The 67,732-nt window shown below is 42.8% G+C and overlaps 1 protein-coding gene and 1 long non-coding RNA gene across 5 annotated transcripts; one reads left to right on the top strand and one right to left on the bottom strand.

Moving 5' to 3' along the window:
• Positions 1–6,993: 6,993 nt before the first annotated feature.
• SLC22A2 (solute carrier family 22 member 2) lies at positions 6,994–50,686 on the bottom strand. 2 transcript variants are annotated; one of them, XM_033234285.1, is made up of 11 exons: positions 49,996–50,550; positions 48,239–48,342; positions 42,082–42,236; positions 40,743–40,911; positions 38,714–38,828; positions 36,941–37,047; positions 35,060–35,274; positions 33,782–33,890; positions 32,947–33,059; positions 17,340–17,439; positions 6,994–7,728 (listed from the first exon to the last, which is right to left on the bottom strand). In XM_033234285.1, exons 1-11 carry the CDS (start codon positions 50,407–50,409, stop codon positions 7,662–7,664), a joined length of 1,668 nt encoding a protein of 555 aa, XP_033090176.1. In that variant the 5' UTR covers positions 50,410–50,550; the 3' UTR covers positions 6,994–7,661. The 2 variants fall into 2 exon arrangements, with proteins under 2 accessions (XP_033090176.1, XP_033090177.1); XM_033234286.1 differs by lacking the exon at positions 17,340–17,439 and having other exon boundaries at positions 49,996–50,686.
• On the top strand, positions 23,475–35,615 carry LOC117096920. Of its 3 annotated transcripts, none has more exons than XR_004442718.1 (4): positions 23,475–23,704; positions 29,359–29,520; positions 29,915–30,023; positions 34,700–35,615. It is a non-coding gene; the product is annotated as an uncharacterized LOC117096920 (long non-coding RNA). The 3 variants fall into 3 exon arrangements; XR_004442716.1 differs by lacking the exon at positions 34,700–35,615 and adding an exon at positions 30,232–30,741 and having other exon boundaries at positions 23,477–23,704; XR_004442717.1 differs by lacking the exon at positions 34,700–35,615 and adding an exon at positions 30,232–30,741 and having other exon boundaries at positions 23,482–23,704; positions 29,425–29,520.
• Positions 50,687–67,732: the final 17,046 nt, after the last annotated feature.

The raw sequence follows: 67,732 nt of genomic DNA, 5'->3' as shown, positions 1-67,732 counted from the left end.
TTCCACTGGTCTATATATCTGTTTTGGTACCAGTACCATGCTGTTTGGTTACTGTAGCCTTGTAGCATAGTTTGAAGTCAGGTAGCGTGATGCCTCTAGTTTTATTCTTTCTGCTTAGGATTGTTTTGGCAATGTGAGTGCTTTTTTGGTTCTATATGAACTTTAAAATATTTTTTTTCCAATTCTGTGAAGAAAGTCTTCGGTAGCTTGATGGGGATGGCATTGAATCTATAAATTACCTTGGGCAGTATGGCCATTTTCACGATATTGATTTTTCTTATCCATGAGCATGGAATGTTCTTCCATTTGTTTCTGTCCTCTTTTATTTTGTTGAGCAGTGGTTTGTAGTTCTCCTTGAAGAGGTCCTTCACATTGCTTGTGAGTTGGATTCCTAGGTATTTTATTCTCTTTGTAGCAATTGTGAATGGGAGTTCACTCATGATTTGGCTCTTTGTTTGTCTGTTAATGGTGTAGAGGAATGCTTGTGATTTTTGCTCATTGATTTTGTATCCTGAAACTTTGCTGAAGTTGCTTATCAGCTTAAGGAGATTTTGCGCTGAGACAATGGGGTTTCCTAAATGTACAATCATGTCATCTGCAAACATGGACAATTTGACTTCCTCTTTTTCTAACTGAATACCCTTTCTTTCTTTCTCTTGCCTGATTGCCCCAGACAGAACTTTCAACACTATGTTGAATGGGAGTGATGAGAGAGGGCATCCCTGTCTTGTGCCAGTTTTCAAAGGGAATGCTTCCAGTTTTTGCCCATTCAGTATATTGGCTGTGGGTTTGTGATAAGTAGCTCTTATTATTTTGAGATACATTCCATCAATACCTAGTTTATTGAGAGTTTTAGCATGAAAGGTTGTTGAATTTTGTTAAAGGCCTTTTCTGCATCTATTGAGATAATCATGTGGTTTTTGTCTTTGGTTCTGTTTATGTGATGAATCATGTTTATTGATTTGTGTATGTTGAACCAGTCTTGCATCCCAGGGATGAAGCTGACTTGATTGAGTTGGTAAGTTTTTTGATGTGCTGCTGGATTTGGTTTGCCAGTATTTTTTTGAGGATTTTTACATTGATGTTCATCAGGGACATTGGTCTAAAATTATCTTTTTTTGTTGTATCTCTGCCAGGCTTTGGTATCAGGATGATGCTGGCCTCATAAAATGAGTTAGGGAGGATTCCCTCTTTTTCTATTGATCAGAATAGTTTCAGAAGGAATGGTACCAGCTCCTCTTTGTACCTCTGGTAGAATTCGGCTGTGAATCCGTCTGGTCCTGGACTTTTTTTTGGTTGATAGGCTATTAATTATTGCCTCAATTTCAGACCCTGTTATTGGTCTATTCAGAGATTCCACTTCTTCCTGGTTTAGTCTTGGGAAGGTGTATGTGTTCAGAAATTCATTCATTTCTTCTAGATTTTCTAGTTTATTTGCAAAGAGGAGTTTATAGTATTCTCTGATGGTAGTTTCTATTTCTGTGGGATCAGTAGTGATAACCCCTTTATCATTTTTTATTGCATCTATTTGATTCTTCTCTCTTTTCTTCTTCATTAGTCTTGCTAGGAGTCTATCAATTTTGTTGATCTTTTCAAAAAACCGGCTCCTGGATCCATTGATTTTTTTAAAGGGTTTTTTTTGTGTCTTTATCTCCTTCAGTTCTGCTCTGATTTTAGTTATTTCTTGCCTTCTGCTAGCTTTTGAATTTGTTTGCTCTTGCTTCTCTAGTTCTTTTAATTGTGATGTTAGGGTGTCAATTTTAGATCTTTCCAGCTTTCTCTCGTGGGCATTTAGTGCTATAAATTTCCCTCTACACACTGCTTTAAATGTGTTCCAGAGATTCTGGTACATTGTGTCTTTGTTCTCATTGGTTTCAAAACACATCTTTATTTCTGCCTTCATTTCATTGTTTACCCAGTAGTCATTCAGGAGCAGGTTGTCCAGTTTCCATGTAGTTGTGTGGTTTTGAGTGAGTTTCTTAATCCTGAGTTCTAGTTTGATTGCACTGTGGTCTAAGAGACAGTTTGTCGTGATTTCTGTTCTTTTACATTTGCTGAGGAGTGCTTTACTACCAACTATGTGGTCAATTTTGGAATAAGTGCAATGTGGTGCTGAAAATAATGTATATTCTGTTGATTTGGGTTGGAGAGTTCTGTAGATGTCTATTAGGTCCACTTGGTGCAGAGCTGAATTCAAGTCCTGGATATCCTTGTTAACCTTCTGTCTCATTTATCTAATATTGACAGTGGGGTGTTAAAGTCTCCCATTATTATTGTGTGGGAGTCTAAGTCTCTTTATAGGTCTCTTAGGACTTGCTTTATGAATCTGGTTGCCCGTGTATTGAGTGTATATATATTTAGGATAGTCAGCTTTTTTTTTTTTTGGAATTGATCCCTTTACCATTATGTAATGGCCTTCTTTGTTTCTTTTGATCTTTGTTGGTTTAAGGTCTGTTTTATCAGAGACTAGGATTGCAACTCCTGCTTTTTTTTTTTGCTGTTTTCCATTTGCTTGGTAGATCTTCCTCCATCCCTTTATTTTGAGCCTATGTGAGTCTTTGCGTGTGAAATGGGTCTCCTGAATACACCACACAGATGGGTCTTGACTCTTTATCCAATTTGCCAGTCTGTGTCTTTTAATTGGGGCATTTAGCCCGTTTACATTTAAGGTTAATATTGTTATGTGTGAATTTGATCCTGTCGTTACGATGTTAGCTGATTATTTTGCCTGTTAATTCATGCAGTTTCTTCCTAGCATCAATGGTCTTTACAATTTGGCATGTTTTTGCAGTGGCTGGTACCAGTTTTTTCTTTCTATGTTTAGTGCTTCCTTCAGGATCTCTTGTAGGGGAGGCCTGGTGGTGACAAAATCTCTCAGCATTTGCTTGTCTATAAAGGATATTATTTCTCCTTCACTTATGAAGCTTAGTTTGGCTGGATATGAAATTCTGGGTTCAAAATTCTTTTCTTTAAGAATGTTGAATATTGGCCCCCATCCCTTCTGGCTTGTAGAGTTTCTGCCAAGAGATTCACTATTAGTCTGGTGGGCTTCCCTTTGTGGGTAACCTGACCTTTCTCACTGGCTGCCCTTAACATTTTTTCCTTCATGTCAACCTTGATGAATCTGACAATTATGTTGCTTGGGGTTGCTCTTCTCAAGGAGTATCTTTGTGGTGTTCTCTGTATTTCCTGAATTTGAATGTTGGCCTGTTTTGCTAGGTTGGGGAAGTTCTCCTGAATAATATCCTGAAGAGGATTTTCCAACTTGGTTTCATTCTCCCTGTCACTTTCAGGTTTGGTACACCAATCAATCATAGAACTGGTCTTTTCATATAGCCCCATATTTCTTGGAGGCTTTGTTCATTTCTTTTTACTCTTTTTTCTCTAAACTTCTCTTCTTGCTTTATTTTATTAATTTGATCTTCAGTCACTGATACCCTTTCTTCCACTTGATCAAATCAGCTACTGAAGCTTGTGTATGTGTCATGTAGTTCTTGTGCCATGGTTTTCAGCTCCATTAGGTCATTTAAGTTCTTCTCTACACTGTTTTTTTCTAGTTAGCCACTTGTCTAATCTTTTTTCAAGGTTTTTAACTTCCTTGCAATGGGTTCAAACATCCTCCTTTAGCTCAGAGAAGTTTGTTATTACCGACCTTCTGAAGCCTACTTTTGTCAACTCGTTAAAGTCTTTCTCCATCCAGCTTTGTTCCATTGCTGATGAGGAGCTGTGATCCTTTGGAGGGAAGAAGTGCTCTGGCTTTTAAAATTTTTGGCTTTTCTGCTCTGGTTTTTCCCCATCTTTGTGGTTTTATCTACCTTTGGTCTTTGATGTTGGTGACCTACAGATGGGGTTTGGTGTGGATGTCCTTTTTGTTGATGTTGGTGCTATTCCTTTGTTAGTTTTCCTTCTAACAGTCAGGTCCCTCAGCTGCAGGTCTGTTGGAGTTTGTTGGAGGTCCTCTCCAGACCCTGTTTGCCTGGATATCACCAGCAGAGGCTGCAGAACAGCAAATATTGCTGCCTGATCCTTCCTCTGGAAGCTTTGTCCCAGAGGGGCACCTGCCTGTATGAGGTGTCAGTCAGCCTCTACTGGGAGGTGTCTCAGTAGAGACACCTTGAGGAGTCTTGAGGTGGCAGTCTGTCCGTTCTCAGAGCTCAAAAACTGTGCTGGGAGAACCACTGCTCTCTTCAGAGCTGTCAGACAGGGACATTTATGTCCACAGAAGTTTCTGCTGCCTTTTGTTCAGCTATGCCCTGCCCCCATAGGTGGAGTCTATAGAGGCAGCAAGCCTTGCATCATTGCAGTGGGCTCTGCTCCATTTGAGATTTCTGGCAGCTTTGTTTAGCTACTCAAGTCTTAGCAATGGTGGACACCCCTCCCCCTGCTGGGCTGCTGCCTGGTAGGTTGATCTCAGACTGCTACACTAGCAGTGAGCAAGGCTCTGTGGGTATGGGACCCACCAAGCCAGGTGTGGGATATAATCTCCTGTTGTGTCGTTTGCTAAGACTGTTGGAAAAGTGCAGTATTTTAGTGGGAATGTACCATTTTTCCAGGTACAGTCTGTCATGGCTTCCCTTGGATAAGAAAGGGAAATCCCCCAACTTCTTGTGCTTCCCGGATGAGGCAACATCCCGCCCTGCTTCAGCTCACCCTCTGTGGGCTGCACCAACTGTCCAACAAGACCCAGTGAGGTGAACCAGGTACCACAGTTGGAAATACAGAAATCACCCGTCTTCTGCATTGATCATGCTGGGAGCTGCAGACTGGGGCTGTTCCTATTTGGCCATCTTGGAACGGACCTCCACAATCTTTGTCTTAACCTAACATTCCCTTTCTATCAATTCCAGATCTTTAGACAAACTCAACCAATTGTCAACCAGAAAATATTTAACTTTACCTATAGTCTGGAAGCTGCTGCCATGCCCTCCTCACTTTGAGTTGTCCTGCCTTTCTGGACCAATTCAATGTATTTCTTAAATGCATTTGATTGATGCCTCATGCTTCTCTAAAATGTATAAAACCAAGCTGTGCCCCAACCACCTTGGGCACATGTTCTCAGGACCTCCTGAGGGCTGTGTCACAAGCCATAGTCACTCACATTTGGCTCAAATAAATCTCTTTAAATATTTTATAGAGTTCAATACTTTTATTTGACACTAGTACCAATTTATCATATTATTCTGTTCTCATGATACTAATAAAGACATACCCCAGACTGAGTAATGTATAAAGGAAAAGGTTTGACTCACAGTTTCATGTGGCTGGGGAGGCCTCACAATTGTGGTGGAAGGCAAAGGAGGAGCAAAGGCACATCTTACACGACAGCAGGCAAGAGGAGTCCTGGCATGTGAAGGAGAATTCCCTGTTATGAAACCGTCAGATGTCATGAGACTTATTCACTATCACAAGAACAGCACAGGAAAAACCTGCCCCCATGATTCAATTACATTGCATTCAGTACCTCCAATGACACATGGGAATTATTACAATTCAAGGTGAGATTTGGGTGGGGACACAGAGCCAAACTATATCATGGGGGTTCAAGATCTTCAGATTCATTTGAGTTCACTCAGTGTCTCCATTCCAATTCTGAGATTCCCTCCTTCCTACCCATTTTGTAACTTTTGTTTAAGAGACCTGATGAGGGTATGAATTCAGCCTATGGTGCAATTCTACAGCCTATAATATCAACATTTCTCTTCTTTCTTACTCCTTCCTTCCCATCTCTGGCAGTATGACCCACTGGTAAAGCCTTATAGGAAGCCAGGTGGTGAAGGCTCTGAGAAATGTCATTTTCAGGTTTCAACATTTGATGCCACAGAAGAGACTGTGGGAGGACAGGCATGCCTGCTTTCTCAGGAAGCTACTGGAAGTTATGCTTCTTTAAAATGTGACAAAAGGCCGGGCGCGGTGGCTCAAGCCTGTAATCCCAGCACTTTGGGAGGCCGAGACGGGCAGATCACAAGGTCAGGAGATCGAGACCATCCTGGCTAACACGGTGAAACCCCGTCTCTACTAAAAAATACAAAAAAAAAACTAGCCGGGCGAGGTGGTGGGCGCCTGTAGTCCCAGCTACTCGGGAGGCTGAGGCAGGAGAATGGCGTAAACCTGGGAGGCGGAGCTTGCAGTGAGCTGAGATCCGGCCACTGCACTCCAGCCTGGGCGACAGAGCGAGACTCCGTCTCAAAAAAAAAAAAAAAAAAGTGACAAAAATCAAGAAGGAGATGGCATCCAGGAAATAGGAGACAAAAGGAACACCCAGGAAGGTGGGGAGAGAGAGCCCAGGGCAACAGTCTTGCTGCAGACCTAGAGATCCACCAGGCCACAGTGGAGCAGGAGGGCTGGGGGCTCCAGGTGGGAGGTCTCTCAGAACAAAAGAAAAGAGAAATCAATGTGTGATGTATTTGAATACATTGAGGGGAGAACTATTATTCTGTCAGACTGCTTAGAGGAAAATTAATGAGGAATATGTAGAAAACAAAGCAATAAAAAAAAATCCAGTGTTCAGGAAAAGTAACACACTATAAAAGAAAGGAAGCATAATCATAGTACACTAAGTGACTCAGTGTTAATAGCCACAATGACATGAAAGTTCACTATTTGATTTAATAAAATTGTGATAAAGTTTAAAGGGAACAGAAAAGCTGTGTGTTGGGATGAAGGGAGAGATGAAGACAGCTACATTTTTATCTTTTATGTTGAAAAGTAAATAGATAATATTTAAACCAAAAAATCAAGAAATGTCAAAATAAAGAAGTTATTTAGATGTATGGAGATGAATCTCGGGGGAAAATTCACCTAAAATAGTCGAAAATTTTCTCTAAGAAATTAGTAGCGGTGAAATAGTGTGAGGAAATTTTGTTTCTCATTATAAGCCTCATAATATTTAGCTTTTAAAAATGTATTTATATTACTTTTATAAAATATTAAACATATTTTAATATCCACAAATTTTGAGACATTTTTACCAGACTAAAAAATGATCATCAATGGTTTTATAATGCTAACATTTTTATTGAACTCTTCTCAAGATCTTTTGTAGAAAATACACATTTATGCTTACCCAGTCTAAATATGGAAGGACCTCATGATTACTTAAGTTGTATTCCTGATTCTTTTATTTGAGATTCACTTTAAGTCTAACCTAGATAATAATCAATGTATTTTCAAAAATATCTTCACCCATGTTATTGAAAGGCCTATCTAAAGTTCTTGACATACATTCTGGACAATTTTATATTGTTTTGGTGGTTTATTTCTTTAAGAAAATAGATGCTCCTCTCCCAACTTTTCTGTTTTTCAGACTTTTTTCTACTTTGTTTCCCTGGCCCATGGTTCCCCTGTGTATTCTGGTTAGATGGTATTGTAGAGAAAATAATCAAATTTAAAAAACACAAAGATGGGAAGAAACCCTCCAGAAAACCAATGTCCAATGTCCTAGGAATGCTGAGAATAAAGTGAGCTGGAAGAACTTGGCAGGATCTGGTCCCATAGGTATTTTTCCAGTGTACAATAGACTCCACTGGCTGTAGACCTAGGTTGATAGGGCTCAGGGGTAAGTTCGGTTGAGTTGTATGGGTTTTGTGATGAGTGCAGGAATTTCTGCTTTTGGTCTTGCTGCCATCAAAGCTAGGTCATGACAGGAGCAATGGTCTCTCTTCTTAGTTCAACGGAATGTCTAGTTTCTGAACTTGGAGGTAAATCATCTTTTCTTTATTTTTTCTTGGTCTGCAATAAGAAATAAAAATGGAGAGGGGAGAAAAAAATTATGAGGAGGCTGAAAACCAAAATAAAGTGGGTAATAAATAAGAGGAACAATAAATGATTACAAACTTTGTTCAGGATTAGTCTTGCAATGTATTCTGAATGGTGGGTCTCACAAAGAAAATGGACAGAACTTGTTGATAACTCATGTTGACAGAGTTATTCCTAAAATTCTCTTATTGAATTGGAACTGGCCTAAATAAGTTCCTTTTTTATTTAGGGTGTTCACCTTTCTTTGTAATAGAGAATGTGGGTAAAGACTAAACTTAATCTTATATCAGTTAATGATAAAGATTGCAAAATCTAGACATTGTTATCATTAGTTAAGCAAATAGAATTTGAAAAATTATTTTTTCAAAGTGTATTTACTTTTCAACAGCTTGATAAATGAAGAATGCAATTAAAACATTTGTTCAAGTTGCAAGTTTATCAATCATCTTGTCTTCGTGAATGCCAGGACATTGCTGATATTCATCATATAAATGCTGCTTTCTTCATTTTATTGTTGCCAGCCATGCCCCTTGGACCTGTTTCTGTTTATAGCAATATTGAATCAGGTGTGGGCTGCTCCCAGCCACCCAGCATCTCACAGAATTTCCCCAAACTGGAGTTGGTTAGTTTTGTCTCAATTTCTGGACCAATCCAATCTGAGACGAGGGATGGCAGAAGCTTACCCAAATAACCCTATGGTTTTGGAATTCTCTAAAGCTCCAGATGGGGAGGTACAATCGAGTCAGTTGAGCTCCTCTGGTCTCTGTGCCAACAACCATAACGACAACTGCAGCAGCAGAAATAACAGTAGCAATAGAAGCAGCAGCAGGAACAACAAAAGCAACAACAGCAGCAACAGTAGCAGCAATACTAGTAACAGCAGCAACAACAGTAATAACGGTAGCAACTGCAGTAGCAACAGTAGAAACATCAGCAACAACAGCAGCAGTAACAACAACAAAAGCAACAGTAGCAACAATAATAATAACAACAGCAACAGTAACAGTAGCAGCAACAGATATGGCAACAGTAATACCATCAGCAGCAACAGCAATAGCAACAATAGCAGCCTCAGTAGTAACAGCAATAGCAACAGTAGCAACATGAGCAACAGCAGCAGCAACAATAGTATCAGCAATAGCAATAGCAACAGTAACAACAGGAGCAGTAGCAGCAATAACAACAGCAGTAGCAACAATAACAAAAGCAACAGCAATAGTAACAACAGCAGCAACAATTTTAGCAATAGTAGCAACGATAGCAACAGAATCAACAGCATCACAATTAAGAGCAACAACAGCAGCAACAATAGCCACAGAAATAGCAAGAGCAGCAGTAGCAACAACAGGAGTAGCAGTAATAACAGCAGCAACAGCAACAACAGAAGTAGTAGTAGTAATAGCAGTAACAGCAGCAGCAGCAGCAGCAATCATTACCATAGTAGCAACAACAGTAGCAGCAACACCAGCAGCAGTAGTAGCAGCAATAGCAACAGTAATAGTAGCAGCAACAGCAATAGCAACAGTAGCAGCATCAGCAACAACAGCAGCAACAATAGCAGCAGTAACAATGGCAACAGCAGCAGCAACAATAATAGCAGCAACAGCAACAGTCTCAGCAGCAGCAACAACAGCAACAATAATGAAAGCAACAATAGCAACAGTATCAGCAACAGCAACAGCAATAGCAACAGAAACATCACCAACAGCAATAGCATCACAGTTAACAACAGCAACAATAGCCATAGCAACAGCAACAGCAGCAGTAAAAACAGAAATAGCAGTAATAACAGCAGCAGCAGTAGCGGCAATAATTACAACAATAGCAATAGCAGCAACGACAGCAGCAAGAGCAGCAACAACAATAAAAGCAACAATAACAACAGCAATAGCAGCAGTAATCATAACAGCAACAGCAGTAACAATAGCAGCAATGACAACATCAGCAACAATAGCAGCAACAGCAGCATCAGCAATGGTAGCAGCAGTGACAGCAATAGCAACAGCATCATAATCAACGATGGCAATAACAACAGAAGCAGCAGCAACAACAAAAGCAACAGTAGCAACAATAGTAGCAGCAACCACAACAGTAACAACAGCAGCAACATCAGCAGTAGCAACAACAGCAGCTGCAGTGGCAATAGTGGCAACAACAGCAGCAGCAGCCATAGTAGTAGCAATGACAACAGCATTAACAACAACAACAGCAACAATTTCAGCAACAGCAGCAGCAGCAACAGCAACAGCATCATAACCAACAACAGCAATAATAATAGAAACAGCAACAATAGCAGTAGCAGCAACAACAGCAATGTCAGCAATGGTAGCAGCAACAACAATAACAAAAGCAACAACAGAAGCAATAGCAGTAGCAACAACAAGAGGAGCAACAAAAGTAGCTGCAACAACAAAAGCAACAGCAGCAACAACAGCAGCAGCAAGAATTATAATAGCACCAACAACAGCAACATCAGCAAAAACAGCAACAGCAATAGCAGAAGCAGCAACAACATCAGTAGCAGCAGCAGCAGCAGCAGCAAGAGCAGCAACAACAGTAGCTGTAACAATAACAAAGGTGAACAGCAACAGCAGCAACAAAAACAACAACCACAGCAAAAGCATCAACAACAGCAAGAAAGCAGCAACAACAGTAGCTTCAACAATAACAAAAGCAACAACAGCAGCAACAGCAGTGACAAAAACAACAGCAGCAATAGTCACAGCAGCAACAGTAACAGTAGCAGCAATAACAACAGCTACAACACTAACAGAGGCAACAACAGTAACAGCAGCAGTAGCAGTACTAGCAACAACAGCAGCAGCAATAACAATGGAAGCATCAGTAACAACAATAGCATCACAATCAACAACAGCAACAGCAGCAGCAACAATAGCCACAGCAACAGCAACAGAAGCAATAACAGTAGCAGCAACAACAGCAGTAGGAACACCAGCAGTAACAACAGCAGCAGCAACAGCAGCAATAACAGCAGCAACAACAGTAGCAGCAGTAGCAACAGCAGCAATAATCATAACAGCAGCAGCAACAACAGTAGAAACAAGTACAATAGCAATAACAACAGTAATAGCAACAGCAAAAACAATAGCAGCAGTACCAATAACAACAGCAGCAACAACAGCAACAATAAAAATGGCAATAGCAGCAGCAGCAACAACATCAGTCACCAGTGAGTGACTACTAACTAAATACCAGGCACTGTGATGGGTGCTTCATTGCATTGTCCCATTCATAAGCCCAACCCTCTGATGGTGAGACAAGTTCATGGGCCACAAAATCTAGCTGCCAGGATTGAAACTTTGGCTTTGTCACTTATTGGCTGTGTGGTTTTGAGCAAGTCCTTTACTTTCTCTGGCCTGTTTTTATATTCCAGTTGTCAGTGGGGTTAATAATAATAACACCTATTGCATAGGGTTGCTGCAAGGATTCAATGAGGGAATACAGGCATACCTCAGAGATATTGGGGATTCAGTTCCAGACCACCACAATAAAGTAAATTTTACCATAAAGTGAGTCATACATTTTTGTTGGTATTCCAGTTCATATAAAAGTTATGGTTACACTATACTGTAGTCTATTAAATGTGCAATATTATGTCTAAGAAAACAATGTAATTTAAAAATACTTTTTTTTAAATGCTAACAATCATCTGAGCCTTCAATTAGTTGTAATCTTGCTGGTGGAGGCTCTTGCCTCTATGTTGATGACTGCTGACTGATCAAGATAGTGGTTGCTGAAGGTTGAAGTGGTTGTTGAAACTTCTTAAAACAAGAATATGAAGTTTTCAATGTTGACTGACTCTTCCCTTCATGAAAGATTTCTCTATAGCATGTAATGCTGTTTCATGGTACTTTACCCACAGTAGAGCTTCTTTGAAAATTGGAATCAATCCTCTCAAATCCTGATGCTGCTTTGTCAACTAAGTTTACGTAATATTCTAAATCCTTTGTTGTCATTTCAACAATGTTCACAGGATCTCCACCAGGAGTAGATTCCATCTCAAGAAACTACTTTCTAAGCTCATCTCTAAAAAGCAACTCCTCATCTGTTCAAGTTTTATCATGAGGTTGAAGCAATTCAAGTCACATCTTCGGGCTCTACTTCTAGCTCTAGTTCTCTTGCTATTTCTATTGTATCTGCAGATACTTTTTATGCTGCAGTCTTGACCTCTTCGAAGGTTGTAATCAACTTCTTCAAAACTCCCATTAACGTTCATATTTTGACCTCCAATGATTCACAAATGTTCTTAGTGGCATCTACAATGGTGAAACCTTTCCAGAAGGTTTTCAATGTACTTTGCCTAGAACAATTAGAGGAATTACCATCTATGGTAGCTATAGCCTTATAAAGTATATTTCTTAAATAATAATACTTGAATATCAGAACTACTCCTTGATCCATGGGCTGTAGAATGGATGTTGTGTTAGCAGGCATTAAAACAACATTCATCTTTAGGTACATCTCCATCAGAGCTCTTGGGTGACCAGGTGTATGTATTGTCAATGAGCAGTAATCTTTTGAAAGCAATCTTCTTTTCTAAGCAGTAGGTCTAAACAGCAGGCTTAAAATATTCAATAAACCATGCTGTAAACAGATATACTGTTATCTGTACACAGGCTTTGTTATTCCATGACCACACGCAGAGTAGATGTAGCATAATTCTTAGGGACTCTAGGGTTTTAATGGTAATTGAACATTGGCTTCACCTTCTAGTCACCAGCTGCAAGAGAGTCAATCTGTCCTTTGAGTTTTGAAACCAGACACTGATTTTTTCCCCGTCACCTTGAAAGTACTAAATGGCATCTTCTTCCAATAGAAGGCTGTTGTGTCTATATTGAAAATCTGTTGTTTAGTGTAATCACTTTCATCAACGATCTTTGTTAGATCTGGAGAACTTGCTGCAGCTTCTACACCAGCACTTGCTGCTTCACCTTGCACTTTTATGTTATGGAGACGGCTTCTTTCCTTAAGCCTTAAGAACCAACTTTACTAACTTCAAATTTTTCTTCTGCTACTTCTTCACCTGTCTCAGCCTTCATATAATCGAAGAGAGTTAAGGCCTTGTTCTGGATTAGGCTTTGGCTTAAAGGAATGTTGTGACAGGTTTGATCTTCTGTCCAGGCCACTCAAGCTTTCTCCATATCATCAATAAGGCTGTTTCATTTTCTCATTTGTGTGTTCACTGGAGTAGCATTTTTAAACTTCCTTCAAGAACTTTTCCTGTGCATTCTCAACTTGGCTAACTGGTGCAAGAGGCCTTGCTTTCAGCTTGTGCTGGCTTTCAATATGACTTCCTCACTGAGCTTAATCATTTCTGCCTTTTGCTTTAAAGTTGAGACTTGCAACTCTTCCTTTCATTGAACACCCAGAGGGCATTGTAGAGCTATTAATTGGTCTAATTTCAATATGGTTGTGTCTTAGGCAAGAAGAAGGCCCAAGGAAAGGAAGAGAGATGGGGGAGTTATCAGTGTGTGGAATAGTCAGATCACACACATTTTATTAATTAAGCTTGCTGTTTTACGCAGACAAGGTTTGTGGTGCACTAAAACAATTACAATAGTAGTATCAAAGATTACTGATCTTAGGTCACCATCACAGATATGATAATAATGGAAAAATTTGAAATATTGTGAGAATTACCAAAACATGCCACAATGACATACAGTGAGCACCTGCTGTTGGAAAAATGCTGCAAATAAACTTGCTTAATGTAGGGTTGCTGTATACCTTCAATCTGTTAAAAAATGCAATATCTGCAAAATGCAATAAAATGAAGTGCAATAAAAGAAGGTGCACAGGAAGGGCAGGGAAAGCACGGGTAGAGCTCTTAGTAAATGTTAGCTATTATTATCCTCATTTTGCAGAAGGAAAACCAGCTTAAGAAGTGAGATAAGGGGCCAGGCGTGGTGCTTCACACTTGTAATCCCAGCAATTTGGGAGGCAAAGGTGGGTGGATAACCTGAGCTCCAGAGTTTGAGACCATCCTGGAGAACATGGCGCAATCTGTCTCTACTAAAAAAAATACAAAAAAATTAGCTGGGTGTGGTGGCACATGCCTGTAGTCCCAGCTACTTGGGAGGCTGAGGTGGGAGAATGACCTGGGCCCAGGAGGTTGAAGCTGCAGTGAGCTGAGATTGAGCCACTGTACTCCAGCCAGGGTAACTGGTGGGAGACTGTCTCAAAAATAGAGAGATAAAAAAAGTGAGACGTGAGATAAAGAATAGGGTAAAAGTCCATGCAGGCTATATTTACAACTAGGACAGGTTTAGTGCCCTTAGGAACCAAATGACTTGGTTGGTGAGGGAGGGGCTCTTGCCCTGCCCTGTTTCTGCTGGCTCTCAGCGCATATGACACTGTTCTTGGGGTCAGTTTTCAGTGATGGCTGTGGTCTGCCCTCCTGCTCCCAGACATCTTTGCCTCCTGCAGGCCACACCTATCCCTCCCTCTGTAGGTGCACTGTTCTCTGGCTCTGTCTCAGCCCTCACCACTCCCACTCTTTTGCCATTCCCCAAGTCTTACACATATCTCTCAGTGCGTGGTGAACTGGGTTATATAATACAGAAACAAGAACAGTGTGAATCTTCATAGCAGTATCTGTAGATCATATAAATGGAAAGAATATAAAATAACAACAGGAATGATCTTTTGAAATATCTCTTTAGCCTGCTTTGAACCAGCCTAATGAAAATGAACAACTCTGACAAGCATAGGTATGTGTGTGTCGCTGAGCTACATTTCTCCATCTTACAACAACTTGGAATGTATTTTAAAATTTGATTTCCAATAAATAGTCTAGGCATATCTTTTCCTGTTTTATAGAACAACTACAAAAGCTTCTGTGAATAATAGCAGGGGCTTGCAGACATTAATTCATTAGTGTCAGGCACTTTATTGACACGTGGTGAGTGTCAGTTGGAAAGCACTGGGTAAGAGCACTTAGTAAATGTTAGCTATTGTTATCCTCATTTTACAGAAAGGAAAACAGGCTTAAGAAGTAAGATAAGGTATTGGGTATAAGTCCCCAGGTTATATTTGTAACTAGGACAAGTTTAGTGCCCTTAGGAACCATAACAATTTAATTAGGAACCAGTTGACACTTAATTAGTGTCAGGCACTTTACACATATTTTCTTCTTTAATCCAGTGAGTAGGTACTGTTGTCCCCATTTACAGATGAGGAAACTGAGGCTTTAAGGCCTTAAGGCAATAAAGCCACACACATGAGAAATGTGACAGCAAGGCTTCAGGTTCCACAGGCCATGCTCTTCACTACACATATTACTGCCTGCCTGGCACGGGCGCTGGCTGGAGAAAGAAACTTCAATTAGGGATGCTGTAGAAAGACCTTCGGCATTTATTCCACAAATAACTGGTAAGCTCCTGCTCTGTGTATGCCAGGCACCGTGCTGAGTTCCAGCGATGCCACCGTAAACAGGATTTAGACCGTCTTTGACGGGAGGTGCCCATGTGTGTGGGAAGCTGCATGGGGAGAGGGGTACAGGGTTGGAGATGGTTGGTTTAGATGAAAGGTCTCCAACTCAAATGTCTACATGCACCAGGCAGATCATACAATGTACCAAAGACAATAGGAAACAGTGGGGACTGTGGCCTCCTGCAGAGGGCAAACCCTTCAGAAAGCCAAGCCATCATTCAGCTCCTACAAATTGACAACAAGAGGAAATATCTTCTCCGTGTTACCAAATCTTCTGCTTTTTAAAAAACAGATCCTGGAAATCCAGTTGATGTGGAATTTCCCACTTAAAAAAAAAAAAATACTGTGTAGGCCAAAGAAAGCACTGGAGAACTTGGTGGCCTGCAGGCTGCAAGTATGTGACCTCTGTCCGGATTCAAAGGCCTTTTCCAAATCTAAGACTCAAGTTCTAGGAAAAGCTTCAGACCACTGTGATTTACCAGCATTTTGCCCAAGTACTGAAAATGTTAAACATGAAGGTTTGGTAAAATGAATAAAAATCAGTTGTTTGTGGTATCAGCAGGCCAAAAATGGAGTCAGAAGAAAATAAATAAAAATATCTAAACATACTGTGTAAACAAATTTGTGGGGAGAGTGTCAGACAGGTGTGTCTTTATCTAGAATTTTTTTAATGTACTGTTCGAATGGGCTCATATGGTCCAAAATTCAAAATTACAAAAAGGAAGCATTGAAGTCTCCCTTCTGCCTGTATCCCACAGTCACTCTATTCCACAGACAACCAGTGTTATGGTTCTTGTACATTTTTGAGATACAAGTATTCATGTATATGTCTTTCCCTATTTTTACACAAATGATAGGATATATATTTTTCTATGTTTTGTTTTTTCCCCCATCAGCAATATGTCTTGGAGAACTTTCCTTGTCAGTGTACGTGAAGTGGCCTCATTCTTTTTAATGGCTGTATAATTTTACAGAATGGCATATCATTTATTTAACTGGTGTTCTAATTCATGATCATTTAGGTTATTTCCAAACTCTTGTTATAAAAAAAGCCTTAATGACTAGTCCTGTACACATGTCACTTTGTACATGTAAACTTCTAGAGGTGTAGAGTTACTAGGTTAAAGGATATACATGTTTGTAATTTTAATTTAATTAATTTTTTTTTTTTTTTAGATGGAGTCTTGCTTTGTCATCCAGGCTGGAGTGCAGTGGTGCTATCTCAGCTCACTACAACTTCTGCCTCCCGGGTTCAAGTGATTCTCCTGCCTCAGCCTCCCCAGTGGCTGGGATTACAGGTGTGTACCACCACACGCAGCTACATTTTTTGTATTTTTTTTAGTAGAGATGGAGTTTCACCGGTTAGCCAGGAGGATCTCGATCTCCTGATCTTGTGATTGGCAACCTCGGCCTCCCAAAGTGCTGAGATTAGAGGCGTGAGCCACCGTGCCCAGCCCATGTGTGTAATTTTTATCCTACTATTGCACTGTCCATTACAGAGGTATCTAACTCCTAACAGCAACACGGGAGGCTGTTTCTCCCCATTCTTCCCCAACATAATGTGTTACCAAGTAATTTCATTTTTGACAATCCAAGTAGTGATTAGTGCAGTGTTAATTTGAACTTTTCTTACTACGAAGGAGGTTGAGCATATTTTCACATATTCAAGAGCTGTTTTTATTTCCTTTTCATTGAATTATTTGCTCACATATGTTGCCTATTTTTTTTTCTATTGGGTGGTTGCTCTTACAGATTTGTTGGGAAAATTAGCCCAATGTAGAGTAGTAAATATTTTCTTCACGTTTATAATTTTATTTTTAGCCTATGGTAGTTGTTTAATAGCAGAATCTTTTATTTTAATGAAAGCAAACATATTGACCTTCTTTCTATGGATTCTGGATTTTTTGGGTCATATTTAGAAAGACTTTCTCCACATGAAAGTTTAAAGAAATTCTCATATAATGTCTTTGTAATTTTACTGATTTTTTAAATGCTTTCAAGTCTTTGATTTAGTTTGAATTTATCTCAGTGTATGGTGTGAAGTATGAAGTCAATCTAATTCTTTCCAAATAGCTACAGGGTTGTCCTAAAACCTTCATAGAACAGTTCATTTAGAACTTTCAACTGCCTACCTCTGCATATTTTCGGCTTCCTCGATGGTCTCAGGCAAAGCCTTCCCTTTAGTTTCTGGTAGCAACAGCACCAGACCTCCAGCAACCAAGCCAACCACGGCTGAAAGCCAAACAGATGAAAATCACATTAAGAACTGAAAAACTCAAGGTCTATAATTAGCGTTCCCCTTATTTTTGTTTAAAACTTTTTTTGGTGTTTTTCTATACTTATTTACAGATTCCTTTGCCATCTCTGACTGCTGTATTTTCCATTATAAATATTATACCAGTTCCAAACTCCATTGAATTACTATTCCTAATAGGGAAACGAAATACTTAACATTTTGAGTCAAGGTTATTCTAGGGTAGAGGACATTGCCACCATATTAAGATACTTTAGAGTTAGAAAATAACTCTGCAAAAAATGAACTGTTTGAAAAGGAGGACCATAACGCTGCCAGTATAAATCACTTAGTAAGGAAAATAAGTCAGACACTTGGGCCATTTCTAGCAAATAAAAGTAATGAATTATGTATTTATTACGATGTAAGAGCACTAAAAAGTATAGCCAGGATTTTAGTTTAAATTCAGGTGTTCATTAAATTCCCATTATTCCTTTTTTTTGGTCTCTAGCTATAATCTTTAATAATAAACACTTACATGTTTTTGTTTCTTTAGATTCCGATAAAAGTTTTGATCTTTTAAAGTTGTATTTCTATGTGTTTCACAATAATAGAATACAGAAAATAGGATGTGGATTCTTTACTAGTTTTGAGGTCTCAGAACACTGCATGCCGGTCTCTATTTTTACACCCTCAGAAAATGGCTGAAATAGAAGCTGCAGGGCACAGAACCCAAGCTCTGAGGGCCTGGGCTCCAGCTCTGGCCCCTCGCATACTGGTCTCAAGGCCTTGGGAAGTTCTGTAATCTTTCTGGTGCTCCAGACATTCCTATATAAATTGGGATAACATACTGTCAAATCGAATTTAGCCTATAACTCCCTCCTTACATATTTTAAGTTTGGCCTGAAGGTTTATCTGTACATTGTGAACTATAACCTAGATGGAATGGCAAACAAACTGTAGCCTATTCTTGTACCAGTTAAAACCACCTTTGCAAAATTATGACTGAGACAGTGAAAGAGATCTAACTTAATCGACTTCCTCTTGCTTCTACCCTCCAAGCTGTCCTTGTCATTCTTGGGTATAGGCTGACCTGACTTTGGGAGAAACTTAGTTTATAGATTAAAACAAAGATGACAACAGCCAAAGCAGAACTCGTTGTTGCCTAGGGACTAGGTTGCCTTTGTAGGACTAACATTAGCCACAAGATAAGAAATTATGGTTTAGGAGTCATGCAGCTGGAGCCTATAAGATTCTGATCCTTTCTAAACTGCTGCTAAAATCAGTGCTTGAGGTAGTTTGCAGACCCTGCACTTGATGGATCAGCTGGCACCACCCAAATTGATAAACTGGCTTATCTGATCTTGTGGCCCCCACCAAGAACTGACTCCGTTCAAGAAGACAGCTTTGACTCCCTGTGATTTCATCGCTGACCAATCAGCACCCCTGCCTCACTGGCTTCCCCCACCCACCAAGTTATCCTTAAAAACTTAGATGCCCGAATGCTCAGGAGACTGATTTGAGTAATAATAAAACTTGAGTCTCCCACACAGCCGACTCTGTGTGAATTATTCTTTCTCTACTGCAATTCCCCTCTCTTGAGAAATTGGCACTGTCTAGGCACCAGGCAAGGTGAACCCCTTGGATGGTTACAAAATCACCAAGTTTTAGCCCGTCAAATATGGCCAACTGTTCAAACCACGTTCGAATAAGGCAAACACCAAGCTGTAACCCATCCAGTTATTTCTGTACCTCACTTCCGATTTCTGTACGTGGCTTTCCTTTTTCTGTCTATAAATCTTCTTTCACCATGTGGCTGTGTTGGAATCTCTGAGCCTACTCTGGCTTGGGAGGCTGACTAATTCACTAATCATTCTTTGCTTAATTAAACTCTTATACATTTAATTCAGCAGAAGTTTTTCTTTAAAAATACCACCTCACAAATGTAAACCAAAAACAAAATTCGAAGATCCCCAACTGATTGAATTGAACTGAAAAACTTCAAGATTTTTCACTCCCACCCCATCCCATTCAAGCCCTGATGGAAAGGGGTGGGGGTCAGACATGTCTCATTATACCCTCTCCCTTTTGGAGTTCAAGCACAAGTCACCAGTGCTAACATTAAAACACATCTTAAGACTGACATAACAGACTCTTTGTAGCAATAAGATAGCAAATTCCAACCTGACCACAGAATAATATCACATGACAGACAAAAAAAATTAAAATATTTTACCCCAAAATATATTTCTTTGACCTATTTTGAAATGGCCTGGCAAAGCCATCTTTTGTGGAGAGAATTCGCATCTGTAAAGAATCTCTGTTAACATAACTAGATCTTGCCCTTCCCAGACCTTCCCAATCCTGAAGAGATTAACTGAGAGTCTAGCACCTTTTAAAGGTCTGAATAGGAAACATTTGCCATTGATTGTCTCTAAAGGCACCACTTATGAGACTTCATCTACATAATAAGAGCCTTGGTTTCCATAACCACTTATCTTAACTCAGGCACTCTTTTCTATGGATTCTGGATCTTTAGATAATAATTTAACTCTTTCAAGCAATTGCCAATCAGAAAATCTTTGAATCCACCTATGACCTGGAAGCCCCTGCTTTGAGTTGTCTTGCTTTTCTGGACCAAACCAATGGATACCTCACATGTATTGATGGATGTCTTTTGTCTGCTTAATACGTATAAAACCAAGCTTTAATCCAACTACCTTGGACACATGTTCTCAGGACCTCTTGAGACTGTGCCTCAGGCAAGTCATTCATATTTGGTCAGAATATGGTCACTCATATTTGGCTCAGAATAAACTCTTTAAACATTTTACAGAATTTAGCCTTTTTCCTTGACATGTCAGAGGCATTTGAAACACAGCAACTTTATCTTGAATAGGGACTGGGTAAAATAAGGCTGAGACTTACAGGGCTGCATTCCCAGACAGTTAGGCATTCTAAGTTACAGGATGAGATAGGAGATCGGCACAAGATACAGCTCATAAAGACCTTCCTGATCAAACAGGCTGCAGGAAACCCACAAAATACACCCACCATCTACAACCCACCAAAACCAAGATGGCAATGGGAGTGACCTCTGGTCGTCTTCACTGCTACACTCCCACCGGTGCCATGACAGTTTACAAATGCCATGGCAACATCAGGAAGTTACCCAATATGGTCAAAAAAGGGGAAACTCATTAATAATCCACCTTTTGTTTAGCATACAATCAAGAAATAACTATAAAAATGGGCAACTAGGAGCCCTCAGGGCTGCTCTGCCTGTGGAGTAGCCATTCTTTATTCCTTGACTTCCTTAATAAAGTTGCTTTCACATTACTCTATGAACTTGCCCTGAATTCTTTCCTGTGTGAGATCCAAGAACCTTCTCTTGGGGTCTGGATCAGGACCCCTTTCCAATAACATCTTTCTGGTGAACCCTGAAGGGGGGATACTGAGGAGACCTCCCCCCGCCAGCCTGAAGGAAACAAATTGCAGCACTGATTAATCAACTTTGGGTAAGTGCTGGCATACCTGGGTAAAGATGTGATTGAATTAGAGGCCCAATTTAGGGGAGTTCGAGTGTCTTCTAAGACAGAGAGGGTTAAAAGTCCCTCTTAATAAAAGGCAAAGACACTTGACTGAACTTGGGTTTGAGGCCTAGCTTAGGAAGGTTAGAGTCCCTCCTAAGACTGAGGGGAGTAGAAGTCCCTCTCAGTAAAGTCCCTCTCAGCTAAGAATGAGTTTGGCACTATGAAATGTTAACTGCTATTTTCTTTGAATTAATTTCCCTTGCACTCTGCTGATGTCTGTGGGTGACAAGATTAGGCATATAAAGGATCTTGGAACAGGGGTATTGTCAGGCCTCTGAGCCCAAGCTAAGCCATCATATCCCCTGTGACCTGCACATGTACATCCAGATGGCCTAAAGTAACTGAAGAATCACAAAAGAAGTGAAAATGGCCTGTTCCTGCCTTAACTGAACTGATGACATCACCTTGTGAAATTCCTTCTCCTGGTTCATCCTGGCTCAAAAGCTCCCCCACTGAGCACCTTGTGTCCCCCGCCCCTGCCCGCCAGAGAACAACCCCCTTTGACTGTCATTTTCCTTTACCTGCCCAAATCCTACAAAACGGCCCCACCCCATCTCCCTTCACTGACTCTTTTCATACTCAGCCCATCTGCACCCAGGTGAAATAAACAGCCTTGTTACTCACATAAAGCCTGTTTGGTGGTCTCTTCACACGAACGCGAGTGAAATCTGGTGCCGTGACTCAGATTGGGGGACCTCCCTTGGGAGACCAATCCCCTGTCCTGCTCTTTGCTCCATGAGAAAGATTCACCTATGACATCTGGCCCTCAGACTAACCAGCCCAAGGAACATCTCACCAATTTTAAATCCGGCAAGCGGCCTCTCTTTACTCTCTTCTCTGACCTCTCTCACTATCCCTCAACGTCTTTCTCCTTTCCATCTTGGTGCCATCTTTCAATCTCTCCCTTATCTTAATTTCAGTTCCTTTCCTTTTCCGGCAGAGACAAAGGAGACGTGTTTTATCCGTGGACCCAAAACTCTGGCACCGGTCACGGACTTGGGAAGACAGTCTTTCCTTCGTGTTTAATCACGTGGGGACGCCTGCCGGATTATTCACCCACATTTCAGAGGTGTCTGATCACCGCAGGGACACCTGCCTTGGTCATTCACCCACATTCCCTTGGTGGCAAGTCAATTGCAGGGATGCCTGCTTTGGCTGCTCACCCAACCCCTTCTCTCCGTGTCCCCACCTCTTCTCCACTTTCCTGGGGGGTAAGCACCTCCCATCCCTTCTCTCCATGTCTCTACCCCTTTTCCACTTTCCCAGGGGGAAAGCATCCCCCACCCCTTCTCTCTGTGTCTCTACTCTCTCTTTTCTCTGGGCTTGCCTCCTTCACTATGGGCAAGCTTCCACCCTCCATTCCTCTCTCTTCTCCCTTAGCCTGCGTTCTCAAAAATTTAAAACCTCTTCAACTCTCACCTGATCTAAAATCTAAGCATCTTGTTTTCTTCTGCAACACTGCTTGACCCCAATACAAACTTGACAGTGGTTCCAAGTAGCCAGAAAACGGCACTTTCGATTTTTCCATCCTACAAAATCTGGGATAATTCTTGTCATAAAAGGGGCAAACGGTCTGAGGTGCCTGATGTCCAGGCATTCTTTTACAAATCGGTCTCTCCCTAGTCTCTGTTCCCAATGCAACTCATCTCAAATCTTGCTTCTTTCCCTCCCGCCTGTCCCCTCAGTCCCAACCCCAAGCATTGCTGAGTCTTTCCAATCTTCCTTTTCTACAGACCCATCTGACCTCTCCCCTCCTCCCCAGGCTGCTCCTTGCCAGGCTGAGCTAGGTCCCAATTCTTCCTCAGCCTCCGCTCCCCAACCGTATAATCCTTTTATCACCTCCCCTCCTCACACCAGGTCCAGCTTACAGTTTCATTCCCCGACTGGCCCTCCCCAACCTGCCCAGCAATTTCCTCTTAAAAGGGTGGCTGGAGCTACAGGCATAATCAAGGTTAACACTCCTTTTCCTTTATCTGATCTCTCCCAAATCAGTTAGCATTTAGGCTCTTTTTCATCAAATATAAAAACCCAGCCTAGTCCGTGGCTCATTTGGCAGCAACCCTTAGACTCTTTACAGCCCTAGACCCTGAAGGGTCAGAAGGCTGTCTTATTCTAAATATGCATTTTGTCACCCAGTCAGCTCCTGACATTAGAATAAAGCTCCAAAAATTAAATCCCAGCCCTCAAATCCCACAACAGGACTTAATTAACCTCACCTTCAAGGTGTACAATAGTAGAGTAGAGGCAGCCAAGTAGCAATGTATTACTGAGTTGCAATTCCTTGCCTCCCCAATGAGAGAAACCCCAGCCACATCTCCAGCACACAAGAACTCCAACACCTGAACTGCAGCTGCCAGGGGTTCCTCGAGAACCTCCTCCCCCAGGAGCTTGCTACAAGTGCTGGAAATCTGGCCACTGGGCCAAGGAATGCCCGCAGCCAGGATTTTCTCCTAAGCCATGTCCCATCTGTGCAGGACCCCACTAGATATTGGACTGTCCAACTCGCCAGCAGCCACTCCTACAGCCCCTAAAGCTCTAGCCCAAGGCTCTCTGACTGACTCCTTCCCAGATCTGCTTGGCTTAGCAGCTGAAGACTGACGCTGCCTGGTCGCCTTGGAAGTCCCCTGGACCATCATGGACGCTGAGCTTTGGGTAACTCTTACAGTGGAGGGTAAGTCTGTCCCCTTCTTAATCAATACAGAGGCTACCCACTCCACATTACCTTCTTTTCAAGGGCCTGTTTCCCTTGTCTCCATAAGTGTTGTGGGTATTGACGGCCAAGCTTCAAAACTCCTTAAAACTCCCCCACTCTGGTGCCAACTTGGACAACATTCTTTTAAGCACTGTTTTATAGTTATCCCCACCTGCCCAGTTCCCTTATTAGGCAAAGACATTTTAACCAAATTATCTGCTTCCCTGACTATTCCTGGACTACAGCCACATCTCATTGCCACCCTTCTTCCCAACCCAAAGCCTCCTTTGCGTCTTCCTCTCGTATCCCCCAACCTTAACCCACAAATATGGGACATCTCTACTCCCTCCCTGGCAACCAATCACATGCCCATTACCATCCCATTAAAACCTAATCACCCTTATCCTGCTCAACACCAATATCCCATCCCACAGCACACTTTAAAAGGACTAAAGGCTGTTATCACTCACCTGCTACAGCATGGGCTTCTAAAACCTATAAACTCTGTTTACAATTCCCCCGTTTTACCTGTCCTAAAACTGGACAACTCTTACAGGTTAGTTCAGGATCTGCGCCTTATCAACCAAATTGTTTTGTCTATCCACCCTGTGGTGCCAAACCCGTATACTCACCTATCCTCAATACTTCTCTCCACAACTCATTATTCTGTTCTAGGTAAACCTAGCTGACCCCATAAATCCTAAATCCTTTCCCCACTCCCCTTTTAATTCCTTAAAAAATAGCCCTAAAAGCTGCTCCCACGGTGGCCCTCCCTAACTCATCACTCCCTTTTCATTACATACAGCTGAAGTGCAGGGCTGTGCAGTCAGAATTCTTACACAAGGACCGGGACCATGCTCTGTAGCCTTTTTATCCAAACAACTTGACCTTACTGTTTTAGCCCAGCCCTCATGTCTGCGTTCGGCGGCTGCCACTGTGTTAATACTTTTAGAGGACCTCAAAATCACAAACTATGCTCAACTAACTCTCTACAGTTCTCATAACTTCCAACATTTATTTTCTTCCTCCCACCTGGCTCCTCCAGCTATACTCACTTAGTTGAGTCTCCCACAATTACCATTGTTCCTGGCCCGGACTTCAATCTGACCTCCCACATTATTTCAGATACCACACCTGACCTCCATGACTGTATCTCTCTAATCCACCTGACATTCACCCCATGTCCCCATATTTCCTTCTTTCGTGTTCCTCACCCTGATCACATTTGGTTTACTGATGGCAGTTCCACCAGGCCTAATCACCACTCACCAGCAAAGGCAGGCTATGCTATAGTATCTTCCACATCTATCACTGAGGCTACCACTCTGCCCCCCTCCACTACCTCTCAGCAAGCTGAACTCATTGCCTTAACTCGGGCCCTCATTTTTGCAAAGGGACTATGCATCAATATTTATACTGACTCTAAAAATGCCTTTTCTATGCTGCACCACTATGCTGTTACATGGGCAGACAGAAATTTCCTTACTATGCAAGGGTCCTCCATCATGAAGCCTCTTAAAAAAAATGCTTCTCAAAGCCGCTTTACTTCCAAAGGAAGGTGAAGTCATTCATTGCAAAGGCCATCAAAAGGTATCAGATCCCATTGCTCAGGACAATGCTTATGCGGATAAGGTAGCTTAAAAAAGCAGCTAGTGTTCCAACTTCTATCCCTCACAGCAGTTTTTCTCCTTCTTATCTGGCCACTCCCACCTACTCCCCCACTGAAACTTCCACCTATCAATCTCTTCCCACACTAGGCAAATGGTTCTTGGATCAAGGATCTCCTTCCAGTCTCACAGGCCCATTCTATTCTGTCATCATTTCATAGCCTCTTCCATGTAGGTTACAAACTGCTAGCCCATCTCTTAGAACCTCTCACTTCCTTTCTATCATGGAAATCTATCCTCAAAGAAATCACTTCTCAGTGTTCCATCTGCTGAGAAGGGCCCTACTCCTCAGGAATTTCTCAGGCCCTCTCCCTTCCCTACACATCAAGCTCGGGGATTTGCCCCTGCCCAGGACTGGCAAGTTAACTTTACTCACATGCCCTTAGTCAGGAAACTAAAATACCTCTTGGCCTGGGTAGACACTGCAGTCATTTCTTCCCTTCTGTCAGACATAATTCCTCATTTTGGCCATCTCACCTCTACACAGTCCGATAACAGACTGGCCTTTATTAGTCAAATCACCCAAGCAGTTTCTCAGGCTCTTGGTATTCAGTGGAACCTTCATACCCCTTACCGTCCTCAATCTTCAGGAAAGGTAGAACTGGCTAATGGTCTTTTAAAAACACACCTCACCAAGCTCAGCCTCCAACTTAATAAAAGGACTCTGTCAAGAATAGAGCCCAAAAACTCACCAACCAAACAAGTAATTACACAGAACCCCCTTGGACACTGTCTAATTGTACTCCCTGGGTCCTCCCAATTCTTAGTCCTTTCATACCTATTTTTTTCCTTCTTTTATTCAGACCTTGTGTCTTCCGTTTAGTTTCTCAATTCATACAAAACCACATCCAGGCCATCACCAATCATTCTATATGACAAATGCTCCTTCTGACAACCTTACCACAAAATCTTCCTTCAGCTTAATCTCTCCCACTGTAGGTTCCCAGGCTGCCCCTAATCCTGCTTGAAGCAGCCCCGAGAAACATCGCTCATTATCTCTCCATGCCACCCCCCAAAATTTTCGCCACCCTGACACTTTATCACTATTTCATTTTTTTGTTATTTTTCTTATTAATATAAGAAGACAGGAATGTCAGGCCTCTGAGCCCAAGCTAAGCCATCATATCCCCTGTGACCTGCACATGTACATCCAGATGGCCTGAAGTAACTGAAGAATCACAAAAGAAGTGAAAATGGTCTGTTTCTGCCTTAACTGATGACATTACCTTGTGAAATTCCTTATCCTGGCTCAAAAGCTCCCCCACTGAGCACCGTGTGACCCTCGCCCCTGCCCGCCAGAGAACAACCCCCTTTGACTGTAACTTTCCTTTACCTACCCAAATCCTATAAAATGGCCCCACCCCATCTCCCTTCACTGACTCTCTTTTTGGACTCAGCCCACCTGCACCCAGGTGAAATAAACAGCCTTGTTGCTTTCACAAAGCCTGTTTGGTGGTTTCTTCACACAGATGCAAGTGAGTTATTTCTTCCTAAGAGAGACACTCGAGAGCTGATAGGACTGCTGGAAAAGATCCCTTAGCTACTGACAAGTGGTCACGTGAACAGTGTTTACCCACAGGGTGGGTCTTTCTCTGGCCTCCCTGAGCACCTCTCCTTCCCTACCCTGCCGCGGGAGGAGCTGCCCCTGCCACCCCACCAGGCAATGCTTTTCTCCCTTTCTCTCCTTTCTCTTCTGTTTTTTCTATTACTCAGGGCAGCTGTCTGCTCTTTCATCTTGCCCAGAGACCACATGTTGAAAAATGTCCTTGGGAGCTTGAACTTGTAATCACAGGCAGTTCATTCTCTTGGTTTCCACCATCCAACAGATAGGAATTTGGGGGTTCATGTCATACTTATCCCTAAGAATTATCTTGAGCAGTTAAAAGCCTTTGCAAGCTCAGAATTGGTTGCTCTAAAATCCTTCTGGGAAGAACAATGGAAACCAACCAATGCTGTAGCTCAATAGCTAAGGCTTCACCATTTTACAATGGTGGCCCAGGGTTCAATACTGACTTAGGGAATGAATCCTTTCTGGTTTAAAATCCGTATACCCTTCATCACTGGTTAATTCTCTTCCTCTCCACAAACCATCTTGAAATTTCCTTTCTCTGAGCACAAAAATATTGGCTGTTTGGCATGGCTAAAGTTGGGTAATAAGAGATTTAAAAGGATTTGAGTGCTATGGTTAAAAGTCAGTTTATTCAAGCTCTAGCAGCCTGGAACTCTTTGGGAAAAACAGAGGAGACATCACAGACCCCCTTTTGGAAAAACCTTTGTTTTCCTCATAAAACCCCAGGAATTAAGTGGATAGATCCCTCTCAAAATCTAAGGCTCTGTTCTGTTTTTCATTGCATTATCTGATGTTTTTGACTTGGAGGGTATCAGAAATTACTACACATTATGAGAAAGCTTTGATGTGTGACTAGGTAGGAAATATAGTTTTGAGGATAGCTAATGGCAGTTATGAGGAGATCCTCAGCTCTTTGCAAGTTTAGATCAGAAAAGCATGCTCTTGGCCACCTAGAAGTTATGAAAATGTCCCCATTCCTCACTGAGAGATAAGATTCCCATGACAAATGGGCAGATTTCCTCTTTTTGGGATACAGGATATAGTATAAAAATGAGACCGTTAATTTTGGGAAACCTGCTTTTGCCTTTCAGCTGTGGCTGCTTAATAGGCCCTAGAAGCTGCATACTTTGAAGAGAAACTTAAAGTAGCAAATGAAAAATCTTACAAGTACTGACTCTTCTTCTGTCTGTGACTTTATATGTGTTGTGTGTATGATAGGAAAGAGCTTTAATAGGCTTAAAAATAATAAGAGCTTAAGTCAAATATTTTTGGCAGAAAAGTAAAAAGTGTGCTTTTTAGTTCATGTGACTTAAGTAATCTTTGGAAAATAAAAACAGTTGCACATGCTAGGTGTGTAAAAAAAGTGAAATGTATTTTTGGTAAAGGATTATAAGAAGTCATGGAAATATGGCTTTTTCTGCCTAAAGTGTTAAAGGATTGTTTAAAGTTAAATAAGATAAAGCTGAAGGTTTGAACAAGTAGTGGAAGATTTGTGAAAAATTAGTCATGTAAAAGAAATTCTGTGTGTGAATATATTGGCTAAAGTTAAAGGGGTATCATTCAATTTTTCCATAAATTGAATATTAGAATAAAAGCACAGTAGGTTTTTCTTAGAGCACAGATCATCTGTTCTTTAATAAAAAATTTGTAAAGAGTTATGAAAGGTTTGTAAGGAACCTAGCATTGTCAAATATAAAATGGTGTTTGGCTATCTTTGGGTTCTATTTGTATAAATATATTAATGGTATGTGTTCCAAAATTATGTGAAACTCCTATAATTCTGATAAGACTTAGTGTACATTATCAGTAATAATTGTAATTGCTATGTTAAATTAATGTGTGCCACAGAAGTAACATATTTCTTTGTCAATTGTGTTTTTGACTGTGGCTGCCCTAAGATTTTGCCATCCACAGACAATTGTTGTCTTCTGTTGATCCTCTTCAAAAGGTGGTTTTATAATCAACTATAGCGCTTTAACATGTATTCTTGAATGCAGGTTTCTGATAACTTTGGAGACTGTGACATTAGAATAGAAGAAAATACTTTCAGGACTCTCACAGAGAGGTGAAATGTTCATGTATATCAAATGAAGCAGGAGTTAACTGCATGGACTGAACTAATGGAAGACGGAAGTAATCTTTTCTAACTTTTTGCTTAAAACGTTGCTGATCCTTTGTTTTGTTTTTCAGAGTCAAGGAAACTTTTCTTTTGAGCCATTAATATTTACAGCTTGTAACATTTAAGTCAAGTATATTCCTGTGAAAAACTTTGGAGCACATTTGTTTCTCTCTACCTGATTTCTCCAGAATTTGAAAATTACTTGTGCGTACTCTTAACTTATGGCAATATAGTTATTTGCATAAGTGTAATAAGAATCTGTTTTCTTTTGCAACAGGACACAGTTGGAGAAACTGGTTATTTTTACCAAGGCTTTGACTGGAATGTTGTGCTTTCTTTTAAGAAATCAAACTTAACTTGTAGAGCCAATAAAAACCCCTTGGGAAAACTGACATCATACCTTGTCTACATAGTCCTTGTACAGGGTTTCTGACCTGTGGTAAGTAAAAAATGTCACTTTCTGACAGACCCAGGAGTCCGAGTTATCTGGGGACCTCCAGAGGAGGGGAATTTACTCAACTTATTGGTATTAGTGGGTACAAACCCATGGCTGGGCTTGGCTTTGGAAAAAAAGTCTTATCTGAGATTCCTTTTACAGAACAAAGTTTTCTCAAAGTCAATTTTAAAAGCCCATGTGAAAAATAATTATTTTTGCTACACTTTATACAAATAATCAGGCCAAGTACAATAAAGCAAATCAGTCTTACCATGATTTGTCTTTAGTAAAAATGGGAAACTGGAGAGAGAAATATTATGTTTCAAGAACAATGGTATACCTGTTCTTATATTTTAGTCTCATAAGCTGTTTTAAGCTTTTTTTTCCTGCCCTTTAGACTGACCCTGCTCATTCCAACCAATGATTCCTGCAGCTCAGAAGAAACAAGATGGATGGCTAACATAAAAATCTGGATCAGAGTTCTAATCTGGGCACATTGGAATCAGGTACTGAGCCCATATCAGCATGGTTTCAACAATTGCCAGATTCATGGAAAGCCTTCTAGTTTAGTTTGCTTGGGATAATTTTGCTTATTTTTCTTTACTGTTGTGGAATATATTGATATTGCCATTGTACTCTTTGTGTATGAATATACAAAGGATTGTGCAGGATAAGCTTACCAAATATTTTCTTAAACTCTTATTAATCTTTCAGATATCACTTTTTGTCAGAACTCAAAGTTATGAATGGCCCTCACCATACTGATGCTTTCTGACTGAACTCCTCTCTACCCTGAATACAAGAAACCCTAATAGTTAATCAGAAAGATGATCACCCTTAATCAGTATGAAAAAGTTACAGAAGATGGATCTTCATCTCTCTGCAACCATTAAGATTAAGAGTTCTCTTATAAAAGGGAGGGGGGAATCTCAGGGGTGTTTGAACCAGAGCAACTTTATCTTGAAGAGGGGCTGGGTAAAATAAGGCTGAGACTTACAGGGCTGCATTCCCAGACAGTTAGGCATTCTAAGTCACACAATGAGATAGGAAGTTGGCACAAGATACAGGTCATAGAGACCTTGCTGATCAAACAGGCTGCAATAAAAAAACTGGCTGCAACCCACCAAAACCAAGATGACAATGTGAGTGACCTCTGGTTGTCCTCACTGCTACACTCCCACCAGTGCCATGACAGTTTACAAATGCCATGGCAACATCAGGAAGTTACCCTATATGATCTAAAAAGGGGAAACTCATGAATAATCTACCCTTTGTTTAGCATATAATCAAGAAATAACCATAAAAATGGGCAACAAGTAGCCCTCAGGGCTGCCCTGCCTATGGAGTAGCCATTTCTTTATTCCTTTACTTTCTTACTAAACTTGCTTTCATTTTACTCTATGGATTGACCTCAAATTGTTTCTTGTGCAAGATCAAAGAACTCCCTCTTGGGGTCTGGGTCAGGACCCCTTTCCAGTAACGAAGTAACCATCTACTATCCAGAAATGTCCTCCTGACCCATTGGTCACACACTGTCCACCTAAGGGAGTGGCCAAGATTGAGTGGTCTCTAACTTCCTCCATGGCAGGAAGGAGGACAGAGGGTGTGATGTGCACCTCCTCACAATGACAAGAGGGTTCTGAGGACAGGTTCCTTAACCAGTGTTGGGGAAGAAAGAAATAGGGGTCACATAAGTCTCAGGAGTAGCACCAGCTACTCTGTGGCCAAGTTATCTCAGGATAACAGCTTGTGCTCTGTCAACTTTGGCCATCTTATTGTTATTAAACTGGATCATGGAGGAATTCATTGGATCTGTTTTTGCGGGTGAGTTCTATCAGTGGTTTGGAACTTTTGCTGGCAGATCTAGAGCAGTGGAAAAATTTCCCCCTCACAAATTCTGTGAGAAGAAGGGGGAGAAAAGGAATGAGGAGGGTAGCTGTGTGGGGCATTGCACAGCCTTAGTGAAGTGGTGGGATCTTCCCCTGAAAAGTGAAATGAATGACTGAGGAAAATGTCCAATCAGTCGAGGTTTATTAAGTCAGCTTTGGGGCATGTCCCTGAAAAACCATGAGCCACAGACACATCTGTAGCTATTTTTACAAAGAGGCTTTCAGGAAGTTGGTATTTATACATTTCCTTAAAGTAGGGAGGCAGGTAGGGAGAGGGGCAGGTAGGCCACAAAGGAATGGTTCCATTCTTGTGAGACTTTAACTAGTGCCCAGTTAAGTTGACTTTCACATATGATAAGGTGAATGTTTGAAGAGAAAATAAGAGTAAAAAAAGAATCAATTATGCAGGCCTCTCTGGGTAGGTGGAGGAATGACTGATCTTGTCTTTATCCTGTACATCGGGAGATAAGCTTGGAATCAACATTATCAGTGTGGAATCAGCAGACTTCAGTTTTAGAAGCTAAGCTTAGATCGTAGACCTAAAATTCTTGTCTATGGGAGGCCAGCAAATAATTTACTTATGAATGATCTGCAGGGGTGGTCCTTTGTAGATAACTGAGGCATGATGTATAATGCTGCAACAGCTATTCATCTGGAAGAGGGTGTTGCATGACTCAGCCTCCAGGCTTAGTTTTCCCTTTTGCATAAGGATTTTGGGGGTCCTGAGAGTTTTAAATTTCCTTTCCCTTTACACCCTTGTGTGCATCTGAGAGTGAAATCTCTTCTTCTCTTCCCCTAAATTGAGTGCTATATGCCCATGGGAAAAAGCATCACATATTCAAATTAAAAGCAGCTCAGAATGGGTGTCAAAGGAGACAGAAATGGGTGCACTGAGATGTTTCAGTCAACCAGAGAAGGCTCAGTGCTGGTGTGTTCCCACTGGTAGTAGCAGAAGAGAAGTGCTGTGTGACACTCCTGAAATCTAATTGCTCCAGGTGCATCGACAGACGTGCTTCATTATGCTGGTGCATTTTCTTAATGTGGGTCTTTATTTCCTCTGGGTTTTGAAATTGCCTTTTGCAAAATTTTAACCCCTTTATTTGAAGTAAGAAGTAAAAGGGCTTTGTGTTTTATCGCCTCTGGTGCATGGAGGAATTAATTCTTTGACAGAGACCTCAGGAAGGGTGGAAATCAGCAGAGAGAGAGTTAGGGGCCTGCTGCTGGGAAACTTTCTTCCTTCTCATTCTTCTCTTCAATGTTCTGCCTCTATGGCTGGAGTCCCATACTTGAGTATTAGTAATGACTGATAATATTATGAATACTGAACTAGTATTATGGATTAGTATTACTAATATTAATAACATTACTAATTACTAGGCATGCCTGGGAAGAACGCAAGCTACAGACACATCATTACTACTGTGAGTAGTAATTAGTAGTTACTAATAGGCATGACACCTGTATTGAATGAGGTAGAAGAGAAGTGAAGGTCTCTAGAAAAATAAGTTTTCATTTAAAGGCATCTATGAAGATTTCTTACCAAAAACCATCAGTGGGAGCTCAAGCCAGATGTTAGTGAGCCGGTAGACCAGGAATGGCGTGATGATGCCACCAATGTCACACATTGAGGAACAGACATGGACGCCAAGATTCCTAGAATGCAGGAAACTGATTTAACTTGTTAACTTATCACAGTGCAGTAGTTATCTCCCACCCAACCCTGAGTAAACACTTCCTCAAATCATTAAAATGTTCAAGAGCTATAGTGTACACTGCTCAGGTGACAGGTGTGCACCAAAATCTCAGAAATCACCACTGAAGAACCTATTCATATAACCATATACCACCTGTTTCCCAAAAACCTATTGAAATAAAAAAACAAAACAAAAATAAAATTTTCAAGAGTTTAAAAAAATCATTCACGTTATTTTCAATGCACAATATTATATATGTGTGTGTACATATATATATATATATACATAATTCCATTCATATTCTGTCATTCTTGCTTTGTATAAACTTTCAGATTTTTTTAATGATGGGAGGGGCAATTGTTTCTTTTTACTTCCATCACCTGGCTTCCCTAAGTTGTTTCTATGGACCTGTTTGTGCTGTTCCACATCAATCTCCCCTGTAGCCATTGGGTAATCCCTGTCTTGCAATTCAATTTTCTGTTCTCACCACGGCCTCGGTATTTTACCCCAGCCTGTAAGTGTGAGAGGTGAACTGCTGAACCTGGCTGGACCTTTACATGTTCTCACCTTCCCTTACACTGTGTTTTGAAGGTAAGATGTCCTTTGTCTGCACTTGTGGTGGTTCCAGCCAATAAACAAATGTCCCACCCACCCTCTTCATTCTAAGGAAAATGTACTCACCTAATGAATGTGGGGTACAGCTCAGCATTGACCAGGCAGACTATCTCATAGGCCATTGTGATCCCCATTCTTCCCAAGCATGAGACAATAATTCTTAGCCATTGTAGATCTAAGAGGGAAAAGCACAGTACTTATCCATACACAGATGATTCTTCATCTTCAGACAGTGTTCCAGAGTGGGACTATAAGGAGAAATTCCCTATCCCAGAATGGGACGAGAAAAAAAAATGACTTCTTCTACAGGCTTGTGTTAATGTCAGCAGATTCTCACATTTGTCCATCTTAATCTCAGACACAATGCTAATTCTCTCTTTTTTTTAAAAAGATGTTCTTTTTTTTTTAAAGCAGTTTTAGGTTCATAGCAAAATGGAGAGGAAGATACAGAGATTTCCCACATAACCTCTGCCCCCACACATGCATTCCACCCGTCGCCACCTATCATTGACATTTTCCACAGAGTGGTATGTTTGTTACTTGATGAACCTTCAGTGGCAACGATAATCACCCCAAATCCATAGTTGGCATTAGGGTTCACTCTTGGTGGTACATTTCCTGTGGGTTTGGACAAATGCATAATGACCTGTATCCACTATTTTAGTGTTACATGGAATAATTTCACTGCCCTAAAAATCCTCTGTGTTCTCTTAACTTTAGACCTCAGTTGCTAATGACAATGGAGTTATACCAGTTTCCAAAACTGGGCCAACTTTATAGAAGTCAAAGAAAGAGCAAAATATGGGCACATTTAAACAACTACTAATAACAAAAGGATTCAAACGAAGCTCCATATTGCTAAAAGGAATCTCTTATACAGGTGTTTGTTCCCCTTCATTGAGAAAGCATTTTAAAAGGAAAAAAAGGAACTGAATAGTTGTTTATGGATGGCATTTACTTACATCTTTCTCATTTATTCTGCAGGTGATGCAGGGAGGTCAAGAGAGTCCCCTAATCAACACCCAGGAAGTGCTGGAGTAAGACCTTGACCTGGGCCTGCTTTCCCAAGGCCTATGCTCTCTGCTCCACGTCATCTTGATGGCCTGCAGCATGGAGCTCTAGAGTCTCCCTTGTTATATCACATCAAGGAACGATTGGGTGCAATTTTTCCTAAAGGGAGGCTGGCCATATGAATTTGCTTGGAAGGGTCCCAGATACTGTCCTCCAATTTGTCTTTCCAAATTGATTTGGATGACAAATTTGATGGTTTTCCTATCAATGGTCCGTGACACTCCCTTTCTCCAGGGTCTTGGAGATAAGACTCCAACTTGGTCTGAAACTTACCACCAGGGATAAAACCTGAGGCCAGACAGGCTGCCCCTGCAACTATATTTGATGCAGCCCAAGGGTAACGGCGGCCGATGCGATCGATGGTGAGGATGACCATGAAGGCAGCTGGGAATTCAACCAGGGCAGAGTAGAAGAATTCCAGGTAGATATTGTCCCCTGCAAGGCCCATGTGCATGATGAGGCCCTGGTAAAGCACAGAGCTTGTGAACCTGAGCAAAGAGGAGAATTCAGGTCAAGTCAAGCACCAAACACAGGGCACCAAAAAAGAGAGGCTTCTGGAAAAATAATGTGGATTATAGGTCACCTTTCCCTGTGATCATCTCCTTGCTAGTCCCCCATCCCACTGCTTTTATAATCTCTGATCCACTTCAGTGACTGGCTGGGGCTGGGTGGTTTCCAAGAACCAGGAGAAGGGAAGAAATTAGAATAGTTAGAAATAATTAGAAATTACAATAATGTTTCCTGGACAAATTGAAAACCAAGAAGAATGTCCTAATGGAATGATTTATTTTATCTTTTATTTTATTTTTATTTTTGACAGAGTCACTCTGTTGCCCAGGCTGGAATGCAGTGGTACGATCTCGGCTCACTGCAAACTCTACCTTTCAGATTCAAGTTATTCCCCTGCCTCAGTCTCTCTAGTAGTTGGGATTACAGATGTGAACCACTTGCTAATTTTTGTATTTTTAGCAGACATGGGGTTTCACTGTGTTAGCCAGGCTGGTCTTAAACTCCTGGCTTCATGTGATCTGCCTGCCTCGGCCTCCCAAAGTGCTGGGATTACAGGTGTGAGCCACTGTGCCTGGCCAATGGAGTGATTTATTTAGTAAAACTATATCAAGTTATTAGTGGTCGTGAATTATTTCTCTCTTTCAGGTACTCTAGTGCAGTTGGGATCAAAAGAACTGACTACTTAATTCAAATTTTAGGAAACCAGAAGACCAAGTGAGTACAGCTTCCCTTCTTGATGACTTCTCTTCTGGCCTAATACAAACAACATTTGGACAATGTTTCTAGTTTATTAACTAAAAATGGTCTTTATATATAATGGAAAATATGAGGATAATCAACAAAAGTCACGATTACTCAGAAAAGGAAAGAAGGATAATGAGGCCGAATTTCAAAGCTGCCTCTCCTGTGCACTATTGCAAATGTTGCTAAATGAATTCCTGATGAGCTTTGCTTTTGTTAGTGATTGTAAATCTCCATTTGCCTGGGAGATCCAATGTGCCCCGAAAAGATGCATTCCCCACTAGAGAAAGCATGGCTCGAAGCTCTGAGAGCAGCCTGTAGATAGCAAACACAATAAATATCAAGTCACTGGGCTGTGAAGCCACTGGAATTACTCTTGGGAATTATTCTTGTTCAGAAATTTATTTTTTCTCTAGGTAGAAAAGGAAAAAGGAAAGAAAAGGCAATCCCATCCACAGTTTTTTTTTTTTTTTTTTTTTTTTTTTGCCAGCTCTGTACTACAATAGAGATCTACATTCATCATCAATTAAGTTATACCAATAGTTCTCTAATTGGGCTATGCATTAGAATCACCTGGAGTATTAAAAAGCTGGTTCCCAAGCCCTACCCTAGAACAATTAAATCGGCATTTCTAGGGGTTGTAGCTTTGGTACTTTGTAAGCTCCCAGGTGATTCCAGTATGAAGCTGAGGTTGCCATTGCTTTGATCTGTGCTTGAGGACTACGCCGATCTTAATATTTGCCCAAGAAAAACACGGTCAGGAAAACCTAGCAGACACAAGCCACATTTCTGCCCACCATCGGCGTTAATACTGGATGAAGTCATGTTTTCTTTCCTTCCTTAACATGAATGATTGTGATTAAAAGAATTTGGAGGCATTTCAAAGTGAAAAATATTCCTTACCAGTTGTACATCAATATCAAAGTATGTTTTCTTATCTGAGGAGTTCTGACCAAGTCAAGAAATGAAGGGTTCAATTTCTTGCCAGTTTCCTCTTCAAGTCTCAGGCGCTAAGAAAAGGAATAGAGAGGATAGCTTTGTATATTTAATGCTAGGGTCCCTGGGTCACATAGGGAATAACAATAATTCCTTACCCATCCTGAGCACCCATCTCATGCCCAGCACTAGAGCAAGCACTCTCCATACTGCGTCTCATTTCATCTTTCTTTCTTTTTTTTTTTTTTTTTTTTTTTTTTTTTTTTTTTTTGAGACGGAGCCTCTTGCCCGGGCTGGAGTGCAGTGGTGCAATCTCGGCTCACTGCAACCTCCACCTCCTGGGTTCAAGCAATCCTCTGCCTCAGCCTCCCAAGTAGCTGGGATTACATGAATGCACCACGACACCCAGCTATTTCTTTTTTTTCCCCGAGACAGAGTCTTGCTCTATTGCCCAGGCTGGAGTGCAGTGGTGTGATCTCGGCTCACTGCAAACTCCGCCTCCTGGGTTCAAGCAATTCTTCTGCCTCACCCTCCTGAGTAGCTGGGATTACAGGCACCTGCCGCCATGCCCAGCTAATTTTTGTGTTTTTAGTAGAGATGGGGTTTCACCATGTTGGCCAGGCTGGTCTCGAACTCCTGACCTAGTGATCCGCCCACCTCGGCCCCTCAAAGTGCTGGGATTACAGGCATGAGCCACTGTGCCCGACCAATTATTGTATGTTTAGTAGAGATGGGGTTTCACCATGTTGGCCAGGCTGGTCTCGAGCTCCCAACCTCAGGTGATCTACTTATCTCCACCTCCCAAACTGATGGCATTACAGGCATGAGCCATCACACCTGGCCTATTTTCTAATAAGCTTAATCTTCTCTTTTCTACCCCCTGTGGAATGAAAAGGTTTGAGGTCAACGTGGTGAGATCTACTAAAGGCAAACAATAAACACAGGTAATGAACACCTCTGTAACTGGATTCTATTTAAGAAGGCAGGGGATTGCTTAAAAACACCAGCTTTTGAGCCTGGTGTGATGGCTCATGCGTGTAATCCCAGCATTTTGGGAGGCCGAGGTGGGTGCATCACCTGAGGTCAGGAGTTCAAGACCAGTCTAGCCAACATGGCGAAACTCTGTCTCTACCAAAAATACAAAAATTAGCTTGGCGTGGTGGCGCTCATCTGTAATTCTGGGTACTAGGGAGGCTGAGGCAGAAGAATCACTTGAACCTGGGAAGTGGAGGTTGCAGTGAGCCGAGATTGCGCCACGGCACTCCAGCCTGGGCGACAGAGCAAGACTCCATCTTAAAAACAAACAAAAAAAAACTTTTTGGACACTTTCTATCCAAAGTGTTTAAAATTCTAAGAGATCCTGTGTGTTTAAAGAACTGCTTTACTGATCTAAGAATCTGACCTGAGGATGGTGAATATGCAGATGAGGGGGGTGCGGGGCACCTGGGCATAGGACACTGGCGAAGGTGTAAGTTGCACAAGACAGAAACTCCTCAGCTGACCTTTAAATGATTTCTGGTTCTGTTTTAGTTTGATGTTTTCCACCTGTTTGAAATATTCTCCCACGGAACCACAAATCCTAGTACATACAATTCTCTGTTGCATTCCGCTACAGGTAAGCCAAAATGCAAGGGAGTGGGCGCTTCCATGGTTCCCCGCGGAGATCACTGGCGTGCATGAATCTTACCAGAGCCTCCCTTTTCTCCGTCCCCTGATTTGATACCTAAGGCCCTGGCTCACCTGAAGGGAGGCAGGTAGAGATTTTCCATTTTTCTTTGCGATGTGCTTAAAGATTCTCATGGCTTCAGCATTCTTATTCTGGGAGATCAGCCACCTGGGAGACTCAGGTATGCACCTAGGGTACAAGGTGAGCAGAGGGCAAATCTTACTGAATCCTCCTTACCCCATCCTCCATTTTTTAATAAGCAGATTTCTCTGAGGATGTTAATACAGTTGGATCTCCAAAGAAAATAATACTCGTATAGGGAGATATGTGATTCTTTCCTCCCTCAAATGCGAAATCCCTCCTCAGGGATGTCTAAGCAGAAACACAGGCAGCAAGCTGCAAAGCAGGGTGCAGCTGAACATCCAGCTCCTGTTGCAAGGAGGAAAGGCAGGTCCCTCAGGGTGGTCCTGGGCTTTGCAAAGGCCTGAGAACTGGCAGACGGGTCAAGGACTAGATGCTGGAGTATGCAAACCATTGTGGGGGTGGGGAGCAAGTATGTATATGTATTATCCTCAAGTTCCCAAAGGAATGACATAAGCATTTGAGGTCAGATGGTGAGATAACTGAAAAGCCAGACTTCATAGTTTGAGCTTGATGTAGCAGGGCTCGGGGAGCTCTTGCAGGTTTTTGAGCAAGACTAGAACCATTGACCCTGTGTCTGGAGGGAACTCTGAGCAGCTGAGTTCAGGGTGAATGAGTTCAGGGTGGAGGTTCAGGGGGAGGAGAAACTGGAGAAAGGAGGTGATAGGGCCGCTGTTGTAGCAGTTATGGTGTAAATGTAGGAAGGCCCCAGCTGGGATCACCACTCTGGGAGAGAAGCTGCTCTGAGAGGCAGGGCTTAAAAGGAATTTGGAATGGATGTTTTTGTGGAAGTGTAATGGAGAGAGCAGGAAGGGTCACTCTCAGGGTGTAATGGACTGAATGTCTCTGTCCCCGCTGAAGCTCATGCACTAATGCCCTCACCCACAGTGTGCAATTTGGAGTTGGGCCTTTGGGAGGTCATTAAGTTTAGCTGAGGTCTGGAGAGTGGGGCACCCAGATGTCCTTATAAGAAGAAGAAGAGAGACTAGACTGTTATTTTTTCTCCACCATGTGAGGGCCAACAAGTGAGATGTCTGCAAGCCAGGAAATGGGCTCCCATTAGGAACAAATCTGCCAGCACCTGGATCTTAGACTTCCCAGCCTCCAGAACTATGGGAAATACGTTTTTAAATACCCGGTCCATGGCATTTTGTCACTGCAGTCTGAGCTGGTAAGACAGAGAGTTTTATTGGCTTTTGGATAAGAAACAGGCTTCCTGGAAAGAGTTGAAATGTTTAATTCTTAGGCAAGACAGCCGTGGGAAGAACAAGTAGGTAAATCCAGGAGGAACTAAAGAAATGGGTTGTGGCATGGGAGAGAGATTTGGTCTGATAATCCAGTATCTCCTTTGCTTCATTTCACATAATCTCACGTTAGGGGTTTCTAATAGTTTCTGGTATTTCCCATGTGTTTCCCTTGGGCAGAGATGACAAATATATTTTACTTGCCTTGGTAACTCTGATTGATTGGTATGGTCTGTCTGGAGTGTCGTGTTGGCCTTATCTGGGATGAAGAACACTGTGATTCACTGGGGATGTCTGCCTTGAGCATGAGTGTTGGGAAATGGTGACACAGGTGCCATGCTCTGCTTTCTCCACCCTAAAGTTTCCTCTGAGGAGGGAGAGAATAGTACTAGTGATATTTTCAGTCTCTTCAAAGGGCCTACTGCCCAGATTGTACCACAGCTGCCAGAAGCTAATTTAAACACCAGATAAATCATGTGGAAACGTAAGATCCAGGTCATAAAAACTTTAAGCACAAAGAGAAAGGACATTTGAGGGGGAGAGACAGGTGAAGCTTGTGATTTTTATTCCTGAAACATGGAATTGGGCTCTTTGTGAAATGGGTCTGGAGAGTGAAAGCAATCTCAGAATCAGAAAGACAGTGTGTATTAAGGAAGGTAGCCTTTTTAGCAAAATAAAATACTTTGATTTCTTTCCTTTTTATTCCAAATGGACTTACCAGTAATAGAGCAAGAAGCAGAAGTTGGGCAGAGTAACTGTGAACTGCAACCACCTCCAGTGAGGAAGTGCGTAAGCCACCCCAGCTAGCACCAGGAGCCCAACTGTAAAGGCAGCTTGGTAAAAAATCCCCACTGTTCTCCGATAGCTCCGCCCAACAAATTCTGTAACTGCAGAGATAATTCAAATGGTTAGTGTAATGCAATACAATAATGAATTGACTGTCCAGCTATCAGGAAACTAGAACACCAACCTCAAAAATATAAATTTGAGAATATTCTGTACAACTCTCTGAATATTTTTAAGTGTTTTTTGGTTTTTATTTTATTATAACTATTGCTATTTTACTAATTAATAAATCTCACAGTCCCATTGGAGATGGGATGAAAGGCCTGCCAACATAAGCAAACACATTTGATTTATAATTTCCATGATGCAATTGTATTTCAGATACATGCAAGATTTTGACCTAGAGTAGTAACTCAAGACCTGAACAAATGAATCAAACATTAAATTTAGACTGTTGATGATTTTTATGTAAATGAACGCCTGAGTATAACTTGTTCTCTTACATGGGTTTAACATTTATCTTGCAAGTCCTATTTGTTTATTTGCATAAATGGCTTGGTAACTTAGCAGAGTGCTGGAATCAGCTAGTGCTGGGTTGCAGGAACTGGTTTTACATGCTAGGGAATTTTACAAGCTGGTGGTTCAACCCATTGGTATCAGCCATAGTGAGAATATTGCTATAAAGATGCTATGCTGTTAGATGTCAAATATTCTCTTATAGTATATGGAACTTAACTGTAACTCTGGCTACTAAGGAATAGGATGTTAAGTTATATTCCTGGTCCTAAAAATGGCTGGCTGAGTAACCTGGGTTGACTACAGTACTTGTGTTTTCAGTTTCCTTGTGTGTAAGTTGAGGATAATTGTAGTTTACTAGAATAGATTTTTGCAAAGCATTAAAGTCCTTTATAAATTGACTACTTCTCTCATCATTGAATCTTATTTATGAATAGGTCTGGTAGGATGGATTTTCTTTCTATCCAATACTCCAGGGTACAGAAAACAAAAATTCCAAAAAAGTTATATAAGAATCTGGGTGTCATTATGTTTACCCTTGTTTGGGCCTTCACTTTTCTCTTTATAAGGAAGAATACTGAATGAGTTGATATGCTTTTAGAAATTCTTTTGATATAGAAATAAAAAAAAACCTCTCAATATGGGCTTGAAGCTGTGTCCCTTTTTCTGCATGCCACCACCCCCCCGCCCCACCTGACTCTATTTTGGCAGCGAGGTGGCTTTGTTCTCACAGCTGCAAGCACAAACATTCTTACTCAGGATGAAGCCTATTAACCAGCCTGCTTTGCTGACCAGTCCTTGGATTAAGCGAAAAATTAACATCCATGTATAGGTTGGAGAAATGGCCATGAGAACTCCAGATGCAGCATTTATGAGGATTGTAGTTAGGAGGCAGAGCTTACGGCCAAACCTACAGGAAGAAAAACAAAGAGAGGGAATCAAATTAATTTTGATTTGTGAAGACTGTAGAAAATGCATGGAAGTTATGGAAATCTAAACAAAATCAGAAGCTAACTTTAAATTTTGTAAATTCAGGAGGCACAGACTGATAGCCACAAAGGGAATCTGTGACTCCAGGTCCATGTAGCATGTTTCATCAGCACACTATGTGTGAGTTTTCAGCAGGTCCATGTAGCATGTTTCGTCAGCACACTATGTGTGAGTTTTCAGCAGGTCCATGTAGCATGTTTCGTCAGCACACTATGTGTGAGTTTTCAGCAGGATAAGCCCCATTCACCCCAGGGTTCAAGTACTTTCTCAGTCCCACACTGTGGCAGGTATTCAGGGAAAGAGTGATTCTTCCAGGCCATCCCGTGCTGAATACCCTATGGTCCTATCTAGGTCTTACATCGTCATGTGAGCTGCGGCCTTTGCACTAACAGTTTCAACCAATTATCCACCCAAGAATGTTTTCGCTTTGAAAACAAAATTCAGTGTTCAGCATTTAACCCCTTTCTTTTTCAACACTGCTTTTAGGCTTTGTGAAAATTGTCTTTGGTGCCATACATGTTACTATCCTGTGACAGCCTCTGTTTGGAGCGTGCTGGGAAGACAGGTTCCACACATCAGATTTGGGAGACTTAGGTTTCTTTAGTTTAGGGATCTGGAAAGTTGTCCCAGTACATAGAACAGAGGAAAACAATTGGCAACCTGGGTTTAATCATGACCTTCCTACTTACTATGATGTTGGGCAGCCTATTCAACCATATTCAATGTCTTCATCTGGAAAAGACCCATCTGACCCAGCTGAAAAGAGGATTCAGTGAGATATCACAGGTAAGGGGCTTGGCACATAGCGTGCCTCTGACCCCTTCCTTCCTTTCTTCCTTCTGTTTGCAAAACTGGCTCAGCTCAGAGAGTTGACTTGGGGCCCAGTACTGTTATTTTCACCATGTCCTAGTTTTCTTGTAAAAGACACCCTAACCCACTTAGTGGATATTTAAACAAATTCTTCATAGAAAACAATGTTTATTTAGTCTTTGTTTTTCCACTTCAATTGGAAGGACAGCTTTTTGTTATTAGGATTGCTCATTTTAATGGTGGATAAACATTGTTTAATGGATGCCTTTCTTATTATGCAACTATATTCTAGCGACGGTGTCAAATACTAACCATTTCAAAGTAATCCACATTATTAATAATTATTTTGGAATAGTAACATTTTAAATATGAAATTTAAAGGTTAAGCAGTCACATTGGTAATTAGTGTTAACTAGTAAAATTTGTAAGTCTTAAAACTCTGTCTTGACCATGTAATTTCATTAAAAAAAATTTTTATTTTTAGTTCTGGGGTACATGTGCAGGATGTGCAGGTTTGTTACACAGGTAAATGTGTGCCATGGTGGTTTGGTGTGCCTATCAACCCATCACCTAGGTAACCATGTAATTTCTTAATTCTCAGTCAATGGTTCCCCACTGTAAATATACAACCTCTTGGCCTCTAATTCAAAGCCTTCCAAAGTCACATCTCAACTTAATTTTTTAGCTTTTCTTCCCACATTCTCCTACCCAAACCCCTTCCTTTACCCTCAAAGAGTATATGATCTATAAACATTGACTCAAATCGTACTTCTTCAACTTCCAAAACTGCTTCAGGCACACAGTAGAATACCACAGTAGTGCTCCATGTAGATGGACAAAATCTTTTAGGTGATGAGAGGGAATATTCATCATTTGAAACTCAGAGCAAGAAAATCATATCCATGATGTGGAAAAACTTCACTGGGGACATGTTCCACATAGGGACGCAATGCTACTTAAAACAACAGTAAGGCATGGCTAGAATAAATTTGGGGAATCTGGGATAGAGTTTTGAGACTCCTCCTACCCCTCAGCAGGGCTATTTAAATGGTTAAACGAAAAACAATCAGATGAAACAGGAGAGGAAGGGTGCACTCCCCATACTGCTGGCTTGGTAAGTCTTTTAGATACTTGCTACTCAGAACGTGGCTGAGGACTATTAGCATGGGCTTGGGAACAGCATCACCTGGGAGCTGGTTAGAAATACAGAATTTCAGGCCCACCCAGATCTGCTGGATCAGAATCTGAATTTTAGCAAGATCCCCAGGAGATTTATATGCACCTTAACATTTGGGAAGCAGTGCATTAATTACACAGAGCCTCAGTTTCTTCACACATTGTAAATTATGGATCATGAAATCTACTTTAAAAGGTTCTTGTGATCCTAAATGAAATATAACAAATGAGGATGCCCAATAAAGTGACTAGCACACAGTAATCAGTGGTGAACTTGTTTTGGAAGATCACATATAGTTGGCTAAGTTTGACTGCAACGCACCGGGACTTTAATTCTGCTTTTGATGCAGGACAGGCAGCCACCAAAATTGGGGCTTAGCCCGGGAGGGTTCTTGGCTTTGCCCAGGAAAGAATTAAAGGGCAAGCTGGTGTTGTTAAATAGCGATTTTTATTGAAGCTGCAATGTATAGCAGCAGCACCTCCGCTCCTCGTGGAGCAGGAATATTCCATAGGCATTGTGCCTGGAATAGCAGCTCAGAGGAGGCTGTTCTGTACTCATATTTATTTTTAATTATATGCAAATTACATTACAAATTTTAATTATAGTTTAAATTATAAATCTAGTTATATGCAATCCACTGTTAATTATATGCAAATTAAGGGATGGCTTATACAGAAATTTCTAGGAAAAGGGTGGTAACTTCTGGGTGGTAAAGTCATTGCCATTAAAAGGGGGTGGTGATTGCCATGTTGCCATGACAATAGTAAACTGACATGGTGCACTGGTGGGCATGTCTTAGGCAAAGCTGCTCCTGCCTGGGATCTGTTTTAGCTAGTCCTCAATTTGGTCCGGTGTCCAAGCCGTGCCTCCAGAGTCTCTCCTCCTAGCTCACTTTGATCTAGTTCCATCACAACATATAAAAGTAAGGTGCTAGCTCTTGAGAGCTAATGATCAGACGTCTGGAAAATTTGCAAGCTAATTGTTAGTGTAACCATTATTAAAAATTAAATTATATACATTTATAATTAAATTATATTGAAAACAAGTGTAATATGCAAAACATCACTTTCCAATGATTTTACTACATTTGGCCATCTATGCTTGTGAGGTGATTTACATCTACTGTATCTGCATGGTGGAAATGCAGTGTAATGGTGCACACTTCTAGCCAACTCTGTGTCCCATGATGTCATTTTTGCAGGCTTAAGTGAACCACAGTGGGTATATTTACACCAGAGAAATCAATAAGCACTACAAACTGGAACTTTCCCTCCCAGATGACCGTTGTTAAGCATTTACAAGCATGCCACACTAAATACAGCACTTATGGCCAGGTGCAGTGGCTCATGCCTGTAATCCCAGCACTTTGGGAGGCCGAGGTGGGCAGGTCACCTAAGGTCAGGAGTTCAAGATCAACCTGGCCAACATGGTGAAACGCTGTCTCTACTACAAAAATTAGCTGGGCATGGTGGTAGGCACCTGCAATCCCAGCTACTCAGGAGCCTGAGGCAGGAGGATCGCTTGAACCCAGGAGGCAGAGGTTGCAGTGAGCCGAGATTGCACCACTGCACTCCAGGCTGGGTGACAGAGCGAGACTCTGTCTCAAAAAATAAAAATAAAAAATAAAAAAATAGCACTTATAATTATTGCTCATGAGAATAAAAACAACATGGAATTGGTGAGGAATTGCTTTTCTGTCTCAGGTGGTACTCAGAATCATGGATTAGGAAGTTACGGGTATATTCTCAGGTCCACTCTTAGTCTTACTTACAATCTTTTCATAATGCCTTACTGTTTTTTTTTAATTATTCATGGAAGACAATGCGTTTTAATGTTGGCTTAATCTGTGAATACACTGGGGATCCATGACATTCTTGTCCCATTGGATAAAATCTGAAAATTGTAGGCATTAACTATACAAAAACCAAATAGCTTTCTCATTGCTTAAAGCTAGGCTTCTCACTCCCACAGGCAGGCACAGAACAGAAGAAGACCAATGATCAGCCAAGCTTCAGACGATGTAAGAACAAGAAGTCAAGGAATGGAGATGGCCTCTGGGGGAAGAATAACGAGTACTTACCTTGACAGAGGAGGTTTCAACAATAGGTACAAAATAATGAGATCATCTAAGAAGGTAGATAATTGACCAGAGCTTATAACTCAGGAATGCACTGTCAGTAGGGATTTATCACCAGTCTCCAACTTGTTGAGTGGGACACGAATAATTAACTAATTTCTTAACCCACTGAGCAAGGGTTAAAGATTGAGTCACCTGTTTACTCACAGCCTGCCAGGGAATGAGTGTTAGCACCTCTACCTGATAATGGAGGAGGGAGCGCAGAGAGTGAACGCCTGCAGGGCCAGAGCTGCCCAGGGGTGCGATGGACTCCGGACCTCCCCTTGTTAATGTGTCTCTCCTGACTTAATGGGTCATCTTTAAAGAATCATCCTCAATTCTGCGGCAATAAAAACAGAAACAAATGACCTTCCCTTTCACCTTGCAAGCCTCTTGCAGAAAGCCCCAGGAAGAGCCTTGCCAGGGCAGCTGAGGAGACAATGAATAACCGTGGGTGATGGATGAGGTGCACGTGGCCCACGCCTCCGCTTTTATCCCTCTTCTCTTCTGCTGCCAGGTAGGCCCTGGGTCCCTGTGAAGTGTGTACGCCTTGGGGGTGTGATATATTAAGCCATCATCATTAATCTTTAACACATTTGCAAGTTTTCATTCAGCCTAACAATATTATACAAGCAGAGAAAATGTTCTACTTGCATTTAACACTATACTCAGGTTTGGATTATATCACAGATGTAGTTGGGGGTGGCATGGAAGGGCAACAAGCATAAAATACATTTACTTTACCATTTATTTCAGTTATATATTTATATTTTACATGTAAATTCATAATTATGTATTTATATCTAGATATAATGATATGTTTGTATATTATATATAATAATATATAGTATGTATCACTATCTCACTAGGTGGTTGCTGATTAAGAGGAATACTACCACTCACAGTGTTGAACACAGTGCCTGGCCCCGGAAAACACTCAATAAACAGTGCTATGACTATTAAATAATTAGCCCTGATGGCCAAGTTATCTAAAGTGCTTATCAACTGTGAAGCAAACTTGTTCGTTCCTTTTTCTTTTGAGGACTTCTAAAAATGTCTCATTGGTCATCAAGAGAGCAAAGCTGCGTGTTGTAAGAAACTTGCAGGACAGTGAGTGTGGGATTCCAAAATGCTGGATAAGTAAGAGCTACAGCAATAGCTTGATTCGTACAAACACTGACTTGCTGAAGACACAGACTCATCAGAGAGGCCTCTTGTCATCTCTCCAGGGACAATGACATTGCAGAGGTGGACATTTACCTCTCTTGTTGTAGACAGGCCCTGTTTCCCTTTCTTTAAGTTATAGGTTCCACACATATAGTCACATGTGGCCCCAGGAACCCAATTCAGGACTCTTGCAATCCCACGGGTATTAGGGAGATTCTACATCAGGCCTGGTGCTGGGGGCTCCCAGCATATGTGAGACAAGCAGAAGATAGGATTGAGCTCAGAGGTCCTGAAGGTTGATGGCCAGATGGATGGTGATGAGGCCAAAAAATGAATTGGGAATTACAAAAGGGATGAGATCATCTGTTACTCTCCCTTCCGACTTTAAGCTTCTGCATAGCCCACATGCAAGACTTGCTGTGTAATGTTGAAACATCTGTCTATGACCCCGGAGAATTTGAAAATAAAGACATTGGTCATGGTTATCCAAGCGGCAGAAGAAATTTAAGATTGTAAAAACACCGGCAGGAAGGCCGGGAGATTGTGATCTGTGTGCTTGGGAAAGGATGGGATGCAAGCAGGGGCAGGTGCATATGAATGTTCTCCAAACCTTTGGGATTGTTTAAATTCCACCACAGGTGATTCAACCTACCTGTCTGCTATGTAGCCGATACTCATAGAACCGATAAAGAATCCTACATTCACTGATGACTGGAATAGGTCCAACATCCAGGAGTTGGCACATACCAGATTAAACTGCCAGCAGGGGAGATGTGTTCCAGCAGGGAAATGTGTTCCAAGTTGGGAGAGAAAGGAAATGAAATCCCATTAGGATTCTGTTGTACATAACTCAGCTAGGGTACTCATTAAATATTCCTTGAATTGAACTGTGTAATTAAGTGGCAATAAGCCACTGTTTCTTGATCATGTCAATTTTCTTCTTCTCTCTCTCTCTCTCTTTTTTTTTTTTTTGTAAGACAGGGTCTTGCTCTGTCACCCATGCTGGAGTACAGTGGTGATCATGCCTCACTGCAGCCTCGACCTCCTGGGCTCAAGTGATCCTCACACCTCAGCCTCCCAGAACGCTGGCATTATAGGCGTGAGACACTGTGCCCAGCCTCAATTTTCTTTACGCAGCAAAAAGCCTTGCTCTTCCATCTGGCAATTTGTCATTAAGCTAAAACTATAGCATTGGCTAAATCAGCTGAAATTGGGTAATTACTCTACTTATAGACAAATTTATTTTTTTCTTTCTAATTTCAATGCACATGCAGATAGGTGCGTGGACGTGATACAATGCAGGTACCAGGAGGTCGGGCCCTTTAGCATATCCTTGCTGTCTGTTTAGTACAAGGGGATTAGGAGTGACTGCTGAAGGCTGCTGCATTTGCTCTTATTTGGAATAGGAGGAGGTGGTCAGGTGGAGCAGGTGCTGGACCAGGTCAGGAGACCCAACTTCTAGGGCTAACTCTGCGAAGTCACTCACTGTGTGGCCTGGGGTCAAAACTTTTCTCTGCTTGGGGCCTCAGTTTCCTCATCTCTGTAGGAAGGAATGAGATTGGCCATGCGAGAGCGCCTCGGAGAGTTACGTGGTGTGAAGCCCATGAGCCGCCACGTTTCCTGTAACTATCCGACCACTTTAGACCCTTCAAATTAGACTCTACCTACCCATCTGTTCATACAGAATATCTTCCCATCACCCAAGCAGTCATTTGAAATTAAACTAGGCAACTGGCTCTCTCAGTATTTTCAGGATAACCTAATTCCCCTATTTTGCTTTGCTTTCAATAAAAGCAAGCTCCATTTTTTGGTCTTTTTTTCTATTATATTTATTGGAATGAGGCTTCACAAATAGCTTTTGATGTCATCTGCAGTTTTTAACAAAATAATAGTGCCACAGCATGATCTCCAGCCCTAAATGATTTTATATGAACACTCTGAGGAAATTAAAGAGAAAAAATAGGCATCGAGAGAAAAGCACATCCTATCACACAGTCAGGCACAGTTCAGGTGAGTTCCACAGGCTTTCAGGTGTGTGTGGGCATCTGTGTGATGGAAGAATAGAGGGGGAGGTAAGGCTTCCAGAAAAAGAGGAGAATCCACAAGATTCCCTATCTTGGCAACATTTCCGGGGGCCCTAACATGCTCTTGCCTGTTTCTCACTGCTGGAACAGGCACAAACGAGAATCATTACTGTCAGCATCTGAGGACGTTTTAACTAACCCAGTTATTCTCCAGACAAATTAGAAGCTGCATGTTTTCATTTGGAAACTAGAATTTTGTAAGATACCTGGAAGCCAAAGAGCATGTCCAGGCAGGGTTTATAAGAGCTGGGCCTTCGCTGATTGCTTCCTTGAGAACAGGTCCACCATTTGCTTCTCCATCGGAGCCCTGAGCTCTCTTTCTTACCTCGGTGACGATAGAAGAGCCAGGCGTCTCGTACAACCAGCCGTCCCGGCAGGGGCCCAGTGGCAGGCGGCTCCTGTTGGTGTCCAGGCTGGCCAGGGGGTCCACGCAGCTGAGGGCGCTCTGGTTCCAGTCCACCTCGTAGCGCCTGCACTGTCTTGGGGACGCCTCGCCCACAGGTCCTGGGCCCGGCACCGTGTAGTTCAGCTCCTCTGCAGGACTCCAGCCGCAGCGCAGACTCAACTCGGCCACTCCGGGGCTCAGGCAGCGGTGGTCGGGGGTGAAGCCCAGGAAGACGATGCCCACGTAGATGGGCGTGAAGGCGACCGAGAGCAGGGATAAGAGGAAAAACATTTGCTTCTGGAAAAAGTGGAACTCCCCTCCATGCTCCAGGGCGTCGTCCACGGTGGTGGTCATGATCCTGCAGGCAGGCAGACCTGAGGCTGCCCGACCTGCCCAGAGCAAGGCTGAGAGCGGCTGCAGCCAGCTCGGCACAAACTCTGGCCAGAAGTCAAAGAGGGGAGTTTACCTCTGCAAGTGACCAGCCTTCTGGGCAGGCCTTTCCTTGGTCCAGCTGACTTCAAAGGTGCACCCCGCCAGCGAGGGTGCGTGTCCTTCTGCACTTCCCAAATGCCCTGAGCTCACTCCCAGGATGCCTGTCGTGTTTATTGTTAACAGGTTCTCCACAGGCTTGTCGGTGCTCCAGGCCAGCAGCACAAACAACCCTTTCTCTGTGTCCCACTGCAGGGAATCTGAGTGCTGGCCCATATCACAGCCCAGTAATCTTCCCGTAGTGCCCCGAGCAGCCAGGAACTTAATATACTCCTATCTCAGGCAGACCACCAGCTTTTCTTCAAGGGGCCATAGAGAAAACACACGTTTGGCCACAAGGCCCAGCGTGATGTGAATCAGGATCTGGGTCAGAACCCTGGTCCAGATTCGCAGTGGGTTGCAGGCCTGACTGCTGGGCTCATTCTCCAACCTACAACAAGAGCCCTTGGGATGCGTACTGGGGCTGCTTGTTTTGATGTCGTCCAGATTTTATAACTCTGCTTTTTAAAAGCATTTGCTCCAATCTGGTATTCCTGCATTTCAACCCTGCAGTGTCCTTCCCCTCAACCCATCTGGAGGGAAAGAGTAAAGTGTTCACATTGCAGACAGGTCAAGTGTAAATACAGGCAGGTGTGTCCAAGCCACTGTCTTTTTGTCCTGGATTTTTCTGTTGGGGTCTGTTGGGGCTCAGAAATCCATGCCCCAAGATGAAGGTCTCAGAAGCAAAGTCTGTCTCTCTGACCTTCTCCTGCCTTCCTGTCTCTTCTGTCACCCATCATTCTTCCCCAGGACAAGCCACAGAAGTGAGAATCCTTCTTCCCCAAAGCAGCTCATAGAAGCCAGACTCCTTTTTTCCCAAAGCCAGCCAGAAAGCCTAGAAATCTGACTGTAACTTCCCTGCTGCCTTTCTGTGTAACAGTGGGCTGTAAAGAAATCCAGACTCACATTCCAGAGGGGTCCTGTCCCCGATGCCTGGAGGAAGGAGTACTGCACAGAGAGGCCAAGACGGATCTGAACAGATAGGCCTTGCTGGATTTTCCCCTCAGCCTGCGAACATGAGCTGCTGCCCTTTTTGTCCAACCACAGCTCTACACTGCCGTCCACAGTTTTTCCCTGTATCTTTGGGTCTTCATTCTGAAGGCTCCTGTGTCATGTAAAACTGTGATCAAATAAATGTGTCATGCTTTTCTCTTGTCAACCTGTCTTTTGTTATAGGGGTGTTGGCCGTGAGCCTTAGGATAAGGAAGAAAGGGATCACCCCTTTTTGCTCTCACAAGTCAGGGGCATCTCTTTAGGATGGTGTTGCTGCATCTAAATTTCAAGGCAAACAGGAAATTTGTCTTTCCTGGTGGACAAAAGGATCCTTAATACATCGTTTTCCTGCCAAGTAGAGAAGGTGGCCTGCTGACATATCTGCAAACTAAATACCAGAAAGTTAACCCAATTTTCCTTCTTCTCCTTATTTTCTTCTATTGAATGTCAGTGGGTGTAATAGCATAGTCTAAAAGGAGCGAGCCACGGGGTCTTTCTCCTTGCTGCAGCTGCAGGCTTCTTCTTTTCTTAAAAAAGCAAAAAGCAGGGCGCCGGCAAGGACATCCATTGACCTCCACTGCGGCTGTGTTGGGCACACAGAGGCACTCTGCTTCGTGGTGCCCTGGGCTGCTGCCAGCCCCGTTTGCTGTGAGCTGAATGAAGGGGGCTCAGATCTGTTTAGGGACTTCCCGTTCGCAGCCAGCATCGTGAGTGCATGAGCCGGAAGCCAAGGCTGCTCTGTCTGCACCTGTTCCCGGTCAAAGAGCTGAAGGATGGCGAGTTCAAGAGTTAAAAAGTGACAGAGGCTGTCAAACTTTACTCCACTTCAGGGGCCCAGAGATGCTCCTGACTGCCTCTTACAAGAAATTTACAGACACGTGCACTTGAGTTTGACTCGCTTGACATGTCAAGACATCAGATCTTCACGTCATGAGCAAGGGGCACCAGGTAAGGGCCAGAAGAGCTTTGCTGGTCAATGGGAAAGAATGTTGAAATTCACTACAAATTACTTAGAGGGAACAATCAGAAAAGGAGAAGTCCAGACCTCAGGTCGCTTACAGCAATGCATTTACAGTCATTCAACATTGTTCTATGGATGCATGAGTCACAGCACAGCTGCCAAAAAATCAATCCCATTAGGTAACAGACCCTACAGAGAAGCCACATGGGCAGTGAGCAACTCAGGGAAAGAAACTACAGAGAGGAGGGGTAGACGCCCCCCAGTTTGAGTCCAGGTGTCTTGGGAAATGTCACTTATTTTATGGGGGTGCTTACATATTCAGAAGCATCGCTGAAGTATAATCTGATCATTTAATCCATATAACCTGGTAATATATTATAATTTATGTCAGAAGTATTTCTCAACCTCTTGTCAGGTTTCTCTGCAATGTAAATAAATATTGCCCCAGTGTACAACCCTCTCTGCAGCACTGAAGAAGGCCAGTAGTTCCTAGACTAACTTTCTCGGCCTCCTGCACAAGAAGACAAGGGGGCAGTTAGGGTTGGAAGTTAGGATGGATGAATCCTACCTACCCCATGGCAAGCCAGGCATCAGGTTCTTAAAGGATGACAGGGCAGAAGCAGTGAGACCCATCAGCAATGGAACGTAGGCTTTTGGGTCATTTGTTAAGCAGGATGATTTTAGCAATTAATATCTTCTATTGAGGTCAATGCAACCTGCTTGGCTAAGGTGTTGTCTACCTGAGACAAAAATGACCGAAATCGATTGTCTCACAGTGATGGGTGCTGTCTGTCCTCTATGCAGCTAACATGGAAAAGCAGTGGGACAGAGGGGAGGGTCAGCAGAGCAGCAGAGCATGGACTATAACCCGGCCTGGCCCTAATGTACCCACCTGGGCAAGTTCTAATACCTCTTGTAACAGGGCCATTATCCCTTAGTCAGAGAGCTGAGGGATGAGATCACATAGGACTATTACTGTGCACAGTGGCTTCAATAGTTGGAAGTTATTCATGGAGACACTGTCACCCTCTCTATTTCTCCCTTGTTTTCTTCCTCTGTGCACCCCATCTATCCGTCACATGCCTTGGTCTCCTTCCTCAACTCCCTGCTGCCCACTTGCATCACAACAGGGTGAGCTGGGTGTAGGGCTCCTGGCCAGGCACAGTGGCAGGTGATTTGTGTTGACCCAGACTTCTGGATCACAGAGCCTCCCAGAGGGAAGGCAGCTTAGAGGACAGCAGGCAACGCCATCTGACACTTCAGTTCCTCAACACTTGTCCCAAGTAGTTACACGGAAATGCTTTCAGTATTGGCTGAACCCAGGCTGTTGTTAGACTTTACAGATTGCTGGAAAGATCTTCATAGCACACAGGATTCATCTTCCAGAACTTTCCATGCATGTGGACACTATTCTCCCTTTTGGGGTCGGGTAGATTAAGTTAAAACCTTCCTACACAGAATTTCAGATATTTGAAGCTTCTGTTTACCTCCGACTCCTGTCTTTTCAGAGTGAATGTCCCCAGCTCCCCACATAGTGAACGTGCTCTTCTCACCACCACCAGGGACAGCCCTGAGCTCTGTTTTGGTTTATCTCTTGCCTCCAGGAGAGGAGTCTGGGGCCTGGTATATTCCCCGGGTGCACTGTAGAGCCAGCGGTTATCTCCTCATGCAGGGCTGGGGCTAACATCCCTCAGTGAGTTCAGTGTGCAGAAGGCAACTCTAAACCATTTCTATTGCCATCCTGCTGAGTGAGGCTTCCAGGAGCGCTAACTAGAACTCTCCTTGGGCTTTCTTCATCAGTATAGTTCTGATTTTATTCATTTATCTTTATTGGTTCTATTTTCTCCACAAAATGATAGCTCTGTGCTGATATCCTTTGAGGCAGGAAATTGGAATTAGCCTGGTGATGAGAGGAGGAGGCATCCCTTGGGGGAGGAGGGGGCATGAGGGTGGCTAACTCGCCCCTCCTGTGGTTCCCTCTCACTTTCCTCTTATACTCCCAGCCTTCACACCAAGCCTGTAGCTCTAGAAATCACAAAAGAACCGGACTCTGTTCTTCAAAAGGCAGAGCATGAGTCTAACAGGGAGAGGATCCGGTGGACTTCACCGGTGTAATTTTGAAGAGCTCTAGGGAACCATTTTGTAAAAGACCCAGACAGTTAAGTACTAAGTTTTCTTCTTCTCAGATATTCATTTTTAAAGGCTGTATTATTACTGTATGTAAAATTAAGTGCAAAGTATTTGATTTGGCACTGGGCTTCCAAGTTAGTGAATGGGGTTTGGGACATGCCACCCCAAAATTCAGAACCTTGGCATTTGAGAAAAGAGGCAGAGACAGAAAGATCTCTCACCTTTCCTGTTCTTCTCTCCTGAAGCAGGTCAGAACAGGACCTCTGTTTGAGACGTGCCCTCCTGATACCTGGAGGAAAGAAACATCCTTATCTCTGAAGACACAAGGACACAGAGAAGAGTCTGAACAAGCACACCTTGCTAAGCTTGCCCCGGGTTATTGCCGTTAGCTCATAGCCTGTTTGTGCAATCACACTTCCCCACACTGTCCACTCTTCACTCACCTAAGCTTAAAAATATTCAGATTTCCCTGTTTCTTTGAGCCTTCTCTTCTGAAGGCTCCAGCATCTTGTAAAATATGGATAAATGTGTATGATTTTCTTTTGTTAATCTGTCTCGTGTTAGTAGGGGCCACAGCTGTGCACCTAGCCATGGGCAAGGAAAAGCTATTTTCTCCTTCCTCTTCCATGAGGTTAAGCCTGCAGCTGGGATGTGCTGCAGGACCAGGGCCAGGTGTGGGGCTCATGCCTGTCATCCCAGTGCTTTGGGAGGCCACGGCGGGAGGATCACTTGAGCCCAGTGGTTCAAGATAAGCCTGGGCAACATAGTAAGACCCTATTCATTAAAAAAATAATAATAATAATTAATAAAAACATGCCACAGGACCTCACTGTTCAGAGCTCTTGGGTCTGGCAACCCTGAACCTTCACATGGTTTCATTTGCCAAAGCAAAGTCCTTATTAATATCCAAATGCGGTTCAAGTTTTCTTGGGCATTTATCCTCTCCAGAAACCCAGGAGTGTGTCAACTTCTTGGTTGCCTTGCTTTCTTCAAAGAGAGAGTGAATCCAGTGGAGATAGAAAGGACATCCTTTACGTATCCCACAGAGGCCTCGTGGAGAATGATAAGAGAAGAATCATTAAAACATCCATTGCCGTAATTCTCTGCTTTCATTTTTAAAAGTTTGGTTTAGCAACCAATTTCCTCCTTGACCAGGTGATTATTTCCTAAGACTGTTTATCCAGAGCATTAAGGAAAACAGAGCATACCAGCCTCCCACCACAGATGGGAAGGGGATTCAACACAGGTGCGTGTGCTAGAGTTAAGGGAACATATTATGTTAATATGAATTAATTCCAAACTGACTTAAAAAAATAGGTGTCTGAAGCAGGTCTTTTAATTCACAGCAAAGCTGTGGCTCAGCGCTGGAAGTGTAGCTATTGTAATCTGGCTAGAGAGGAAAGTCCATTACATTTTAATTGTATTATGACTTCATTCAGCCTGGAACAGGGTGAAGTGGATAAAAGAGAGAGTTGTCTTCTTAGAAAAATTGCTGATTTCAATAAAAAAAAAAGAAAAAAGAAAAATTGCTGATTTCAGATCAGAAGAAGGAACTCAACACCAAGAGCCTGGGACATTCTGTTGGGCGAAAACAACAACAACAACAACAACACAAACAAACAAACAAGAAAGCTGAGACTCTTGGCTATGCTGACAGGAACAAGGGGCCATCTGAAAATGCTCCCATTGGCCTAAAGTGGGGGAATTTGTACATAAAAAAAAAAATAACTGCAACAGGGTGGGCGTGGTGACTCACACCTGTAATCCCAGCACTTTGGGAGGCTGAGGTAGATTGCTTGAGGCCAGGAGTTCGAGACCAGCCTGGCCAACATGCTGAAACGGCGTCTCTACTGAAAAATAAATATAAAAATTAGCTAGGCGTGGTGGCACGTGCCTGTAGTCCCAGCTACTTGGGAGGCTGAGGCAGGAGAATCTCCTGAACCCAGGAGATGGAGGTTGCAGTGAACCAAGATTGCACCACTGCACTCTAGCCTGTGTGACAGAGGGAGACTCTGTCAAAAACAAAACAAAACAAAACAAAAAAGCAAAAACAAACAACAGAAAAAATTAAGTGCAACGGATTGAAATACATGAAGTATATTTTAAAAATCTATGAGTATGAGTTTATAATGATGTTTTTAAAATCCCATGAAATAATGAGTCTCAGCACTGATCTACAATAGATATTAAGTTTATTAAATGAAATACTGATGAGAAATGGCATATTGGAGGGGTCAGGCTGACACCATCACTAAAAGTGGAAAAGCTTGACTTTATGGGCTGCATGTTGTAACGCAATCAGTTACAACACACAGCACACAACTGAAAACATAAACCTGAATGCACTCAAGCCTCTAAATCTGTCAGTTTACAGCAAGTGTGGGGAATAAAGTAACAAGTTAAATGACAACAGAAGGAAGCAATCGGACAAACGCAGGATTCAGGAAATTCTACCAATGACCTGTGTTCTCCAAGGAATCCACGAGACTTAGGAGATGTAAAACCAGACCCAGTGAGTGGACTGTGTTTGGATATAACTGAAAAAAGGATCTTTCAAACCATTTGAATGTGGACTGGGTATTAAATGATATTAGATAATTAGTTGTAATTTTATTAGGTCTAGTCATTGTGGCTATGCTTTAAAAAAGGAGGCCTAATTAATTAGAACACATCATTCTGAAGTATTTACGGGTGACATGGCACATTGCCTGCTATTTTATTTAAAATCGTTTTTTATTAATAACGGTGAATGTAGATGGAGAAAACAAGAGTGGAAAAATTGAAGCTACAAAAATGTAGTCACTGCGACAAAGGACGTTATCCATGAACCACCTGGGGCCTTCTGATGCTTGTGCCTCTGGTGGCATCCTCAGTCAGCTTTCAATGGCTTTCTTACTTCACTTGTTTCAAAAGACCTTCCTAAATCCATCCACTCGTTCTTTTAGTTTTTTACTGCCTCATTTTTCCAACTGTACAAGTTGGTGTCAATGAAGTGGGATTTGCTAGAATGACCCTGGCTCTGGGAAACATGTGGTTTGGGAAGAAAAAGGATAAAAGGGTGGGGGTGAGGAACATGTGATTCCTTGGTGTCCACGTGGTTGGCCATGTATGGAGCCACAGACGTGCTGTGCTCAGTTACTAAAAGTGAAAGTTATCAGTGGTGCTGAGAGATGGCTCCAACTCCCAGGGAGCTGGTTCACTGGAAGTATAAGGAAATGCAAACTAGGGTGAAATGTGCAATTCCTTGGTTGTTGCTACATGTAGCAGCTAAAATGAAACTAAAAGGCGGTGCTGGCTCAGACCTTGATGCTAGACCAAGCTCAGATTTCAGTGGGTCTGAGCTTCAGCCACTGGCCTGAAAGCCACCCTCAAGGGAAAAATTATGCAGGAACAACAGAAAGTATCTCTAAGATCTCTGGTCACCAGAAGGCAGTCCACCTGGGGAGAGGGCCAAACCAGAAGACTATTGAAACCAGAGGTGTAGTGTGAAGGAACTGTTCATTTTGTAGATCAGTATCATCAGCTTCCTGAGGAGTCTTTAGTGAAAATGGGTTATGACAGCAACGAATTTAGGAAGAGTGTCTTTGGTTTTGAATGCTGCAGAGTGGAAGAGCGTGTTTGGGTTGATGCAGCACCCACAGCTCGCTATGGAACAATCTCAGGTGGCTCTCAGTGATCAGACGCACAGAAGGTTATTCTCAAGGGAACAGCCAGCCTGGTGGACTGGTTACAGTCACTCTAAGGTTTGTTTATCCTGAGAAGAGGGACTGTTGTCTCCTGCTATGACTGAAGTGGAGCACCCCAGATGAAGCGGCTGACATACTTTGCACGCAAGCCGTGTGGGACTGTCTTTTTGATGACTGCGATATTCACCTGCTACACATGCCTGTTACCCATGTAAAGCAATATATATATATATTTTTGAGATGGAGTCTCATTCTGTCACCCAGTCTGGAATACGGTGGCATGATCTTGGCTCACTGCAACCTCCGCCTCCCGGGTTCAAGTAATTCTCATGCCTCAGTCTCCTGACTAGTTGGGATTACAGGCATCTGCCACCACGCCCAACTAATTTTTGTATTTTTAGTAGAGACAGGGTTTCACCATGCCGGCCAGGCTGGTCTTGAACTCCTGACCTCAGGTGAACCACCCGCCTCAGCCTCCCAAAGTGCTGGGATTACAGGTGTGAGCCACTGCGCCCTGCCGTAAAGCAGTGTTCGTTGGGCATGCTAAATGGGAACCAGTGAGACCGTCTGAACCCACAGGGGAGAGTTAAAGCTGGAGTGTTGGTAGGGTCAGATTCTCTCTGTGTTAGGTCTGTGTGGTGTGTGCACTGGAGCTTACATCAAAGCCTGTGGGCACCTCCCAACGACAACTACTGGGACTTTGGACTGGAGAATTCTCGTTAAAGGGGCATTTACTAACTTGGTCTCAGACATTAGTGGAAGCTACTCTTATGACTGAAGGACATAAAATGATCTTAAAACATGAAATACCCCTGCTGTCTTGGGTGATGTCAGAGAAATGCTCTAATGGGAATGGCAGTGCCCAAAAGAGTCCTGTAACAAAATGGAAGTGGTTTATACAGGATCATGCTGCCTAGGGAATACAAGGAGGAGATACGAGCAGTGAGCCCATTTTCCTCTGGGACTGAATCTGGAGCTATGTGAGGAGCTTCTGGACTCTCTCGTCACTTGAACAGAGCCCTGTCAACCTCTCTCAACTGACCGACCCAGAGTGGCTTGGTTTGTGGGTGGCAGTTCCAAGGTGAACAGATACAGTCCTGTTGGAAGGGCTACTTTGATCAAAGCAGGTTAAAGCAAATCAGCTTGGTGGGCTGAAATGCATGCTGTTACCTAACAGTGCTGGAAGAATTGAAGGGTTGCAGAAGCTTCTGTGTTTGGGTTTTTATTGACTCTTGGGCGGTGACCAGTCCCTGGCCATACACTCAGCAAGAGGGCCATGGAAACCTGGCTATTAGAAGGACTCCCACATGGAGCACAGCCCTGTGGAAATCTGAGGGTGCATTAAAGTAAAACAAGTCAATGCTCATCAGAACTCCCTTCCAGATTCCAAAGGTGACTGGAGTCAACAAGCAGTTATCCCTGTGTCCTCCCCTGAAGTGGCCAGCTGGGTCCCTGAGATAAGCGGGTAGCTATAGCAAAGAAGAGATGGACTCAATCTAGACACGTTCTGTATAGAGACTGACTCTGGTCTGGGCTTTGCCAGAACAGAAGATATTGCATCAATTTGGATGGCCCAGTCACATTTCTTTAGACCAAGGAACACACTGTACAGCCTGTAGTGTCCAACAATGGGCAGAGCTAGCCTCCTCAGTGTAATAGTTTGATAGAGAAGTAGAACAGGCAATTAAAACATTGGTTGTCCTAAACGGAGGGAGATGAAGACACAAAGGGCTGGCTTGCACATCTTCACAAGTGTGTGCACACTCAGCATGAGGGGGGCTAAAGGCGTTTTCCCCCAACACTTTCCTCCATTTCCTGGTGGATCTGGGGGAGAGGGGTGGGAGACTGCTGGTATGACTATGCAGTTCTTGCCAAGGGAGAAGTACACGGGTTTAATGACTGTAATTTTTTTTCCTTCTCTTTCCACATCACTTTAACTCTTTTTCCCCTACGTGATGCAGGGGTCATAGGCCCAGGGCTGCAATTATAAGTGCTGACAGCAAGGATGATTCCTAAGCGGGAAATTGTTACCATGTTTTTAAAACTTGTGTCAGAAGTGGGGATGGGTTGTGCCTTCACCCCATCCGGCAAAATTGGGGTTAACACGGAATGAAGCCATCTTATTTGGTGGTAAATATAGCCCACTGCTTTGTACCCTGTCTGAACGGAGTGGACCCGGGGAGAGGCACTTGCTAGACCAGTAATGCTCCCAGCAATCTAGACCAGAACAGTGCCTTATCTGAGTGTCCCTTCCAAGGGTAGAAATGTTTGGGTCTAAACAAAGAGAAGGAGAAATCATAACTGATGGAAAAGGAGTGAATAAAAGGCTCCTGCAATGAAGGAAGTCTCATATTATATTAACACTTTAACACTTTGAAAACAGTTCAGAGCAAGAGATATCATTGCCTCTTACCTCAGTTATCCCAGATGCCTGGAAGCATATAGCTATGTGTTTGCCGAGGCCACTCCTGCTTTTGAAACCCTACAGGACAGGGTAGAAGCCTGCAAATCTGAGTAGCCCCACCCTGGGAGACATTTCCATAAGATATGATAATGAACTGGACTAACTATTAATGAAGGAATGGGATTCTAGTCATGTGACGGTATCTTTCGAGTTGTATATCATTTTGCTGTAAGAGATCTGTGGCTAGAGACAGGGGGTGGACTGTGATACTATACTATAATAAGAAATAACTTTTGGTCTCTGCCCCCAGTTCCTGGCACAGACCTCCTAAAACCCTTGTAATTTCCTGAGCAATAGGGGTGCTAGGAGCATCTTTCGCTCTGATGTTTAGTCTTTGACTCTGGTTCCTGACACAAAACTCCTAACCCCTGGAATATCCTGGGTGACAGGAGCGTCTTTTGTTCTAATGGAGCCACTGCTGGTGGGTTCCTGCATGGGGGCTGGTCACCAGAAAGACCAAGCCATCTCCTCTGGGAAAAGAAGAGGGGCTGGAGATGGAGTTAATAATCGATGACATGTATGTGATGAAGCTACTATAAAAATCCCTGAACTGCAGGGTGTGGAGAGCTTCTGGGTTGGTGGACATGGGGGAGTGCCTGAGGGAGGGAACCTCTGTGCCCCTTCCCCATGCCCTACCCTGTGCATCTCTCCATCTGGTGCTCATCTGTACCCTTTACAATATCCTTGATATTAGTAGTAAACTGGTAAATGTAAGTAAACTGTTTCTCGGCGTTCCATGAGATGCTTTTGCAAATGAATCAAACCCGATGTGGGAGTAGTGGGAACTCCCGATTCATAGGTGATCTGTTGGAAGTTCTGGAGGCCCAGCCTTGCAATTGGTATCATGCAGGCAGTTTTGTGGGACTGGGCCCTTAACTTGTGAACTCCCAGTAGATACTGTCAGAATTGATGTGTGGGGAAAAACCTGGACATCTGGTCACAGAAGTGTTCTGTGCTGTGCTGAGAGTATAGGAGGGGAAATCAGTTTCCTTTTGTTTTCCTGCCATGTAACAGAGCCTCTTCTGTTTGCTCCTGGGAGAACCTGGGATTCTCTTCTTTTAAGTCTGATGGACACAAAGGACTTCATCTACCTGGATCCTTCCTTGTGTACAGGAGTTTCTGTTTGAAAGCTTTTAAGCACAATCACCGTGGGAAAAAAGGACAGAAGGTTAATGTTGGGTTCCCCCAAAATATATGTTGAAGTCCTAACACCCAGCACCTCAGATGCAACCCTGTTTGGACACAGGGCTGCTACAGATGTAATTACTTGAGGTCCTACTGGGGTAGGTGGGCCACTGGTCCGATGTGCCTGGCGTCCTTACAACAAGAGGAGAAGAGACATATGCACATGGCTGTGGAGATGCAGGCAGAGGCTGGAGCACTGCAGCCGTGAGCTAGGGAGCACCAGGGATCCACAGCCATTCCAGGAGCTGGGAGAGGCAAGGAAGCATTCTCCCCTACAGATTTCAGAGGCAGCATGGCCGTGCTGACACCTTGGTATCAGACTTCTGGTCTATAGAACCATGGGAGGATACATTTCTGTTGGCTTCAGCCACCCAGTTTGCAGTCCTTTGTCACGGCAGCCCTAGAAGCCAACACAATTACGGCAGGGGTTCCAGAATCTAGTAGTAATTCTGTGTTGTGCTTCATAGCAAAGTGGGGAGCATCTTTGCTGATTGGCTTCTCGCTGAAACCTCTGGGCCCTCATGGGCTCACTCCTGTATTCCTAGTGACAAAGCCTGCTATAGTCTGAATGCTGGTGTCCCCCGCCAGATTCATATGTTGGAAACGGATGCTCAGTGTGATAGTATTAAGAGGTGGGGCTTCTGGGAAGTGATTAAGTCATAAGAACCCCACCCTCGTGAATGGGATTAATGCCCTTATAAAGAGACTTGAGCGCGCTTCCTTGCCCTTACTGCCATATGAGGAGGCAGCAACAGGACACCATCTAGGAAACCCTCACAAGATCCTTAATCTGCTGGCACCTGGACCTTGGACTTTTGAGCCTTCTGAACTGTGAGCAACACATTTCTGTTGTTGATGAACTGCCCAGTTTAAGGTATTTTGTTACAGCAGTTCAAACGGATTAAGACAGAGCCCAACCAAACACCCTCTCCTTGGCTTGCTCCACTCCTTCCTTTTGTTGCCTCTCGCCTCAGTGAGGAACAGGAAGGGAGAGATGAGGGATAAACAAGCACGGGGACAGATTGGTCCTAGACTGTAGAGGACTATATGCTCTTGCAAACGAAGCAGGGCATTCCTCCTCTGCAAACAGGGAGGACAAAGGAGCCTATAAGACTGGCCTCAGTTGCAAATAGCAGACCCTGGGGGCTTGTTTATATGTAAACATCTTGGAAATCCAGAAAGTCAGGGAAAGGTCAGAAAAACAACAATGTGTCTTGTGACTTGGTAACATTCCACAAACGACAGTATAAAATAAAGCGGAGCATGTCGTTTGGCGCGGCCGCCATGTTTGTCTTGTCTTGTGTTGTCTTGTGTGTTCATTCCTTTGTTCAGGAAACACGCGGACCCCAACACTAGACTGACATGGGTGATGTATGCATCAGAGATTTCCTGGGCCTTGCTCTGACTTTGGTCTTCCAGCAGTGTGCAGACCTGCTCTGCCCCACTCTGCTCCACTGGCCTCAGTCTTCCTCTTTCATCAGCGTTCACCTTACTCCCTTCTTCCCTTGTTCCCAAACCTATCCTGATGAGAAGTTTGAATTTTGTTTTAAGGAAAGACCTTCTAATGCAGTGTGGAACGAGGGCCATTCCCGCGTATATACATACTCCATACTCATTTGAAGTGATTTTGTGAATTACAAAACCACAGTAATTTTCAGGAGTAGTGGCGTGTCTCAGTAGGAAATGTGGAATGGAATCACAGAAAGCTTGAGAATAAGAAAAATAAAAAGATAGGATGTGCTGACATTTGTGAAAGCCCTAAAATAATTTGGTGTTCATAGTGGGAACCTCATCATACTCACTTACATAGTATGGAAGGCTATTTGACAAAAAAATCAAATGAGGTATAGGAATAGTAACTCATTATAAATTGGGGACAATAAAGCCAAATTCCACTGGATTTTAAAGTTATTACAGATGACTCTCTAAGCCCTAAATTAGGGATATAAAAAGTCCGTGGGCAGCTTTGGGGCTGAAAGGGGTTCAGTCAGCATCTTGCTGTATAATGGAGCAAGTCCTGACCCAGAAAAGAATCTGTACTTTGTCCCAGATGGGCTGTAACTTGCTTTGTGACCACCATCACGTGTGTTCTGGCGGAGACTCCTCGGCAGGAAGTGGAGTGGGGAAACTATGAGAGCAGAAAAGGGAAGGTGTCAGGTGTGTGCTGACTGGAGGCTGCTGGCCAGGGAAGCTGGAAGGAAGTGGGCTCTTCAGAGGTGGTGCATCCATCCTCTGTAGTTGGTTAGGGCACTTAGTTCACTCTCTCCAGTTGGGGCTGATTGCAGAGTTCTAACTTTATATGTGGTCTGGCCATTGTCCATGTGTATATTCAGTCTCTCCCAAGCTAGTCATCTGGTAAGTGACCAGCAAGCTTTAGTTACTCAAAACAAAGAAACCAAACCAGCATTAGATGGGGAGGAGAGTTCTATCTAGAGATCTAACACTGTGATGGTGGGAGCAGTCCCAAAGAATGATAGCCTATGATACCATGCTTGGGGGTGTGGTCTTCTGTTCTCATCAGAAGAAGTACAGAGCTCAGAGCAGAGAGAATCACATGGAAGCAACCCTCTCCTAGACTCTCCTAGATGTTAGGTCTCTGAGATCATAGTAATGCAGTCAGCAATGAAACCTGCCTGGTTAATTAGAGAAACCCAGCTCCATTGGTGTAAGAGAGAAGTCTGGTAAGCCTTCTTATGGAAAATTCTTTACCTATTTTCCCTTCAAATATTGTTTCTGCTCCACTCTCTCAACTTTCTCTCAACTGGAATCTTTCCATAAATAAGTTGGAGCTTTTCATTCTTTTCTCCATTTCTTTTCACTTTTTCTCTATATTTTCTATCTGTTTAGCTCTCTGGGTCAAAGTCTATTTTGTGTTCTGAGTTGTAGTTTCGGCTCACTAGTTTTCCCTTCTGTTGTGTTTGGCTTACAGTCTAACTTGTCTGTGGCATTTTATTTTAATGGCTGAATTTGTACTTATGGTGTTTTTTCAATCTCCTTGCTCTTTTTAAAAGTAATTTTGTATTCTTATATTACTACATTAAATACTTTCTTTATATATTCAAACTTTGAAAACAGATCCACTTAAAATATTTTTCACATTCCCTTATTTTTGTGTTCCTGGGAGTGAGCTACCCCCAACTCTTAGCTTTATTTGGGGAACTCAGTTTCAGCTTCTCATCACATACAGGCTTGAGGCCACAAATTCTGTTTCTCCTTGAGTACTAAACTCCAGTGCCAAGGGATTCACTGCACCCCATGGGCTCAAATCATGTTGAAACTCAAGAGCCACCTCTCTGCTTTCAGTTTCCTTCTTTGACTTTATGACTGTAGCACCTTTCTTGCTTTTGAGCTCTCTTTCCCACAATGGTTCTATTCAGTATTTCTCTGTGTGAGGAGCAGCAATGTCTGCTCAGTCTCACATGTTAACCACTGTCAATGAATATTTATAATGCACCTACTGTATGCCCACTTGAGCTAGGCACTGATGATACAGAAGTAAACAAGGCATGGGCTTTTACCTCAAGGAACTTATAGTCCAAAGGACAAGACAGACAAATGAACCAATATTTATAATAAAATACAAGATGTGCAATTGTACAAGTATTGCAGGTTTTATGGAAGTCCCAAGGAGGGGCATCTGACTCAGGCTTAAGGGGAAGTAAGGGGAAGTCAGCAAAGAAAATATATGTTCTTCTAAACAAAGATCTTATTGGAACAAATGAAAGAGAAAGGGCATTTTTGTGGGGAAAGCATTTTGGCTTTATTTTCTTTTTCTTTTTCTTTTTCTTTTTCTTTTTATTTATTTTTATTTTTATTTTTATTTTTTGAGGCGGTGTCTCGCTCTGTCGCCCGGACGGGAGTGCAGTGGCCGGATCTCAGCTCACTGCAAGCTCCGCCTCCCGGGTTCACGCCATTCTCCTGCCTCAGCCTCCCGAGCAGCTGGGACTACAGGCGCCCGCCACCTCGCCCAGCTAGTTTTTTGTATTTTTAGTAGAGACGGGGTTTCACCGTGTTAGCCAGGATGGTCTCCATCTCCTGACCTCGTGATCCGCCCGTCTCGGCCTCCCAAAGTGCTGGGATTACAGGCTTGAGCCACCGCGCCCGGCCTTTATTTTCTTTTTAAATCTTTGTGTAGGCCCCAAACCCACAGTTGCACACAGGCATCCTTGTCTCCCTACTTCTCATAGTATGGGACTTTTGTTACTTGTGTGTTTCCTTTCAGCATCAAAGATATTATCTGATGAATCATTCATTCAGCAAACATCATGCAAACAGTTATTAAGTTGGCTTCCCAAAAGGCTAATTTTACTACTGGGATGTAGGTTATACCCTGGAAGACTTTGAATCATTGCCAACTGCCATTATAAATATTTATTAGAAGTTTGTTCCCAGTATCTTAGGAAGCTTTATTCTGTTGTTTTTGTTTTCCTTTATACATTAACATGGATAAAGAAATATCCATGTTGAGAGGGCGGAGCAAGATGGCCGAATAGGAACAGCTCCAGTCTCCAACTCCCAGCGCGAGCGACACAGAAGACCGGTGATTTCTGCATTTTCAAGTGAGGTACTGGGGTCATCTCACTGGGGAGTGCTGGACAATCGGTGCTGGTCAGCTGCTGCAGCCCGACCGGCGAGAGCTGAAGCAGGGCGAGGCATCGCCTCACCTGGGAAGCACAAGGGGGAAGGGAATCCCTTTTCCTAGCCAGGGGAACTGAGACACACAACACCTGGAAAGTCGGGTAATTCCCACCCTAATACTGCACTTTAAGCAAACGGGCACACCAGGAGATTATACCCACACCTGGCCAGGAGGGTCCCACGGCCACAGAGCCTCCCTCATTGCTAGCACAGCAGTCTGCGATCTAACCCCAAAGCAGCAGCGAGGCTGGGGAGGGGTGCCCGCCATTGCTGAAGCTTAAGTAGGTAAACAAAGCTGCTGGGAAGCTCGAACTGGGTGGAGCTCACAGCAGCTCAAGGAAACCTGCCTGTCTCTGTAGACTCCACCTCTGGGGACAGGGCACAACTAAACAACAACAGGGGAAGCAGCAGAGGCCTGTGCAGACGCGAACGACTCTGTCTGACAGCTTTGAAGAGAGCAGTGGATTTCCCAACACGGAGGTTGAGATCTGAGAATGGACAGACTGCCTGCTCAAGTGGGTCCCTGACCCCTGAGTAGCCTAGCTGGGAGACATCCCCCACTAGGGGCAGTCTGACACCCCACACCTCACAGGGTGGAGTACACCCCTGAGAGGAAGCTCCCAAAGTAAGAAACAGACAGGTACACTCGCTGTTCAGCAATATTCTATCTTCTGCAACCTCTGCTGCTGATACCCAGGCAAACAGGGTCTGGAGTGGACCTCAAGCAATCTCCAACAGACCTACAGCTGAGGGTCCTGACTATTAGAAGGAAAACTATCAAACAGGAAGAACACCTATACCAAAACCCCATCAGTACGTCACCATCATCAAAGACCAGAGGCAGATAAAACCACAAAGATGGAGAAGAAGCAGGGCAGAAAAGCTGGAAATTCAAAAAATAAGAGCGCATCTCCTCCTGCAAAGGAGCGCAGCTCATCGCCAGCAACGGATCAAAGCTGGTCAGAGAATGACTTTGACGAGATGAGAGAAGAAGGCTTCAGTCCATCAAACTTCTCAGAGCTAAAGGAGGATTACGTACCCAGCGCAAAGAAACTAAAAATCTTGAAAAAGAGTGGAAGAATTGATAGCTAG

Source organism: Trachypithecus francoisi, unplaced genomic scaffold, assembly GCF_009764315.1.
Source record: "Trachypithecus francoisi isolate TF-2019V2 unplaced genomic scaffold, Tfra_2.0 Lachesis_group15, whole genome shotgun sequence".
Classification (NCBI taxonomy): domain Eukaryota; kingdom Metazoa; phylum Chordata; class Mammalia; order Primates; family Cercopithecidae; genus Trachypithecus; species Trachypithecus francoisi.
The sequence above is the reverse complement of the archived record's forward strand: the minus strand, read 5'-3'. Positions and strand labels throughout refer to the sequence as shown.

Coding starts and splice junctions, on each gene's coding strand:
- SLC22A2 (XM_033234285.1), bottom strand. CDS start 50,409: ATGACCACCACCGTGGACGACGCCCTGGAGCATGGAGGGGAGTTCCAC. Junction 35,275..36,940: donor TTGATATTGATGTACAACTG/GTAAGGAATATT, acceptor CTCTTTGCTCAG/GTTCACAAGCTCTGTGCTTT. Junction 7,729..17,339: donor GAAGCCGAAAATATGCAGAG/GTAGGCAGTTGA, acceptor TTCTTATTGCAG/ACCAAGAAAAAATAAAGAAA.